The sequence below is a fragment of the Cricetulus griseus genome, chromosome 2 (genome assembly GCF_003668045.3).
Source record: "Cricetulus griseus strain 17A/GY chromosome 2, alternate assembly CriGri-PICRH-1.0, whole genome shotgun sequence".
Classification (NCBI taxonomy): domain Eukaryota; kingdom Metazoa; phylum Chordata; class Mammalia; order Rodentia; family Cricetidae; genus Cricetulus; species Cricetulus griseus.
Window position 1 is genome coordinate 19,383,041 of NC_048595.1, and position 70,173 is coordinate 19,453,213.

At 49.7% G+C, this 70,173-nt stretch overlaps 1 protein-coding gene across 3 annotated transcripts; it reads left to right on the forward strand.

Moving 5' to 3' along the window:
• The first annotated feature begins 10,613 nt into the window (after window positions 1–10,613).
• On the forward strand, window positions 10,614–47,824 carry Rps6ka1 (ribosomal protein S6 kinase A1). Of its 3 annotated transcripts, none has more exons than XM_027399608.2 (22): window positions 10,614–10,745; window positions 17,756–17,800; window positions 26,864–26,980; window positions 27,355–27,436; window positions 28,679–28,759; window positions 28,937–29,016; window positions 30,933–31,039; window positions 32,353–32,390; window positions 32,849–32,991; window positions 33,338–33,408; window positions 33,672–33,760; window positions 34,724–34,788; window positions 35,067–35,169; window positions 36,829–36,959; window positions 38,661–38,786; window positions 38,989–39,078; window positions 39,359–39,517; window positions 44,124–44,285; window positions 44,479–44,555; window positions 44,671–44,788; window positions 46,459–46,596; window positions 46,922–47,824. In XM_027399608.2, exons 4-22 carry the CDS (start codon window positions 27,406–27,408, stop codon window positions 47,042–47,044), a joined length of 1,932 nt encoding a protein of 643 aa, XP_027255409.1. In that variant the 5' UTR covers window positions 10,614–10,745; window positions 17,756–17,800; window positions 26,864–26,980; window positions 27,355–27,405; the 3' UTR covers window positions 47,045–47,824. The 3 variants fall into 3 exon arrangements, with proteins under 3 accessions (XP_027255409.1, XP_027255408.1, XP_035295426.1); XM_027399607.2 differs by lacking the exon at window positions 10,614–10,745 and adding an exon at window positions 11,101–11,289; XM_035439535.1 differs by lacking the exons at window positions 10,614–10,745; window positions 17,756–17,800 and adding an exon at window positions 11,101–11,289.
• Window positions 47,825–70,173: the final 22,349 nt, after the last annotated feature.

Here is a 70,173-nt window from a genome sequence, read left to right on the forward strand (position 1 = left end):
GTTCCTAGTTAACAGATGCAAAACCTGAGACTCAGAGTCACACGGCTAAGAGATGGGCTGAGAGCTCAGGTATGCGAGCTATACCCACAAACACGATTTGTGACCTGTGACATTATGGTGTATATTCATGCATACCACAGAAAACAAGGAAGGCCCTGACTCTAGAGCTTTTGCTATAATGAAGTATTTTTGCTCTTTTTGCTTTTGGGGGGGCCCACCAACCAGCTCCCAAGTAAATCATATATGGAGGCTTATTTTTACCTTTGAATGCCTGGCCTTAACTTGGCTTGTTTCTAGCTAGCTTTTCTTATCTTAAGTTAACCTGTCTACCTTTTCCCTCTGGGCTGTTATCTTTCTTACTTCTGTATATCTTACTTCTTACTCTGTGGCTGGGTGGCTGGGTGGCTGGGTGGCTGGGTGGCTGGGTGGCTGGGTGGCTGGGTGGCTGGCCCCTGATGCCCTCCTCTCCTTGTGCTCTCATTTTCCCTTCCTCATTTCTCCTCCTATTTATTCTCTCTGCCTGCCATCCCTGTCTGTCTATCCTTGTTCCTGCCTCACTATTGGCTGTTCAGCACTTTATTAAGACTGGTAAAGACTCATAGCTTCATCGAGTTAAACAAATGCAACATAAACAAAAGTCACACACCTTAAAATAATATTCTGCAACATTTTTGTTTGCTTTTAATTTTTTTAAGTTATTTTATTTTGAGATAAGGGTCTCGATGTAGGCTGGAACTCACAATCCTGCCTCTGTCTAAGAGCTAGGATCACAGGAGTCTGTCACCATCCCCTCCTGGAGTTTGCTTCTCATCAGGAAGGCAGACAGGTATGCAGGCATGGCATCGGGTTAGCAGGCATGGCATCGGGTTAGCAGTTGTGGGTGCTGTGTTAGTTTCAGCAAAATCCCTTCTGAGGTGGTGTCATCATAGCAGAGACATGGATGAAGTGAAGGCATGAGAACTGGACAAAGGATGTTCCAGACAGAGGGGACAACAGGAGCACACCCAGGAGAGTGCTTCTCGGGCATGTGCAATGAGCCACAGGGATGGTGGTAGCAGCAAGGCAGAAGGCCAGGACAAATGGCACCAGCAAGGTGCACGGGAGCAGGCGCCTGTCCTATGGGGCTTTGCAGGCTTGGCAGAGGCTTGGGTTTTGTTTGAAGTGTTATGGGGGGAGGGTGCATTAAAGTTTCCGACTGGGGAGTGACACTATCCTGCCTCAGACCTCCAGGAGTGAGCTCGGGCCTCTCACCCCAAAGCTGGGCTGTGGAGGATTGCGAATGCAGGTTTTCAGTCTGAGTTTCCAGTCCAGCTGCTTTACCTGCTGTCTGCTGAGGGCGATCCTATCCCTCTCTGAGCCTCGATTTTCTTACCTGGAAAATGGGAACAGTAATTTCTGTCTTTGTGGCCTTTGGGGGAGACTTATGATGAGATCTTGGCCTGCAAAATTCTCAGTTTCAGACAGGAAACATTGTGCTTTGGACCCTCATGTCTCAAGCTGGGGATGGGGCTTAATGATCCAGCATTTGCCTGGCGGGCTGTAGGGAGGGAGAGGTGGCGTGAGGGAAGGAGGAAAGAAAGGAAGGAAGGAGAGAGAAAAGGAGGGAGGGAGGGAGGCAGGCCACAGCCCTCCTGCCTGGGTGGTTATGACTTAAATACCTGGCCTAGTTCTAACACACTGTGATCACCTGGTAAAGGTGCTGTCACTACAGTCACTGCTGCTGGCACACATCTGTGCCAAGACCCTCCCCTACTGAGAGGCCAGGAAAGAATTATAACAGAGCAGCTCCCTGAGGCAGGCCCCAACCAGACAGGGAGCTCTTTAACGCCACAGCCAACAGAGCTCAGGCTAGAGCAGAGCGACCCATCCTGAGGCCTCAGCCCCCACTCCGGGCTAGACTTCAACAAGGTACAGAATGATGACCTCACTGTGCCCAGTGTGGCTTCTCACACACATGAGTCAGTCATTTAACAAACACCTCAACCACCCACCCAGAACAGCCTGTTCTAACCCCATATTATTAGTAGTAGTGGCTAGCACTGGCCACGGAGCTTCTCAGAACTCGGGGCTAGACCCGGGGTCTCTGTTACAAGGGTCCCACTGTCATTTCACAGCTGGGCCATGTTGAGCTTTGTATTTTGCCTCTTTTTCATCTTTTGAGGAGAAATTGCTTTGCTGATATGATGACTTAAATGAGAAACGTCCCCGTAGTCTCTGGCATTTGAGTGCTTGGCTCCTAGTTGGTGCTCCTGGTTTGGGAAGACTTAGGAGGCATGGCCCAGCTAGAGAAGTATGCCACTGGGGGGCGGGTATTAGGCGCAGGCCATTTGATTTTTCTCTTTGTTTCCTGCTTATGCCTGCTTGTTGCCTGCTGCCATCCCATGGTGGTGATTTACTCTAGAACCATAAATCCCAAATAAACTCTCTTTCCAAATCTGCCTTGGTTACAGTGTTTTATCACAGCAACAGAAAAAGTAACTAATGTAGCAGACTAGGCCAGCCTTAAACTCACAAAGACAGGCCTCTGCCTTCTGAGTGCTGAGATTAAAGGCATCTGGGAGAGAAGTGGAACCAAGTTTGTAGCTGCATGGATGCTAGCTTTGGAGAAATGCTGCTTCCTGGCTATAAGCCTCTCCCCAATGGCTGCTGTCCCTCCTCCAGGAATAGCTGGCAAACTGGCCTGCCCCCGTGCCCATACAGAGCCCATCTCTCCTCTGGGCTTCCCTCTTGCTAGAGGGACACATGGGTCTCTGACATCTCTAAGGAAAGGAGACATGGGAGGTGAAAAGTATTCATCAAAATTCAAAGCAACCAGCAGTGGTGACACACAACTTTAATCCCAGCACTCAGGAGGCAGAGGCAGGCGGATCTCTGTGAGTTCGAAGCCAGCCTTGTCTACAGAACGAGTTCCAGGACAGGCTCCAAAGCAATACAGAGAAACCCTGTCCCAAAAGAACCAAAAAACAAAACAACAACAACAACAATTCAAAGCATGAATGAGGAAGAGGCAGGTGGATCTCTGAGTTTGTGGAGGCCAGTCTGGTCTACAGAGGGAGTTCCTGGACAGCCAAGGCTACACAGAGAAACCCTATCTCAAAAAGAAAAAGTTCAAAGCAACCATGTGGTGGTGGTAAATGCCTTCAATCCCCCAGCTCTTAGGAGACAGAGGCAGGCAGATCCCTGAGTTCAAGGCCAGCCTGGTCTAGAGTGAGTTCCAAGACAGCCAGGACTACACAGAGACCCTGTCTTGAAAAACACAAGCAAACAAACACGAAGTTCAAAGCATTGGGAGACTAGAGAGATGGCTCAGTTAAGAGTATCTGTTACTTTATTCACAACCATACTCTAGTTCCAGGAAATCTAATGCCCTTTTCTCATCTTTATGGGCACCAGGTACACACATGGTATATACTTACATACATATAGGCAAAGTTGTGTGGCAAAACTTCCTGAGGAAACAAAACACACTCAGCTATTCACCCTAGATAGGGAACCCATGACAGACCAAAGTATGGATACCACTAAAGTTCAACTTGGTGAACCAGTGAATTTTATTGGGTTACTTACAGGAGTGTAAATGACTCAAAGACAGGTCTATCACCAAGGTCCATCCCAGAATGGGTGACAAAGCACAAAGCTGGGAACCTGGAGCACAGTGCACAGCCTGCAGGCAGCTCCACAGGTTGGAGAGTGTCCTTTCCAAGGGCCTCAGTTGGGCTAACCCCCTTCCAAGCAGCCTGGCAGGTTTCTGTTTCTTCCAGGCACCTGGTCTGCTCTGAGTCTTCCTCGAAGCTTTTCTCTTCTGAGCTGCTTCTTTTCTGAGAGGGAGCTCAGCTTTTATTGTTTACTCTGGCAAGGAGGGCATAGTGAATCTGGTCCATTTCTGGGAGTCCTTCCAGCCTAAGGAGCTCCTCTGCAGGATGGAATGTTTTGATCTCAGAGGAGGAAACTGTTGCACAACACACCACCCCTTCCTCTGGCTCTTACACTCTTTCTGTCCCCTCTTCTGCAATGATTCCTGAGCCTTGGATGGGTGACTATAGATACCTACTGATGGCTAAGATTTAGGCCACTGCCAGTCAGTGGTGATACACACCTTTAATCCCAGCACTCAGGAGGCAGAGGCAGGCGAATCTCTGTGATTTCAAGGCCAGCCTGGTCTACAAAGAGAGTTCCAGGCCATCCTCCAAACCTACAGAGAAACCCTGTCTTGAAAAACCAAAAAAAAAAAAAAAGAATTAGGCCACCATGTTACAGTGACAGTCACTTTTGCAGGAGCAACACGGGTGGTTATGAGTTGAAGTTGACAACAACCTTGATTTATAACCGTGGGCATAAACACACATGTATGGAAGGCCGTTTGACCGGCCCATCCCATCCATCTAGAAAAACCATATTAGTTGCTTCCTCATTGGGAGTGTGTGACCTCCCCAGCTACACGTTCTGGCTTACAGTACCAGGTGTGAACTCTCCCTTGTGGAGTGGGCTTTAAATCGAATTGGAAAGTTGTTGATTTTACCCTTGATAGTCAAGCCACTATTGCACAAGCAGGTATATCCTGTCTAGCATGTTAGTATTTCAGTACAAAGGGTCTATAGCCAAGCAGGAATGTTGGTGACAGTTCCCCACCAGCAGCCTGCATTGCCAGCTCTGGCATTATGAAAGCCAGCCAGCAGGGTGGGAGTTTCCAGTTCAGTTCCAGTTTAATTTCTCCATGTCCTACAGTCAAAGCATGCACGTGGGGTGTCTTCAACAATAGACTCTTAACAGCTAGTTCTGGTGCACAACCAACAACTGTAGCAACAGCCTTAATGGTTTGTGGGGCCTCAGGGGCTTCTCCGGCCAACAACTCACAAGGGTGTAGACCACCCTGGCACTGGGGTTTTCATTCAACAACCTCATGGCCTCTAGGAGTGTCCTTTGGATTTTTCTTCCTTTCAATTAGTTAACCCAATCCCAGTAGGGTTGTAAAATAACCAAAAGTAACATTGTATCTGGTTATGTCTCCAATGGCTTTCCAAATTTTCAAAACACTTAGCATTATGTCATCTATCTAACAAAACCTTTTCCAGAGAATGGACAAGACAAGGCAACATCCTGAACCACCATTCCATAATAAATATCAGAGTTACAAAGATAACCTTGGTGAGGCACCCTAGAAGTCTGTTGTCACCTGCTCTCAGCAGGGTCAGCAGATCCCAGAAGCTCACAACTAAGATCAAATGAGGACTGGAGAGATGGCTTAGAGGTTAAGAGCACTGGCTGCTCTTCCAGAGGTCCTGAGTTCAATTCCCAGCAACCACATGGTGGCTCACAACCATCCCTTATGAGATCTGGTGCCCTCTTCTGGCCTGCAGGCAGAACACTGTATACATTTAATAAATAAATAAATCTAAGATCAAATGGAATGAACATAAGCAAAGTCTAATGCGGCGTGAAAGGGTCCATCTATTTGTATCGGTTGCTTCCTCCACAGATCAAGGTTGGGTCTAAAGAACGCATGGGAGACACTGACTTAATTAGTTCCCTACTGCAGCAATGCTTTCCCATATCCTGGAGCTGTTCCATGCAGCCTCCCTACATTTCTTCACACCTGTCACCTCAGTGGGCGGCTATAGAATCATCCTTTTGTACACTGTGACGATGAGTTGCTCTCATTGTTAATAAAGAGCTGACTGGCCAATAGCTAGGCAGGAAGAGGTTAGACAGAAGAGCCAGACTGAGAGAACACTGGCAAGAAGGGGGACGGAGTCACCAGCCAGACACAGAGGAAGCAGGAGATGAACATGCCCTGTTGGAAAAAGGCACCACCACGTGGTAGAGAGTAGATAAGAAATATGGGCTAATTAAAGATTTAAGAGCTAGTTAATCACAAGCCTAAGCTATTGGCCCATCATTTATAATTAGTAATAGGTCTCTCTTTGGTTATTTGGGAGCTGGCTGGCAGGACAGAGCTGACCAGTGGTCCTGATGGAAAAACTCTGGATGGAAGTGGGCTTCATTTCACCTGTTTAGACTCCCTTAGGGCTGAGAGGGAACAAGGCCCTGCTCTCCCCAGACACACCTGATGACTCCCTGGGTCAGAGTTGCCATGGGTTGGCACTGTGGATGTAGCTGTTGTCTCTCCATCCACCAAAAATGGTTGTTGGGGGAGCTCCTGACTAGGCAAAGCATCTTCACCTCTAGTATAACCTTTTTCTGAAGGGAAATGTACCCTACTTAGACTGGGGGGATTTTACCACTCTGAGATGGGTCTGATCATCTTCTCTTGTGCTGTTTAATCATGGCTGTCTTCTATGAACTGCTCTTCAGGCTTTAAAGCCTTCCAGAGCTCCTAGGCACACAATTTGGCTTTCTACCAATTTTCCCCCCCTTGGGAACTCCAGCTCAACAAAAACCTTTGTCTTCGAGTAACTCAGACAGACATCTTCCACGGCTTCAGCTTTTTCTCATTTCCTAGGTAGCTTTCTCAAACCCTATGGGACTCTCTTTACAGGCTAGTCTAAGTGACTGAGATCAGCCAAAGCCTTCCCTGTTTTGTAAAGGTATAGACCCACCAAAGACACTGAAGGTCCATACTAGCCTCGAGGTCTCTGCTGGGTCAACCTTTTCTTTAACTCCTCCATGAACATCCTTCTATCTGACCCAGTGATCTAGGATTCTTTCTCTTTTTTGAGTGTATGGGGGGGGGTGCAAGACAGAGTTTCTCGGTGTAGCCTTGGCTGTACTGGAACTCACTCTGTAGACCAGGCTGGCCTCAAACTCAGAGATCTACCTATCTCTGCCTCCTGAGCACTGGGATTAAAGGTGTGCGCCACCACTGCCCAGTCTAAACACAGCTTCTCTTATTCCTATGTCCCTCAAAAGCATCTGCCCCCTCATTGGTCCTCCAGTTCCTGATATTTAAGAGGACCTCAGACCGAGATAGCCAAGCGTTCCTGACGGCTTTGATAAGCCAGTCATTCTGTCAGGGACTGATCTCCCTCACACCGCCTCAGGTTGCACAGCCTTGGCCTTAAGGAGGGATGGGTAGTTAGATGACCTGGTTTTCCTGCCTCCACCACAGCCATACTGCCCCCATTCACTCACATGTCCCAAAGTTTCACAAGCCATGCTGTGACAGGGACAGACTCCTTCACAGCTTGGTGAAGTCTTCCCTAATTCCAGAAGCTTAAAGGCTGACTATTTCATGTTCACAGTAGTTTCTTGCATGGACCATGGCTGATGCCCCCATCTGCATGCTGGATTATAGATTTCCCACTTTTTTCTAATAAAGATTGGACTTGAGGGGCATCTTTTATGGCTTTTACCGTCTCTCTCTCCTCCTCTTATTTATCTAATTTAGTTGCCAAACCACAGGCTAACGGGGGGGGGGGGGTGCTGCCTCACTACCCTTCCTTGCTGCAGCTGCCCTTCACAAACATGTTCTTGCTTTACACCAGCTCCTGCTTGGCCACCATCTCAACCTGAGACACATTTCTAAGGGCACACAACACAGGCCAGACAACCTCTGCTGCTGTTTCTTACCAACAGTCTCAACCTTTGTGTGCTAACCTGAAAGACCACAAAATTCTTTTCAACATTTAGCAGTTTTCAGGGCATCTCTGCATCTCATCAAGCAGGCAGCATGCCGCCCCATACCACACAGATGGGGACTGTCATCCCAGGACTCCTCCCATAGACACTCCTAATCCTCAGGCACACTAACACATGCCACACGGAAATGACACTATTGGAATTGCCTCTTCCATGCTTCCCTGGCAGGCTCCTCGGCCTCAGCTGCAAGCCCTGCTATCTACAGCCAGGACCATGCACTTACTCCTCCCGAACTTATCTTTGGTTCTGTCAGTTACCTATTTGGGAACCAATTCTGTTGTGTCACAAAACTTTTCCTGGGGAAAGAAAACATACTAGCTAATCACCCTAGACCAGGAACCCGCAATGGACTGAAGTATAATAGATACCACCAAAGTCCAACTTGGGGAGCCATGAGCTTTACTGAGGATACTTACAGGAGCAGAAATGACTCAAAGGCAATTGTATCACCAAGGTCTACCCTAGCAGGGATGACAGTGGAGCACACTGCAGAGCCTGTTAGCGGCTCGATAGGTTGGAGAGTGTCCTTTCCAGGGGCCTCAGTTGGTCTAAACTTCTTCCTAAACAGGCAGCTAGGCCTGTTTCTGCAGGCAGCTTCTGGTCTCTTTTTTGTAACTCAGCTTTTTTTTTTTTTTTCTTATTTTCCCCCTCAGTGTTTGCTGTCAACTCTAGCAGGGAGCCACCTAGTGAATCTGGTCGGTTTCAGGAGCTTCCTGAAGCTATTTTGTAGTGGTTTACCTCTTGCTTGAGGACGTCCCCTGCAGAATAGAATGTTTTAATCTCAGAGAAAACTGTTACACATCAGGCAACACTCATGCACATAACATACAAAGAAATAAATCTTTATATGTTCAAAGTGTGAGCTGATGAGATAGTTCAGTGGGTAAAGGGGCTTGCTGCCAAGGCTGAAGACCTGAGGAGATCCCTAAGATCCCTATCAAAGAAAGAGAGAAGTGACAACAAAAGTTGTCTGCCTCCTTCCCCCATTAAATAAGTAAATGTAATAATTTTGGTGTTGTTGCTATTGGGATTTGTTGTTGTTGTTTGTGTTTTTGTTTCCTGTTTTTTTGAGACAGGGTCTCACTGTGTAGCTCTGGCTGGCCTTGAACTTGTTATGTAGATCAGACAAATTTTAAGCCGAAAAGGTAATCAGGGACTCAGCCCTTAAGTGGGGGGGGGGAAGAGTCCTGAGACAGGGAAGGAGGAGGGAGACTGGAGGCAGGACCACGGCAGCTTCCCCTCCTTCACCCCGTTGCCCACCACCTTTGCCCAGTCCTCCACTGTGGCATGCTGTGTCTTCCTCCCTAAGTGTCACTTAAATCTGTGACATTTGTCATCTATGTGCAATCTCTTTTGAGTCCTGAGGAGGTTTACAAGATTGAGCAAGTCGGAATCCAGGATCTCCAGTTCAATTTGGGTTTCAGATAAGTGACAGGTGATAACTTAATGAAGTGTGCCCTAGCATCCGAGCTCTGGCCATGCACAGTCAGGACTGGGGCATCACAAGCTGCTCTCAGGCAGTCCACTTGGACCATGCTGACACTGATGGTCATAATTGCTGCCATCTGGCACCAAGCTATCCCCAGTATCCTCATCTGCTACAGTGGGCAAAATAGCCCCTGTTTCGTCAGGTTGATGTGGACACCAACCCCTAAAGGAAGACATGGGATAAGGGGAGCATATAGGTTTGGGAGAAATCAGTGTCCACTTCGAACGTGTGTGTGTGTGTGTGTGTGTGTGTGTGTGTGTGTGTGTGTGTTGTGTGTGCCCATGTATTGTAGGCAGCAGGCTGACAACCCATGTCTTTATCTTTTTGTTTGTTTATTTATCTATTGTGGATCTCTCACTGGACCTGGGGCTAAGCTAGGGAGACAATGAGCTCCAGGGATCCTGTCTCAGCCACCTCAGCAATGAGATTACAAATGTTTATTGCCTGACCTTCATCTGTTTCTATTTCTTCTTCAATTTAACTTTTTTTTTTTTAGACAGCATCATCATTATGCAGCCAAAGATGGCCCCAAGGTCACAATCACCTGGCCCCAGTTTCCTGAATTAAATTTATTTCTATTTATTCATTTACTTACTTTTTTTTTTTTTTTTTTTGAAACAGAGTATCACTATGTAGCTCTGGCCAGCCTGGAATTCAGAGGCTCTGTTGCCTTCCTAATGCTAGAATTAAAGTCGTGCACCATTACACCTCACTTAAAAATGTTATTGCATGCAAATTTATTGGGAGAAGTTGTCTCTGGGCCAGAGCACGTTTGTGGAGGTCAGAGGACAACTTGTGGGTGTTGGTTCTCTCCTTCACCATCTGGGACCTGAGAGTCACCCACAGCATCGGTCTCGCAGGCAAGCTCATTTACCCATTGAGCCGTCTCACAAGTCCATCCCACACCCTTCTAAAGACGAATGTACTCCCGATCCTGTGTGACTTTGGATAAATCACTTCCTATTTCTGAGTGTCTAGTAGGAGGTGGTGAGTTCTCAAGAGAATCACAAGCCACCTGGAGGTATAGGTCCATGGTACCAAATGCAACTTAGCGTGCAAAGCCTGGCTCCCATACCCAGAACCAACTAAGCAAGGGAACACAAACACACTCACAGACACACACACACACACACACACACACACACACTCACACACACACACACACACACACAAACACACACACACACACATACACACACACACACACACACAAACACACACACACGGCAGGAGGCTTTTAGGAAACTAACCAGCTTGTCGTTGGGCTATCTCACCTGAGACCACACCTGGGCCCTACGACCTCTTTAGGCGTAGGCCAAATCCTGCCTGAGGGAATCGTGACCCCACTAGGCCTAGACTTTGCCCTCTTCACAGGGCTTCAAGTTCAAACCAGACCACCATCCGGCCTGGCGCGGAAGAGACGCTGGACCTGGCCTGAAACCAGCGCCCTCAAGCGATAGGGCACAGACTGGGAGGGAAAAAATGCGTGTTGAGAAATCACCCTGGGGGCGCTGTGGGTCCTGACGCTGGGACATGGGGATCACTTAAGAGACCCCAGGTGGGCTCCCTGCTGTGCGGAGGCTTGCGGAGGGAGAGCCTGAGGACACACGGCCCCGGATCCTTCCAAGCCTCTGTCTGGATCAGGCCCAGGACATCCCTGGTAGGGTGGCAGCCCCTCCCGCTGGAGGGAGAAGGCACATCTGGGTTAAGATTCCAAATGCTGCGAGGACGGGACAACGGTGGCCCGGGCGGGGTCTGCGCGGGGACACACAGGCCGGGAAGAAGGAAGCCGCAGACTCTCCGGCGGGCAGGGCCCCGAGTGGGCCAGGGGCTCGAGGGAAGGCGGGGCCGACTCCCAGCGCGTTGGGGGCGGGGGTCCGCGCCGGGAATGCCGCGCCGTGGGGATGGGCGGGGCTGCCCAGGCCCCGCCCCCGCGCAGGTAGCCAATGGGCGCGGCGGCGCCGGGTGACGGAGGGAGCCGAAGTGCGAGTGCCGCGGCGGCGGCGGCGGCGGACGGCCCAGCCGGAGCGCGAGGGCGCGGGCGCGCGGGGGGTCTCAGTGCAGCGCCGGGGACCCCGGGGCCCGGAGGCAGCGCAGCCCGGGGCCGCCGAGAGCAGCGCGAGCGGGTCGGCGGCGGCGCGATGCCGCTCGCCCAGCTCAAGGAGCCCTGGCCGCTCATGGAGCTGGTGCCGCTGGACCCGGAGGTGAGTGAGAGGGGCGGGGGACAGGCGGCGGCGGCCGGCCGGCCAGCCCGCGGATCCGCACAGGGGCGGGGCGGCCCGCGTCGTCTCTGCAGCCCCGCGAGGACGCGAGTGCCCTCTGGTCTCTAGCCCACTGGCCGGCTCCACCCCCCTGTGCTCCGGGTGTGCGTGTGCAGGGCACGGTTCTGCTGGACGCTCAGTACCTCCTTGCAGTAGCCAGGAGAGGGAACCCCACGGGCTCTCGAGATTTGACACCCTAAGCACCCCTAGGACTCGTCCCGCTTATCATCTTTTGGGAGCTGTGGGAGTTGCCCCAGTCATTGCAGAAGGGAAAGGCTTGGGTCAGATGTCTGAGGTTCTGTTAGAGACAAGGATCATGGGAATCTGGTTTCTCCCCGTATCTTCTCTTCAAGAGCTCTCTTCGTTCCTCCACTTCTGACCTTAGGAAGGTAGCCCTTCTGGACCGTGGCAGTTATGGAATGTGGGATTTTACCACCTCTGGAGTGGGGACCTCCTGGTTTCCTTTGCCCTAATGCTAATGACACACGGGTCTCCTCCTTCAGGTTATGCTGAAGAGAGGGGAGAGCCCTTAGACCTTGTGAAGATTGTCTCTGGGGAAGAGACCCCGCATCCGTCTTCCTCTCTCCCTCCTTCTTCCTTTCCTGGAGAAAAGGCTGGGCCCTTGGGCAGTGTGGCTTCTACCATCTAGTCTCTCCCAGAAGCAGCTCCTATCCTACCAGGGCTTTGTGGTCCAACCCTGAGCATGTAGGAGGCCACTTTTGGTGGTGTCCAGTGACCCTGGGATCAAGGTCAAGTCTTAAACCAGCAAGTTGAAAACTTTGCCCTGCTCTCATACTGGGAAGGAGGCAGGTGAAACTTTGCCTTAACTGGAGCTGTTAGGGTACAGAAGACAGATGGAGACCTCACTTGACCCCAGAACCTAGATGATCTTTCTGCTGGCTTGAACCCTTACCTATGTTTGGGACCTCAGGGCAGTCACCATCGGTCCTGCCTGTCAGGGCCACAGGTAGAGGGATCCACAGTGGGGACCCCAGGTCTTCAGGCACCCAGAGCATGCTGCCCCTTTAAAGGGATGGGCTACACTGGCTATTGGAGGGTGGGCGCGGCTGGATTAGGTAACCAACCTGAAGGCGCAATTTGGAGTAAATTGTTCTGGGATCCCTGCCATGGGGTTTTTACAGGCCCTACACAGCCCTCAGAGGTTCTCTCGCTGACTCACCCTGGTAGGTGAGGAGCACTGCCCTGTGCAGCCCCTGTTGCCTTCCCCCCCACCTCAGGGCTGGGCACAAGGCCTGCGGGAAGGCTCAGAGGTGTATTCCTTTGCCTGGGCACGCCCCTGCCACCTGGGCCTCCAGAGGAAGGTCGAGCTGAGCTGGGTATGGTTAGGGAGGGACTTAGCCTGGCGATTCACAGTGTTACACTAGCAGGGAGGGTAGAGATCTGGTAGCCCTGGCCTCCTCCAGGGCAGCACTTCCTGCTTCCCTTTGGGAAATCCTGAGGCCACAGCCAGCTTCATAGGGGCCAGGTTAAACCGGAAACTTCTTAGTTTGAACACTGTTGCACCTGAATTTGGGGAGAGGAGACTGTCGGATTTCCTGGGATGGGGAGAGGAGTTTACAATGAGTTTTACTTCAGAAATGCTGAGTGGCCCGTAGTCCATGTTCCGGCTCTCTTGGGCTTCTCTTTTCACTGCCACAAATGCACTTCTAAATCTGCTTCCTGGGCCTGACAAGGTGCAAAACCCTGGGTACTGCTGTTGGTGTCCCCTCCCCCCGGGCCATGGAGGTGCCAGTGGACTGGGTGTTATTGTCTGGGTAACAGGAGCCATGGGGCAGTGAGGGTGTGCATTCTTACTTGAGAACAGGGCCTTGCTGTTCTTAGTGCAGATGGCATGTAAGCGATACATGTGCCTGACCCGCAGGTACTGGCGCCATTGTGGGCAGCTTCTAGCCAGGAAGGAAGCAGGTAAGGGGGCTGGCAGGGGCATTTGGCAAAAGAGGTTTGGGATCTGAATTGCCCTGCCTTCCCATTGCTATCACCAAAAAGTGGGCTGCTGGGCCCAGGTGGAATAAACCAGTCCGAAGTGTGGGTGAGGATGCTGCCTGGGTTTTCTTGGTTTGGGCAAAAACAAGAGAGTCTGGTCTCCAGGCCCTATCCTGCCAGGCTTCACTATCTGGTGTCCATGGATGTTATATGACTTTAATTTTCACAACTTCTCAAGATAGAAATTATGACTCCCATTTTCAGAGGGGACAGCTGAATTTAGAAATGCTGGCACCTGCATTAATATGTGGGGCAGGATTGGAACTCAGGGCTCTTGCTGTTTCCTACCAAGCAATGGAGACTTAAAGATGAGCATGGGCTAGGTTTAAACTGGCACAGGTGGCAGGTACTCCAAGAGCAGCTCCGGATGTTGGCACAAACTTCTCAGTCCGCAGGGCCCTTGTCCAGCCTTGGCGGAGGGCTAGCGGTGTCCTGGCACTTGGCCCCCAGGCTCCAGCAGTGTACAGGGCTGCCAATGCTGGGCTCAGACCCCAGTTCCTGGGGCTGCTTCCTGCCTGCGGGGCATGTACTATCTTTCTCCATCTGTTCTGTTCTGCTCTTGACTTTTCCAGGAGCTGCTCTGCACCCTTAAGTGGGAAGAGGCATGTCTTCCGACTCTGGGAAGGGGTGCAGTGCTCTAGGGGTTCTGAGCAGGTGTCCATCCTCCCAATTGGTGCTCCTGAGGAAGAGAGGAGAATGGAGTGCTCCAAGAAGCCAAAGGTCTAGTCTGTTCCTCAACCCCTTTCCTTCCTTTCCTTTCCTTCCCTTCTTCTAGGGCCTTGTTTGTGCTAGACAGGCACTCTACCTCTGAGCTAAACCTCCTCCCCATAGGCCTTTTAAAAAATTATTATTAAAGATTTATTTGTGTTATTCTCATGAGTGTGTGTGTGTGCGTGCGTGCATGCGAGCATGTGTTGGTGTCAGCAGGAGCATTGGATTCCCTGAAGCTGAAGTAACAGGCGATTGTGAGCTGCTCTACATGGGTGCTAGGATTTGAACTCAGGTCCTCTGGAAGAGCAGCAAGTGCTCTTAACCACTGAGCTATCTTTCCAATCCACCCTAGTCTTTTTAGGACTTTATTCAGTATACTATACGGCTGCTGACAAGGTAGATGTGTCGTCTTGATATGGAGAAAGAAACCGAGGCTCAGAAACGTGACGTGACAGGTGCAGGGTCTAAGTAAGAGCTGAGTCTAGTGGCCGTGGCTTTGTGGTTACGTGGCTGTGTTCTTTCCACTGTCCTGCACACCTGTCAGAGCAAAAGGACAGATGCTCTCTGCTGTGTTCTCTGCCCCTTTTCAGTCCTTTATTGAGGACCTTGGGTATCCACTCTTAGAGAAATGGTCCATGAAGATGACACCTAGTCTAGGATCCTAGCCAAACAAGTCTTGGGATGGGGGAGGAGGGGTTCCTGAACTCTGCTAAAAATAAACAAACAAACAAATGCTTGACACTTCTTGCTGTGTCTTCTCTCCTTCATCAGGGATTTAGGCTTGCAGACACATGAGTTTGAGTTGTGATCCCATGGCTGCCACCTGCTAGCTATGACAAATCCCTGAGTGCTGAGGCTCAGCTGAAAAAAATGGGGAAACAAGAACCTACTGTGGCCTCCTAGGTGACCTTGCTGGGTTGACTTTTCACCCTTCATGTTGGACCCTGACCCAGTACTAAGGAGCTGATGAAGGACAAGTCATGCCCCACCTCCTGAGTTTCCTTGTGTGCTCAATGTCTTGAGCACATAGGAAAGACAGAAGAATTAGAGACTGTGAAGGGGGTAGGGTTTGAATTCAGCCCCAGGAGATCAGAAAGGGTTTTCTTGGTAGGGTAAATCACTATGCAAATGCTCGGTCATACTCAGGATGTCAGCTCATTCAGTGGAAGCCCCAAAGAGAGCCCAATAGTGCTTGCTTTGATGGGATATATACTAAAACTGGAATGAACTGGGTGGTGGTGGTGCATCCCTTGAATCCCAGCGCAGGCAGATCTCTGAGTTTGAGGTCAGCCTGATCTACAGAGTGAGTTCAGGACAGCCAGGGCTACACAGAGAAACCCTGTCTCAAAAAAAAAAAAAAAAAAAAAAAAAAACAACCAAAATGATACACAGAAGAGTGGCATGGTCTCTGGGCAGGGATGGCACACAAACTCATGAAGTAGTCCATCTTTAAGATGACTCTTGGTACTTATTATTGCGTGTGCATGTATATGTGCATACGTGGGCACTCCCACATATGCAGGAGCCATAGGACAGCTTTGTGAGGTCAGTTCTCCCCTTCTACCCTCCCCTGTATGCCGGGGATCAAACTTAGGTTTTCAGGCTTGGTGACAAGTACCTTAAACTGATGAGCCGTCTCGTTAGTCCAGCGTTCCGTATACCTAAAGTTTGAGAAAAAAGGTTCTTTTTGGCTGCCCTAAAATGTTGTAAGGTGGATGAACATGTCAAAATTCGTCACCTTTGTCAAGAGTGCCCTTCAGGTGAATGTGGTGTGAGCTTTCATGGCTGGCCACTTGGACAGACATTCTTGTGGTAATATTGTCTGGCTTACTACTTTAGCAGACCAGAAAGACAAATAATTGTGTATGAGATAGGAACCAAAAATAAAATAAAAGGGACAGGAACAAGATAGTTGGGTGTGGTAATAATAATGGCTACTGTGGCTCCTGCTTGGGCCGGTGACATGCCAGGTGTGTGTATTTATGGGCTTGATTCATTGACTGTGGCAGCTGCCCGTGAAACATTTGATTTTTGTCTCCCATTTTACAGGTGTGGAGACTGAGCTCTGAGAAGGAAAATGACCTCCTCAGGGGTCATTTGCAAATTGTAGAAGCCAGAATCTAAGCCCACTTCCTAATCCTTGTGCTGGGTAGTTGGAGATGCTGGCCATGGGTGGGTTTCATGCCGAGGAACTGTCTCAGTCACAGTGACTAGCCTAGTCTCAGTCACAGAGCACCTGGCGGTTTTCAGCGAACAGCCTGAGTTGAGTGTGGTTGAGGAAGATGGGCGTGTGGAGTACTTCTGGAGGGCTGGGGCAGGAGCTGGTGGGCAGGCTGTTTGTGACTGTAGGTGGGACATCTGTGACATCTATTCTGGGTAAACTGAACTCAGCAAATGATCTGTCCAGCCCTGCCCCTAGGCCCTGACCAACCTGTCCCTTCTCCTCAAAGTGTGTGTGTCTGTGTGTGTCCGTCCGTATGACACTTGGCTCTTGGGGATTACTAGGGGAATCAAGGGGTCTCAGGGCAGGAAGGATGACCTGGCAGGCAGGGGCAGCCACTCCAGAGCAAAGGGATTACATGTAATAGGGAGAATATAGCTTACCTGCTGCTGCCAAGCAAGGCCAAAGCTGCCCTATGGACCTGGTTCTTGGCTCCAAAGTCCCGGCCTTTGGGAGCTTCCTCTCTGTTTCACTGTATTCATTCCCTGCCAGGAAGGGTGGGGACAGCTCCTTCAGTTGGGTTTCCAACCTCATAGCATGTAGGAATAGAGAAACTAGCTATGGTACACCCAAGATATGTAGTTTTTATCTGGGGGGGAGGGTAAAGTCCAGAAGAAACAGGATAGCTCAGAGGTGGGCCTTGCACCTGCCTCTCCCTACAGGGAGCTCCCTGGCCGTGGTATAGGCCACTCTACAGCAGGCCGTTCCTTAGCAGTTCCTAAGTTTGGGGCCACATTTCAGATCACTGCTTCTCAGTAGGGTGCTACTTTTCAGGTACCCTGCTCTACCTCTCGAGCCAGGACCTAACTCCCAGGGCTGTCAAAAAGACTAAACAGTGCCAAACAGTGAGCCCAGCCTTGGCATGTGGCAGGCACTCATATCTGCTCTCCTGGGACTCCCTGTTTATTGGGAAGGGTGAGTCCATATGTGACCAATAGTACAATAGAGAAATGTAAAGGTGTGGTGAGTACGGCCATTGCTTTACCTGCTGAGGGTTCTCAAAGTAGAGCAGGGCCCAGGGAAGTCACCATAAGGGACACCTGCCCCAACTTTGCTTTCTTCCACCCTTATAACAATTTGGGGGAGTAAGTGGTCCAGATTGGGAAACTGAGGCCTCTCCTAGTTAGTTAGTTTGCAAATAGTTGCACAGTCTGCCTTGGCAGAGAATGGCTGTGTTTGCCACTCCTTTCTCCCTAGGAAGGGGTACTGTTGGAGCTGAGACTGAAGATGATGGGGAGTTTGGGAGGCAGAGGGAGGTTGGGTGTTCTAAGCCCTGGGAATATTCTTCCTGGGTTGGGAGGGGCTGTTGCTAGAGAACTTGATTCTTGCATAGTGACGCACAAGTGGAGGAGACCCGTGTGGAAATGGCTGGTCCCTATGACCTCCCGGGCTATGCTGTTGGGAACAACCAAGAATGGAGAATCCCAGAAGGTGAGTCAGGACATCGCCCCTCATTCTGTTTCTCTTTTCCAGAATGGACAGGCTGCAGGGGAAGGAGCTGGACTTCAGCCATCCAAGGTGAGGACTGGGGACGGCAGGTGAAATCATGGCCATGGAGGAGACAGCATTGCTCTCGTCTGGAAGTGAAGGCCCTGGCCTCGCATCCTTTGTGTAGCTCAGCTCTCTTCCTCTGACCCTGTCTCTATGCTCGGGACAGAGCCCACTGGTTTCAGCTTTCCTTTCCCAAAGATGAGGGAGGGCACTGTGCCCAGAAAGGGTAGGGAACATGTACAGGATCCAAGAATTGTGGTTGTCTGTCACCCAGGCCACAACACTCTCTGGTTTGTGTACTTGTAGTTTGGGCCTAAGGAGTGCTTGGAGAGGTCTGTGTGCCCTGCTGATCTCCTTGGCGGGTAGGACTGGGTGCAACAAGGACTTGGGAACATTTGAGCCTGTGAAATGGAATTGTGGGACTGGACACCTGGTGGCTCTTCTATCCTAACCATGCCCTGTGCCTCCCAGATGCTTTCTTGGGTCTCCCACCTCCTCCAAAACTTAGCTTATTCCCTTCCCCCAGCTGTCTCTACTCCTTGCTGGCTTTTTGTTTTGTTTTGGTTTGGTTTTGGTTTTTTGAGACAGGGTTTCTCTGTGTAGCTTTGGAGCCTGTCCTGGCACTCCATCTGTAGACCAGGCTGGCTTTGAACTCACAGAGATCCACCTGCCTCTGCTTCCCGAGTGCTGGAATTAAAGGCATGCGCCACCAACGCCTGGCGGCTTTCTATTTTTTAAAAATACTATTTTATTTTTTGAGACAGGGTCTTATTGTGTAACTCTGGCTGGCCTGGAACTCACTATTTAGACAAGGCTGGCCTCAAACTCAGAGATCCACCTGTCTTGACCTCCCAGGTGTTGGGATTAAAGGTGTGTGCCACTATGCCCAGCTCCCAAAATGTATTACACTTTTTTTTTTTTTTTTTTTTTTTTTTTGATTTTTAGAGACAGGGTTTCTCTGTATAGCTATCCTGGCACTTGGTCTGGAGACCAGGCTGGCCTCAAACTCACAGAGATCCTCCTGCCTCTGCCTCCCGAGTGCTGGGATTAAAAGCGTGTGCCACCAACACCCAGCAATACTTTTGTTTGTTTAAATGTTTTTCTTTTTTTTCAATTGTATTTATTATGGATACAGTCTTGTGCCTGCATGCCAGCAGAGGGCACCAGATCTCATTGAAGGTGGTTGTGAGCCACTGTGTGGTTGCTGGGAATTGAACTCAGGACCTCTGGAAGAACAGTCAGTGCTCTTAACCCCTGAGCCATCTCTCCAGCCCGCAATACTTTATTGGATAATTTTGTGTGTGCATATGCATGTCCCTAGATGTGTTGAGGTCAGAGGACAGCATGCTGTTGTCAGTTCCCTTCTCCTGTCTTGTAGACGCCAGCGATCGAACTCAGTTTGTCAAGTGTGGCAGCAGCTACCTTTACCCACTGAGTCACCTTGCCAGTTTCCCATAGCTAAAAATTCCTGTGTGACCTTAGTTGGGTACCTTGTCCTCTCTGAGCCCGGCTTTCTCATCTCTGTAGTAGGAAGAACCACACCGCAGTCACCGACAGCTGTGACATCACAGAGATAGTGGGCTGTTTAAGGGGCTTTGGAAGCCCTCTGGGCAGGGTCTGTGCAAACCTGGGTTCCATGCACTCCACCCCACCCAGAAGCTCTCCCGCTTTCTGAGTCTCTGCCCTCACCTATAAGTTGGGGAATAAGGCCTTTCCCAGTGGGACTGAGTGAAGGACAGATGAGGTACAAACTGCCAGCCACAGTGGGATTGCTCTGGTACATGGCTCAGCTCTGCTTCCTGCCCTCAGCCCCACCTTCTAGGCCTGGGTCAGCCCAGCTGTAGGCTCGACCTTTGATTTAGAGTCAGGGTTGGTACTAGTGTTTACATTGATTTACTTTCCTAAGATAAGGTAACAGCTGGGTGTGGTGGGGCTTTGTGAGAGAAGTAGGCCCCTACCTTCTCCTGCTGTTGGTTACTATAACAACAGAGCCTTGGGGCCAGTAAGCCATGTAGCTTGGACATTGGTTATCTCAGACCCTGTCTGGAGATTTCACCCACAAAGGAGCTGCCTCTTATTTCCTTGTAATAAAACGAGGGAGGGAGCCGTGGTGTCTTAGTGGAGAACTAGGACTTACTTCAAATCTTGGGTTTGAAGGTCCAAGGAGTCAGAGTTAAGGTTTTAGGGAACTAGTAGTGAGCTCAGTTTGTTATCTCAAGAGTCTAAGGGGCCCAGCCTGGTGGTGCTGGCTGAAACCCCAGTACTTGGGAGGTAAAAACAGGAGAGTCGGAAGAAAGCCATGCTCTGGTGCCTAGTGAGCTTTAGACTAGTTTGGCCCACATGAGACCCTGTCTCAAAATCAAACCAAAAGGTTGGCTATATCTGGGAGGGAGCTTGTCCAGGCAGGTTTGTTCACACCATGAGGCATTGCACCGAGGCTGTAGGTAGTGAGGTAGTGGGGCTCTCAGATGCCACATGGTGGGAAAAGCTGAACTTGAGCCTTGCATCGAGCTAGAAGCTTTTTTATTTTGGGTTTTTGTTTGTTGGTTGGTTTGTTTTCAAGACAAGGTTTCTATGTAGTCCTGACTGTCCTGGAATTTGCCCTGTCGATCAGACTGGCCTTAAACTCAGAGATCTACCTGCCTCTGTCTCCTGAATGCTGGGATTAAAGGTGTGGGCACCACCTGGCATCAAGCTAGAGGCTTTGTGCTCACATACCTTTTAAAATAACATTTTTATTTTATGTGTAGGGGTGGGTATCTTACCTTCATGTATGTCTGTGCCTCACATGTGTGTAGTGCCTGAGGAGGGCAGAAGAGGGCGCCAGAGCCTCTGGAACTGGAGTTAGAGATGATCATTAGTACTCATGTAGGTGCCGGGAATCAAACCTGGGTCCTCTGGAAGAGCAGTCTTAACCAATAAGCCATCTTTCCAGCCTTGTATATAGTGTTCAGAGGTAGAATAACATTTTCCAGACTAGAAAGTTGAAGCCTTATGTCACACAGAGCTGGAAGTCAAGCCTTGTTTGTGTCACATTTCTCCCTAGCTGGTGAATCCAGAGTGAAGAAGAGGAAGAGCACTGGGCGTGGGGGGGGGGAGCAGAGGGCTAGCACTGAGTGCTCGCTCAGCCACAGCTGGCTGGAAAATCCTTAGTGGCCACATCTGGGTTTAGAGCACTAGGGGATAGAACAGGCATATTCCCCTTCATCACTGTTTCACTGAGAGACACCCCCAAGCCTCAGAGAGCACCCACGTGTGAAGGGAGGTGGAGACAGGAAAACTGGTTGGTGCTAAGATGGGGAAACAACATGGTTCGGGGCACATAGAACCTACACGTAACACTTCCTCTCCTCACACCCCATTCTTCTCAGGAGAGTGGTTAGTGACCTGAGCACATCCTAGCCTCAGCCAGTGTCATCTGAGCTCTTGACTGAGTGTGAACCAGAGAGAGGTATCGCCTGTGTGTGACAGGTGAAGGAAGGTTGGGCTGGCACCGGGGTATCCAGCTACCTTCCCTGCAGAGTTAGCATTTGGCTGGGCTTTGAGTGGCAGAGGATAGAGGCATGCCTTCCATGGGAAGTGAGACAGGGCCAAAGACTTGGGAGCCAGGAGGTCTAAGTTCTGTTCCTGTGGCGCCTTTGCCTTGCCTGGGGCAAGTTGCTCTTTCAAAGGGCAGAATAGAGCCTAACTATGAATGCAGAAGAGCCATGACAGCACAGGACCTTAATCACAGCACTCAGAGGCAGAGGCAGAGGCAGAGGCAGGTGGATATCTGTGAGTTCGAGGCCAGCCTGGTCTGGTCTACATAGTGAGTTCCAGGTCAGGCAAGGCTGAATTTCAAGACCTGTCACAAAACAAAAGGGGAACCAAGCCGTTAGGGCCACCTGGAAGAGAGAATGTGCCATGTGCAGATTAAAGCGTCCGAGGCTTGTGCACAATGTTGGTATCTAATGCTGGCTTCTATATCCGTTACAGCTGCAAAGAGGGTTGGGGCTTAGCATCAATGGTGTAGGGCGAACATGCCTTGGCTCTCTTTAACTTCTGTATGCTCAGGATCTTCAGGAACATCAGGGCTCTACTTACTTTCCCTCTCCCCTCTTGGGAGGGGACTGGGCAACCTGGCCCCCTCCTCTGGCTCTCTCTGGAGCTGGACCCCTTTGAAGTCCCGAAGGTCTATTTTGAGAGCCGAGTATCTCCCGTCTCCCTTCCTCTCTTCCTGTTTATGAAACCCTGAGCCCTCCCGGATTCCTTATGCTCCCCTGGCCCGGGAGCTTAGGCAGGATGTGACTCTGGGCTTTAGGGAGCGTCAGGCAGCCTCAGGTATTGAGAGAAACTTCTCTTGGATGACCGGAACCAACCAGACTACCTGCTTATTGCCTGGGACACATGCCTGGCTCTTCCTTCAGCCTGCCCTGGAGAGAACCTGAAGTCCAGTAGAGAGAGGTTTTGTTTACAATGTCTCTTTTCTCCATGACCCATTTGGCTTCTAGAGAGCCTTCATCTTAACAGAGGAGGGTGGATACTGAGATAAAGACTCAGAGAGCACCAGGCATGCACAGTCATTGCTCCACTTCTAGGGCGCCTTGCTCACAACGTTCTTTTCCTTTGGACTCTTTGCCTTTGTCCCTTTCTGTCCAGCCAATACCTGTTCATCCTCAAGAGCCAGCTGGACTATCTCATGTCGAAAGTCTTCTCTCCACCTCTGGGAACTTCAGCACCTTAACTGCAGCCCTGTGGCAGGACAGTTGTGTTTTGTTACCGAGTATTTCTTTTTGGAGCTGCCTGAGGATAAGACAAGCCATCCTTAGCTGTGTGTGCCTCCTTAGTGTCCGTCTCCCAGCTGGGCAAAGCAGGGACCAGGAGCTGTCAGCTGTGTCCAGAGGAGAGGCACCGTCTAGTGCTTGCAGCAAAGCCTTGCTGCAGTGTCCGGGTGGGAGGGCGTGTGGGGATCCGTGATGAAGTGCGGGAAAGCACTCAGGAGCTTTGAAAGCACTGAGAAAGCTCAGGAGCAGGCTTTTTAGTTAAACTCTTAGCTGTCCCCTGTGCTATCCCCATGGGCTTGAACTTGTCATTTTCTATCTGGGTCCTGTTTCCTTATCACTAAAATTGGAAAAGGATTCTTCCTTGGGAGCTGTGCCAAGCCCAGGCCTGGTGAACATACTTCAGCCAAGGCTGAGTGGTTAAGTGACCATGTGGCCTGACTTGGTGCTTGGGACCAGCTCCTCCCTTAGGGTGCCTAGGCACGGCCAGACTGCCGAGAGGCATGCTGGGAGTCATACCTGGAAGGGCCTGCAGATTTTGCCAGCTGGGGAAGGGATTATTGGTGGCCATTGGGGCCAGCAACTGACAAGTGGGCTTTACCATAACAGGCAGGACACCTAGAATAGAGCCCCTGGAGGACAAGGATCAGATGGTATGGCTGTGGGCTTTTCATCCTGCTGCTCTGTGGAGGAAGTAAACACAGAGGAAGACTCTGGGGGACAGGGCCAGGACTCAGGAGTGTAAGCTGACGTTTTTCCTCCCCCATACCCGTCAGGCCTCAGGTCCTCACACAGTCCAGCAAAGGCAGTTCTGACAGCACTCTGCCCTGCCCTTCTGCTGCCCTGCTTGCTACAGCACTTCTTCCCTGTTTACAGGGACTAGTGGGTTGAGGGAAGCCTGGCATGGGTGTTTGTGGCCAATCTTCGGGCAAGCTGCCCTGCCTGCAGCAGCAGCAGGAGCTTTGGTCTTGGGTAGGCATATTTCATAACTTCACAGACCGTCTACCACAGACTTATCAGAGCCCTGAGGACAGGGAAGGGGAAGTACAGTGTGCGTGAGGGGGGCATGTGTTTCTACACCGGGCTCTCTAGATAGGGTTTCCGATCATCCGCGTGAGTGTATCTGTTCCTGTGGGTGTGTTGATGTCAGAGGTGGAGCCCCGTAGAAAGGGACGGGCCTGGTCCACGCCTCCCCTCAGGAGCCCATTCCTCTTCTTGGGTCTTCTGAACTCATGTCCATCCCAGGGCTTAGGATTAGTGTGTGTGAACAGAAATAGGATGAGGCAGGGAACTGCCTGCTCTGTGGGAGAAGGAGTGTCTCACCTCCAGCCTGAGCCAGCCTGACTAGCCTTGCTGACTTCTGTCCCATATGTTCTTGGGGAATCCCAAGGGTGTATATTTTTAAGTGCTGAATACATATTGTGTGGGCATCTCATTGCCTTGTGACTTCTGTCTGCATTCCTGTTATCCCTCCATCAGGACAGGAGACAAAAAGAGATGCACCTTTAGGCTCTCCCTGGGGCATAGCATGGGGTCTGCAGTGCCCCCTCCTTATCAGGGAAGCCTAGCCCATCTTGAGTTCCTCCTTCCTGCTGAGAGGGAAGTGAGAAGGAGGGGAGCCAGAGACCCTGCCTTCCGAGCTAGGAAAGCTAAAAAGAAAAAAGCAGAAGTTGTAGGAGTAACAGGCTCCTCTGGCTACCAGCTGAGTCCCACCATGCAAACCCCAGCAGATGTCCCCAGGGTTGAGACAGACTCCGGCTTCTGTCCCAGAAAGGTGAGGAGATGGGTAATTTGTCTCCACAAGTGTCTGTCGTCATGACTCTGGACACAGAATAGGTTTGGGGAAAGCACTCTGTCCCCTGGAGTTTCCGGGTAGCTGCATCTGTCCCCAGCGAGTCTTCTCAAGCAGACAATGCAGTTAAATGGCTGATCCTGGGGTGGGGTGAACAGGAATTGCTATGTGGCCTTGGCTTAACCACAGCCATGCCTTCTGCCGGTTCCACCAGTTGATTCTGGAGGGACTGATGAACCTACAATGTTCTTGGCTTTGACGGTGCATTTGAGACCCTTGGAGCCTCTGAGAGTGATGACTTGGAATGGGAAGTCCCAGACTGAGTTTAGGACTGAGAGAAAGGACAGGCTTGGGTGGGCAGGAAGTGGGCTCTGGCTGGCTTACCTGCCCACCCTTTCCTGGCACTCGAGGCTGCTGACTGCAGTCAACAGGACCCAGAGGAGGGACTTGGCTCAGGGCAGCTCTGTCATTGGTCTGTCTTGAACCTGAACCACAGTTTCCTGTTCCCCCAGAGGGGTTAGAGGTTTTAGGGATATTTGGATCAGAGTTGACTTAAAGAACAGCCTCTCCTCAATCCTGGGCCACCTATTGAAGTCCCTGGGAAGTTTTGGAAGACTTCACAGAGATTGGCTTGAGCGCTCACTCGGTGCTGGGCCGACAGCTAATGTTCTTCTCGTCTCTTTCCACCCTAAGCACCTGAAAGAGAACCTGTAGCTCTGCCCGCTGTCCTTGCCTGGAGATCCCTGCCCTGCTGCCTGTCTGGGTCTGCCTGGGATGCCTGTCAGTCTGTGGAGGTCTTGAACTCTGAATGCCTCTTTGCTGCCAGCTCTATCTCTTTTCTGGGTTCCAGGCCCTGTCTCTGGTTGATAAGTGCCTGTCTTCATGACTTGGATACACGATAAATGATGAGTGGCTCCTTGTGTCTCTGCATGTTCAGATGAGTCTGTCTCTCATAGGCACAAGTTCCCTCCTGTGTAGTGGATATGTGTTCTTGCTTTTGCCTCTTGGTACAGGTCTCCCACCTACCTCTGTGTTGAACATGTGTGCCTATCTGCCTATCTGTTGGATAAGGGTCCCAATCTGTCTCAGACTGCTTGGGGATATGTCCTTATAATATGTTCCCTGCCTGCTAAATGAATGTGTATATGCTGTGTACATGTACACATTATAGTCTTACAGCCCCTGCCTGATAGGTGTCTGTCCTTGTCTGCTGCTACATGCTAGATGCCTGTCTCTGCCTACCTTGTATCTTGTCGAGTGCCTGCTCTCCTAGGACCTATCTGGGACCTCAGCAGCTGGCCTGGTATGGGGCTTTCTCTTTGTAGGCCTACAGGGAGGATGAAGGAGAGGGCCAAAGGGCAGACTTCAGGCACCAGGGAGTGGGGGAGAGAGAAGAAGGGAGCAGAGTGAGCGTGGAAGCCTGGAGATGGGAAACCACAGGCCCTATGTGATTGGCTGTCTCAGGTCTGGCCCAGCCCCCGCGTCCTCACCCTGCACATCCGCCTTGGGTCCAGCCACCACCTCAGCAGCCCCGGTGGGTTGTTGCCTGCCCTTGCCATGGTGCCGTGGCCCTGCTGGGCGGATGGAGCAGGACCCCAAGCTGCCCCGTCTGCGGCTCAGGGCCCTGCTCCCTTGGCTGCTCAGGAAGCAACGGTCCAGGATCAGCCAGACTTTGCCTAGCTCAGGCCCTGGCTCTGGTCCCCAGCAGGACTCGGTAAGTGCACCCGGATATCTGGTCCTGGCTTGGCAGTAGCCCCTGGAACAGGTATTTGGGCAGCCAGTGTGACCTAAGCTAGCTTTCGATTCTCCTGGCCCTGCTAGATGACCAGACCTTGCCCGGTCTTGCTTCCTGGGGAAGTAAGGAGGCATATCAGCTCTTCAGGACAAGACTGGCAGCTGGGAAGGCCAGAGAGGTCCTAGCAGAGTAGTGACCTGTCAAGGGCTCCCTAGATGCTTCTCAAGGGACGTTTGGGAGAACATAGGGTCTCTGGCCTGAGACCTCATTTGCTCCAGATGGGCACTGAGTGGGTTGTGAGGGATGTCTGGGTGACTCTTAGGTCTCTGTGTACCTCAGCCTTATCCATACAGCCAGAGGGTTTGCCTCACCTCATCCTGACTAGCAAAAAAGGTCCGGCCCTTCCACCCCATTATGAGCTCAAACCTTACTTCCTATTGTGGCAAAACCCAAACAGCTGGGGGAGGGGAGCCTTAAGGGCAGACCTGAGAAAGTCTCAACACCAGACTCAAGCCTTGGGCCAACTCACCCTGGCCATGTCTGTACCTTGCTGTGGGTCTGAGCAGGCCCGAGCATCCATGCCACAGGAACAGGGCCTCACCTGAGTTGGTACCCTGCTAGTTGGCCTTCTTGGCCTTTGAGACACTGTTGGTACCCATGCGCCTGAAGGCTGTTGGGGGAGTGGTCTGTTGGGCCTGTTTTGATCTGGTGGGATGGCTTGGATAAGCTGTATGCCATGTTGCCCAGGAAAGGCCTCAGGCCTACAAAGGGGCCCAGGCCTACCACCCCTGTTCCTCCATCAGGATGAGGGTGTTCTCAAAGAGATCTCCATCACCCACCACGTCAAGGCTGGCTCTGAGAAGGCTGATCCATCCCATTTTGAGCTCCTCAAGGTTCTGGGCCAGGGATCCTTTGGCAAAGTAAGTCAGAGAGTTCCCTTACTGGGAGGGCACCACAGGTCATGTCTGGGGGAGGGCACCACGGGTCATGTCTGAGGGGGAGGGCACCACAGGTCATGTCTGAGGGGGAAGGCACCACAGGTCATGTCTGAGGGGGAAGGCACCACAGGTCATGTCTGAGGGGGAAGGCACCACAGGTCATGTCTGAGGTAGAGTGTCAAGGTTACCTTGGAGTCCACCAGAGGATCAGAGGGCATGGGTAAGAGGTTACCTTGATAACCCAGGAAAAGCAGAAGGTCATCTTGGGGTTCCAAAGAATTTTATAGGCCAGTGTGAAGGCTTCGAGCCAGTTGGGTCAGCCACCTCCCACCTCCTCCCTGGGTTTTCCTCCTCAGGTCTTCCTGGTGCGCAAGGTCACCCGGCCTGACAGTGGGCACTTGTATGCCATGAAAGTGTTAAAGAAGGCAACGCTGAAAGGTAAGAGTGCTTCCCTGGGCAGAACTCAAGCTGGGCCTATAGGAGGAGGCCCAGACTGCAGGGTTGTGGAGATGATGAGGGAGGTGCCTCTTTCTTCAGGTGCCTCTGGCAGAAAGCAAGCCAACCCTCAGCTGCCCTTGCCCCTCCCCCCTCCCCAAACCAAGTGAAGGCCAGTGCCTAGAAGGAAGTAGTGGGGTACAGAATGCTTGAGGGTGGGAGACTCTCAGCTGCCACGTTGTTGGGCAGAAGTGTTGTGTCGGCAGAGTTGCTCCATGACGCTTGGCTGTAGCATCCCTTGGAAGCCAAAGGAAGACCTGTCTGGTCTCTGGGAGGTTCTGAACATAGAAGGGCATGAGAGAAGAGGCGGGGAGCCCGAGGGTATAGAAGCTGGGGACCCATAAGAGAAGATGAGTTGGGGAGCGAGGCCATGGAGCTGGATGACAGAGAGATTCAGAAGGGGCCCCAAGCCAAAGTCAACAATTCTGGGGTGTCAAAAGTGTCCCCAAGTCAAAAGTATAGGAGAGTGGTTAGTTGGCTGTGGGTCAGTTGTTGATTCTGATTGGTCTGGGAGCCAATGTGGCCAGAAGTCAGGTGGAGCCCAAGCTAAGCCTTGGCTGGGGGTAGAACATGGAGAAAGGGGGGGAGGGGTCAGCCTTAAGGACAGATTTGTCCTTGGCCAACCAAGGGCTTTCTGCTAGATGATAGTGGCTTTGGTGTGGGCTGATAGTAGGACATCCCTCAGGAGAAATTGTGGGAGCCACAGGGGAGGAGAAAGATAAAAAGATGTGGTCCCTACCATAAGGGGCTTGTGGACTGGATGGGAGAGTCTTAACATGGCCTGGCAGTTAGGTATAACAATGTCAGGCTTGTGTGCATGAATGCCCAGACCAAGGAGTTGAGGGATGGGCTATGGAGTATTGTGCTTGGGGATTCCTGTGGAAGATAGAAAGGGGTTTGATAAAGGGTGCTGAAGGAGGCACAGTCAAAGTCTGGGGACCTCGAGAAATAGGGTACCCTGGGCAAGACACCAGGGACTCTGCCTGGACTTCATGGAGAGCAAGAGCAGGCCAAGGATCCAAGAGTCTGGGGAGGAAAGAACAAACAGAATGCCCTCCCCGAGGGTGAGAGCGCCTTGGGAGTGTAGACTTGGAAGAATGAGTGGGAAGCCACGCATAGAGTTGGGCTTGCACAGGCTGTGTTGGGTGTGTAGACTTTTAGTGATTTCCTTTCTCCTCTGGCCAGTGCGTGACCGTGTTCGGACCAAGATGGAAAGAGACATCCTGGCTGATGTGAACCACCCATTCGTGGTGAAGCTGCACTATGGTGAGATCACAGACCCTGCCCGAGTGCCACCCCTCTCCTCAGTGTCCACCTTTGCCTGTGAACTGCCATGTTCCTTGTTCCTTGTCCCACCTCTCATGGGCCAGACCCAAGAGCCAGGAATAAAGGCACTGGTCCCAAGGCCCAGCTGACTCCACCTTGCCTTCTGCCCTCTCCTAGCCTTCCAGACTGAGGGCAAGCTCTATCTCATTCTGGACTTCCTGCGTGGTGGTGACCTGTTCACACGACTCTCAAAGGAGGTAAGCTGACATCCCACCACTGAGGGTATGATTCAGAGTCCCATCCTGGGGCCTTGTGAAGACCACTCTCAGTGTGGTCGAGGCCAGTAACTTCCCCAGCTTGACAGTTCCTGAACTCAAGAAATGTCACCAGACCTGAAAGAGAGACCACCCCTGGCAAAGCCTCTTCGAGTTTCTGTGATAGGCTGAAGATGAACGGGCCTAAATGTGACACCACCATGGTCTCTAGTTGCTAATCTCTCAGTGCTTGAGGTAGAGTCAAGGGCTGTGTTAGTCCAGGGAAAGAATCCCAAACCCACCTAGGAAACTAGACCTAAGGTTCTTGCTAGGCAGTGGTGACGTGCTCCTTTAATCCCAGCACTCGGGAGACAAAGGCAGGTAGATCTCTGAGTTTTAGACCAGCCTGGGCTACAGAGTGAGTTTCAGGACAACCAGGGCTACACAGAGAAACCCTGTCCCAAAACACCAGAAGAAAACAAAACAAAAAGTCAAAAACTTAAGTTTCTTGTCCTGTCATTCATATAAAAGGATATAATATAAACAACCCAATATAAAAGGATCTACACCTCATTTTTTAAAAATTGGGACCATTAACACAATCCATTCTTTTGATAGAACGAAGCTTGGCCAGATATGCTGGCACAGGCCTGCTGCCGTCCTAGCCACATGGGAGGCTGAGGCAGGTGGATTACAAGATTAACTCCTGGGTCTGGAGAGAGCACTGACTGTTCTTCCAGAGGCCCTGAGTTCAATTCCTAGTACCCACATGGCAGCTCACAACTGTCTGTAACTCCAGTTCCAGGGGATACAGCACCCATAGAAAAACACCAGTGAAAACAACAAAAACAAAACAATATTAAGGCCTGCCTGAGCAACTAAAAGTAAATTAAATAGGACTGGGGATGTGACTCAGTGGTAGAATGTTTGTCTAGTTATACAAGGACCTGATTCACTCACTAGAAATAAAAACTAATAACCCACACTTTCTTAAAAATAAAACAACAATGTTTACACTTGGACATAGGCACACACACACATGTAGGCACACATGCATGTATGTGGAAGTCAGAGGGCAGTTTGTGAGAATTGGTTCTCTCCTTCCACACGTGTGTTCCGGGAGGATGGAACTCCAGTGAGTAGACTTAGGGGCAGGAGTCTTCACCCACTGAATTTTCTCGCTTTCTCAGAACCAAACTTTCAATATTTAAAAAGTTAATGCTTATTAGGAGATCCATTTTCACGATTCAAAAGAAAGATATTAATGGTAAAGTCTCATTACTACAATAATTCCCTCTAGCCCCCTATAGATAAACACTTTTTTATTTTGTTTTGGTTTGGTTTTCTAGGCAGTATCTCTCTGTGTAGCCCTAGCTGTCCTGGAATGTAGATCAGGCTGGCCTCTAACTCACAGAGATCCGCCTGCTTCTGCCTCCCAAGTGCTGGGATTAAAGGCGTGGGCCACCACTGCCTGGCTAGGTAAACCTTCTTTATTGTTTTTTTATTTAACCGTCTCAGGTTCCTTTGGTAAATACATTCTGTACATGTTCTGAGTCCCTGTCTTACCTGAGAAGCATTAGTTTCTGTGCTTGGCCTCTCTTTTGAGTCTGAGTATCTCAGATTGTTCTGCATCAGGGCATGGAAAGCCTCCTTGTTCCATGTTACGGCTGCATAGCTCTTCATTTTGCCCAGGAGAGGCAGTTTATTCTAGTCTTTCACTCCTGGGTACTTGAATTCTTTTTCTGTTTGCTGTTTCCAAACTCTAGCACAGTGAGTGACTTTGTATTAGAGAAAGGTACGTGACATTGCACTGTGTCCCCAGGGTAGACCCTCAACACCAAAAGGCTCTGACTGCTCCATAGCCCAACTGTTAGGGAACGGGATGTCCCGACTGAAGCGTGTCTCTTTCCCTGTGGCAGGTCATGTTTACAGAGGAGGATGTGAAGTTTTACCTGGCTGAACTGGCACTGGGCCTGGACCACCTGCACAGCTTGGGCATCATTTACAGAGACCTCAAGCCTGAGAAGTGAGTGGGGCTCCAGCCTTGCTCCTGGCCTCTTTACAGGGTGCAGAGTCCTGGGCCTCTCCTAGAGCAGGGCCACTCCGGTGGAGATGGTGCGTGGTTGGAGGGGGTAGTGGCAGCAGCAGACTGACCTCAGGTAATTAGGGACAGCCTAATCAGTAGTGCTGTTACCAAAGGCCACCAGGCAGCTGGGTCATGTGTCCCATCCTGTTCCCCATCCCTCACCCCGACATCAGAGATGCTGCCATTAAAGATCATTTTCTGATACATCCCTCCTGGTGTTTTCCTTAGTACCCGAATGCACTGCCTTCCAGTGCTACCATAAGAGCAAGGACAGTGGTGGCAGAGTTAGACACACCCCAAGCCAGGCGTTGTGAAGCACGGCTGTGGTACCAGCTGCTAAAGAAGCTAAGTCCAAGAGTTTGAAGCCAGCCTGTACAGTATAGTAGATGCTGTGCTTAAAAAGACAAGTTCCGCCGGGCGTTGGTGGCGCACGCCTTTAATCCCAGCACTCGGGAGGCAGAGGCAGGCGGATCTCTGTGAGTTCGAGGCCAGCCTGGTCTACAAGAGCTAGTTCCAGGACAGCCTCCAAAGCCACAGAGAAACCCTGTCTCGAAAAACATAAACAAAAACAAAAACAAAACAATTTTTATGGACTGGAGAGATGGCTCAGCGGTTAAGAGCACTGGCTATTCTTCCAGAGGTCCTGAGTTCAATTCCCAGCAACCACATGGTGGCTCACGACCACCTTGAATGAGATCTGGTGCCCTCTGCTGGCCTGCATACAGAAGACTGTATACATAATAAGTAAATAAAATCTTTAGAAAAAAAGGGGGGGGGGCTGGAGAGATGGCTCAGAGGTTAAGAGCACTGACTGCTCTTCCAGAGGTCCTGAGTTCAATTCCCAGCAACCACATGGTGGCTCACAACCATCTGTTATGAGATCTGGTGCCCTCTTCTGGTGTGCAGATATACATGGAAGCAGAATGTTGTATACATAATAAATAAAATCTTAAAAAAAAAAAAAAAAAAAAAAAAACCAAACCTTCACTTTCTTCAAATGCTTTAAAAAAAAAAAAAAAAAAAAAAAGACAGGTTCCACCGAAAGGGAGTTGCTTTCCTGAGATGCAGTTTTCCCTTTAGTAAAACAGGGCTCTAACGTCACTGTCAAGTCTCTGTTCTGCTGCTCTTTCATTGGGTACATCAGGACCAAGCCCTTCTTCTGGGCAGGCCCAAAGTTCCTCCATCCCATGGGACCATGAGAGTCCACATAGTACCTGCTGCTAAGTCTCCTGACTCCCGTCTCTCTGTTACAGTATCCTTTTGGATGAGGAGGGCCACATCAAACTCACTGGTGAGTGAAACACACCTGCTCCTTTAACTCCAGGGAAGGATGAGGGGCCACCTGATAGGCGCTCCGCTGAGGTCTGGGAGTTCCCTAGGCTTTCTGAGGTGGTGCCAATTATAGACATGACTTCAAAGCTCATGTCCTGGTTATGTTATTTATTTTTATTTTTGTTTTATGGGGGTTTTACCTGTATATGTGTCTGTATACCTCATGCACGCATTGCCCATAGAAGCCAGAATCCCCTGGAACTGGTCGTTAGCCATCATGTAGAAGCTGCTCTTAACTGTTGGGCCGCCTCACAAGGCCTCCAGGTCCCAGTTCAGAATCACAGCTCCCCACTACAACCTTTGGCAAATCCCCTTGGGTTTCAGCAGCTGATGTCCTGCTCTGGGCAGGGAAACCAAGTGGTAGCAGTGAGGAAGGCAGGGGTCCTAACAATGGCTTCTCTCCCCTCCATGCTGCAGACTTTGGCCTGAGCAAGGAGGCCATTGACCATGAGAAGAAGGCCTATTCGTTCTGCGGGACAGTGGAGTACATGGCCCCTGAGGTGGTCAACCGGCAGGGCCACACCCACAGTGCGGATTGGTGGTCCTATGGGGTGTTGATGGTGAGTGTCCCAGCAAGGGTAAATGATCTGGCCCCAGGCTCTGGACTCAGTTTCCCATGCGTACAGCGAAGAAGGGTCACTTTGCCCTCTCCTGTCTCTCCGCCAAGCTTACTGCACCGTGCGCACTGTTGCACCTTCTTTCCTTGAAGATTCGTGGGTGTCAGTCCTCCTCCTCCTCCTCCTCCTCCTCCTCCTCCTCCTCCTCCTCCTCCTCCTCCTCCTCCGCTCCCAGCCTCAGTGCCACTTCTGGACCCTAGGATGGGATGAGGCAGAGGCAGGCAGACTGGATCAGGGTAGCCTGAGGAGGTGGAGACAGAGACTAAAACGGCACCTTTTTTCCCTACAGTTTGAGATGCTGACAGGCTCCCTGCCCTTCCAGGGGAAGGACCGCAAGGAGACCATGACATTGATTTTGAAGTAAGCACCAATGCTGCCCTGGCACTAGTATGGTCTTCCTAATCCCACCCCAGTTTCAGGTCAGAAAATTAGTTGCCTTTTCCCTGGCTCCACAGACCCTTGTTGTCTACCAGGGCCAGTGGGAGATTTCCCTAAAGTCTTCGGGAGGCGAGTTAGTGGCTGGCTCGTCTGGACTGAGCTTGGAAAGAGACCTAGACAGAGGGAAGGGGCTCTGGGGCTTCTGGGGTGGGGCTTGTCACTGACGAGACCTGCGGCTGTTACAGGGCGAAGCTAGGCATGCCCCAGTTTCTGAGTACGGAAGCCCAGAGCCTCCTGCGGGCCCTGTTTAAGAGGAACCCTGCCAATCGGCTTGGTAAGCAACCCCAGCTCAGGGGAGGGGGCATGGCAGTGAGAAACAGGGTACAGCTGCAGCCTAGGCCACAGGGCCACATCTGGGACTGAAAAGGAGTCGTTGTCCTTTGTGTGAGCAGACAATGCTGCTGGCCACCCTATTTTCTGGCTCCATGTGTGGTATTGGGAGGGTGACCTGTATGTAGGGGGAGGGCAGGAACTGAGTCATCCCTACCCCCTCAGGGACAAGGACAGAGGCCCCCACACAGCCTCTCTGCCAAGGTTGCTGGCTCAAGAGAAGGCACATGAGCTGGAGAATAAGAAAGGTCCCAGTACTGGCTGTGTCTGTCCCCGCTGCCTGGCACCTAGCAGTCACTGTCAATATTTGTTGAGTGATTGGGTACCATTTATGAGCTATGTGATTGGGCAGGTAACTTCACCACTCTGAGCCCCAAGTTCCTTGCGTCACTGGAGACGGTGATCCCAGCCTGGTTCCCAGGTTTCTTTGAGTCAGAGAAGGACGCGCCTGTCGAGTACTGGAGTCTACAGTGTTTGTTGACTTTTTAATTGCTGGCTTTATCTGGACCTCAGCCAGCTTCATAAAATCCAACCCAAGTCCCTGAGCTGGACTGAACCAGAGTTTGTGTCAGGGATAAAGAGGGCAGTAGGAGAAGAAGGGCAGGGATGGTACCTGTGACAGGAGCGGACGAAGGTCCTTGCTGGATCTCAGAAGTCCAGTTTCTGTTCCGACTGACGCTTGGACAAGTCGCCTGTCCTGCCTGGCCCTTCCTTCTTCCAGTACACTGGCACTCGATGACCAGAGGTGCCATAAAGTAGAAAATGCTGAGTGGGCTGTGAACTTCAGGGTGATAGATGCTGATGCGGGTGGGGTGAGCCCAGCCTGTCCTCTGCTGCAGCAGCTGGCCCGGAGCACCTGGGGGACAGGCTCGGTGTCTGAGTTTGGACTTCATTTGGCTTCTTTCAGGTTCAGGTCCTGACGGGGCAGAGGAAATAAAGAGGCATGTCTTCTACTCCACCATTGACTGGAATGTGAGTGAACCTGCCCTCTCCATGGCTCTGTGATGGACACAGGAAGGGTGGGAAATGGGGCCTCTGCCAACCAGGCCCTCAGATGTGGGAGACAGAAGCTGAGCAGCCTTGAAAATGCCCTTGGAGGGCAGTGCCATGCCCTTGAAGGCAAGACTGGTCTCCCAAGGCTTCAGACTTGCTGTTATCTACTTGGCGGCATAGCCTCCACTGTTCCTGCTGGGGCTGCTGGCAGACTGTGGGGTCACCATGGTGATCAGAGCATACATCCCGCCTTGCAGAAGCTCTACCGTCGTGAGATCAAGCCGCCTTTCAAGCCAGCTGTGGCCCAGCCAGATGACACATTCTACTTTGACACTGAGTTCACATCACGAACACCCAGAGGTATGTCCCTGATCTGCTGTGTCTGTCTAGGGCAGGGCCCAGTCAAGCAGATCTTTGGGGGCAATTCTGGGATACAGAGGTGACCAAGGACTCTGGGAGCTCAGGTATGTGTAGGTAGATAGGCAGTATCTGGTTCCGTGGGATTCATACTCTGTCTTGGCCTCCTACTGCCTGGCTGTCTCTCTGGGGCTCTATGGGCTTCTTTGTTTCTGGGTGAGAGAATGAGATGTGGGGGTGGTTTAGGCCACAACAGGAAAGTCAGGACCCCTGCCCCAGGCATCTTCCAGCCCATTGGGAAGACTAACCAGGTCAGGCCTCCACTAGCATCAGGCTTGAGGAATCTGACCTGGCAAACCTGTGATGGGAGAAAGATTCTGGCAGAGCAGAGGTGACATCCCCACAGGTTGGATGGATGAGGAATGGGCTTTGGCTTCTGAAGCTGGGACTTTGCTCATCTGGAACATTCGAACAGTCACAGACCTGCCTCATTCCTCGGTGGCTACAGAAAACCAGTGAGGGGCCGCGGGATCCTGACATTCCGGCCACTGGATGGAGAGTTGCGTGTTAGTTCTGTGACACCTTCTCTGAGGGTGATTTTTCTCTCTGTAGCTTGCACACCGCCAATGACAGGAAGCTCATCACTTGTGAGCTGTTCATCGTCTCTATCTGCCAAGTCCATAGCAGGTGTCTGCTGTGTGGCAGTCACAGGAGAGAGGTGGTGTAGACAGAAACATGGTGACTAAGAGAACCATGTCGCTCAGGCTGTCCGTGGGAAGATTTTAAACGGTCAGAAAAGCAACCTCAGGCAGGTTGCGTCTTTCTCAGGGGAGGGCATATGAACTAAGTCTTCTCTGATGGACAAGGAGTAGATCATCTACTCCAGGGGAATAGCGTGTATGGCAGCTCTGAGACTTGCTTCCTCGGGGCTGACTGCCGAAGGGGAGAAAGAGTAGCTTGGAACTCATTGTGTAACCCAGACTGGCCTCAAACTAGCAGCAGTCCTTCTGAGTGCTGGGATTACAGGCGTGTGCCACCGCACCAGATTCACTTATTTATTCATTTAGTATGTGAATGAAAAAAATGAAATAAAAGGAGGAGGACATGACTACCCCTAAAGTGTGGAGAAAATATTTACAACAGATAGAAGGGAGAAAGCAGACAGAGGGACGAGTCCTGGCTGAACATGATGAAGAGAGTCGGGGAGGGAGAGACGAGCCAAGAGAAAAGCCACTGACCAAGAGGGGTGGTACACACCAAGAAACTGGAGTAGCCAAAATGGCTGAGTTATGTAGGGATCTGGCTCGGGAAAGCAGAAGCTCAGTCCCTGGGAGGGAAGGGCCTAGGGTAGGGGTGAGGAGTGCTGGGAGGAGCCACAGGTAGTTGTCCCAGGTTTCCTTGAGACCTGACCGTATCTATGTTTGTATTCTTTTGTGGTACTGGTAGTGAAACCCAGAGCATTGTACACTCTAGGCAAGTACGATACCACTGAGGTACACATGTGAACAGACAGGCAAAAGGCCTGGTGCGGATGGCCTTAGACATGTTCCCAGCATGGCTGCCTGCTAGGGCAGGCCAGGGTCCCTGTAGAATCCTTTTGCTGGACTTCCTTGGGATCAAGGGTACCCCCTAACCCCGGTTGTCCCCCTTTCTCCTCAACAGACTCTCCAGGCATCCCCCCCAGCGCCGGCGCTCATCAGCTGTTCCGTGGCTTCAGCTTCGTGGCCACTGGCCTGATGGAGGATGACGGCAAGCCCCGGGCCACTCAGGCCCCCCTGCACTCGGTGGTACAGGTGAGGGAGGTGGGGGCTGCCTCTCAGTTGCCCTTTCCCACACAGAAGCCACAAGCAGAAGAGCTGAGAACACAAGCTCTTTAGCTGAACAGGTCAAACTTCTCTGGGACCCAGACAACCTCCAAGCTCCTGGACCCTCGCTGTGCTCATGTGTAAACCTATTAGTGAAACACAGTCAGTGACACCTGTCCTAGAGTAGCCCTGATTCTCGACCAAAAGCAGAGATAGAAACTTCTTAGGAATGCCAGAGATTGCCCTGAGGGTGGAATGAGGGCGAGGCCCAGGTATCCCTGATAGGAGTAAGTGGCAGGGGCCTTGGGTGTGCTCACATTTACCCCTCCTTTGTGCAAAGTCTGCTCCATGCAAAGTGTACTGCTAAGAGACAATAATGTAGTCATCAGAGCTCGTGGCCTGGGCTGAAGCTTACAAGGTGACCAACCTCTGGAGGATACACGGGCCCCTGTGTGTTGGTTTCCTCATCTGTAACTGGGGCAATGACACAACCTTCTTCCTCTGCAGCACTGTAAGGCATTGCAGGGCTGATGCGTGAGTTAAGATCACCATGCAATTCCTTGTTTTGGTTGTTTGAGACAGGGTCTCTGGAATTCTAGAAAGCATGTGCCACCCTGCCCTGCCCACTGTAATCTCTTACCTAAATTGGGATGTCCTTGTCCAGGACAAACATTAAACCAGACTAGATGTGAGGCTAGCAGGTACAAACCAGGGTCGTCCATAGGGTGTGTTGAGACACAGGGCTAGAGAGATGGCTCGTTAGTTAAGAGTAACAGCTACTCTTCCAGAGGTCCTGAGTTCTATTCCCAGCATCTACACAGCTATCTATAACTATAATCCCATGGCATCGGATGCCCTCTTTTATTTTATTTTATTTTATTTTATTTTATTTTATTTTATTTTGGCTTTTAGAGACAGGGTTTCTCTGTGGCTTTGGAGGCTGACCTGGAACTAGCTCTTGTAGACCAGGCTGGTCTCGAACTCACAGAGATCCGCCCGCCTCTGCCTCCCGAGTGCTGGGATTAAAGGCGTGTGCCACCACCGCCCGGCCGGATGCCCTCTTTTAGTGTGCAGATGAAACACCCATATACTTAATATACATAAATAAATCTCTTTAAAAGATCCTGGAGACATGGGGCTGAAGGAATGCCTCATTAGTTAAGAGCACTTGTTGCTCCCTCTAGCAGAGAACCTGGGCTCAGTTCCCAGCATCCTCATGGCAGCACACAACCATGTAGTTCCAGGAAATCTGACACCCTCTTCTGGCCTTTGCAGGCACTGCATGCATGAGGTGTACAGGCATCCCCCCCATACATAACAAACTACATCTGTATGATTAAATTAAAAATTAAATCATATACATACGTACATACATACATATATTGGTTTTCCAAAACAGGGTTTCTCTGTGTAGCCCTAACTGTCCTGGAACTCACTCTGTAAACTTCTCAGTGTCTGCTTCTCCTGGGCTGTCCTGGCCCATCTTGTTGTGTCTTGGATTACCCTGTGATTGTACCCTGCAGTGAGTGTGCCCATTGCAGAGAGTGGAAACTGAGGCTCAGAAAGGGCAGGTTCTTGACTGAGGTGACTTTCCTTTCTCCATGCCATCTTTACTGAGCCACCGCCTGATGTTAGGGATGGTCCCTGGGCGGTAGCACCTGGGGTCGAGCCAACTCTTGTCTTCTGCAGCAACTCCACGGGAAGAACTTAGTTTTCAGTGATGGCTATGTGGTAAAGGAGACGGTCGGCGTGGGCTCCTACTCTGTGTGTAAGCGCTGTGTCCACAAGGCTACCAACATGGAGTATGCTGTCAAGGTTGGCTTCCCAACCACGTCTTGATTAAGGCTGCTGGGTTGAGGGTGGGGCCCGTGTACCCGTGGCACTTCGATGGGAGGTCTGTGGATTATGACAGATGTACGGCTGATTGTCCCTGGTCCTGTGGTATGGGCTTCATGGCAGAGGGAATCGGACAGTGGGGTCTGTGCCCCTGACATTGCCATGTGCTCCCACTCTTCAGGTCATCGACAAGAGCAAACGGGACCCCTCAGAGGAGATTGAGATTCTTCTGCGGTATGGGCAGCACCCCAACATCATCACCCTGAAAGATGTGAGTGGTGGGAGGGCCCTTGTTTTTCACTTCAGGGCCTCTTCCCAATGCTCATGAGAAGAGGCAGGGGTCCCTGAGCCTTCCCTCCAGGCTCAGGCATTCTCTGAACCCTCTATAACCATCAGGGATGAGGCCAGCACCCACTGTCTAGCAGGATGGGAGCTCACCCGGTGGAGGTCCAGCAGGGTCACTGGAATGTGGCAGTACCCGGCCCTGAGGCTTCCTCGTCAGGAGAGCTGGTGTCTTGAGGGTCCCAGCCTGATGGTGAGGTCTCTGGCAGGTGTATGATGATGGCAAACACGTGTACCTGGTGACAGAGCTGATGAGGGGCGGGGAGCTACTGGATAAGATCCTACGGCAGAAGTTCTTCTCAGAGCGGGAGGCCAGCTTCGTCCTGCATACCATCAGCAAGACTGTGGAATACTTGCATTCCCAGGGGGTGAGTCTCAATTCGGGGCGTCATGACATGGCCAGAGTGCAAGAACTTTCTGTCTCGGGCGTGGCAGTCTCCAAATTGCCAGTCAGAGGGGACTGGGGAATGGGTAGGTAGGTGACTCTAAGAGGAGGGAAGACCTGAGGCCAGACTGAGGCGCATCTGTCCAGTACCTACTGTGTGCCATACACCACACTATGGATTAATTTAAGGGAAAGTTTCCTTTGTTATTCCAGTTGGATTTCCTGAATTAGATGTTGTTACTGGCCCTTGGCAGGTCAGAAGTCTGAGGCTTGGAGTATAAGGTCATTTTCCTGGAAGCCCACAACTGAGGAAAGTGGCAACAGGAAGTGGGGGGGAGAAATAGATTTTCTTTGGAAGGTGCAGGGGTCCCTGTGGGGGAGCTTCAAAGGAGAGGGTGACCCAGATGCTAAGAAAGAGGGAGTAGCGGGGCTTTGGTGGCGCACACCTTTAATTCCAGCACTCAGGAGGCAGAGGCAGGTGGAGCTCTGTGAGTTTAGGCCAGTCTGGTCTTCAGAGCGAGTGCCAGGACAGACTCCAAAGCTACAGAGGAGCCCTGTCTCAAAAAACTAAAAAAAGATGGAGGCGGTGAAGGGAGTGGGTGGGCCAAAGAGCGGGGTGTGGCCTTCTTTGTTGACTGATGTTGCCCTGGGAATGGGCCAAGTGGCAGGGTAAAGTTCCTCATGGTTCAGTTCCCTGGAGCTTCTCTCTGGGTGGTGTGATGTTTGGGCGTGCTTCTGATCACACAGCGAGGGGCTTAGGAATGAAGTCAGCCTGGTGTCAGAGGCCTTTAATCCCAGCGCTCAGGAGGCAGAGGCAGATGAATCTCCATGACTTTGAGGCCAGCCTGGTCTACCTATGGAGACCTTGTCTCCAAAGAGGGAAAAAAGAAAACAGTCAGACATGGCAGCCCCCTGTAGTCCCAGCTCTTGAAAGGCCAAGGGAAGAGGATCATGGCAAGGTGGCAGACAGTGATGTGCCACCATCCCCTCACATGTATGTATTCTTGAGAGCGCATTTGTATAGGCGAGTAGATGGACAGGTGCGTTTGCACGTAAGTGCCTGAGTGTGGAGGTCAGAGGACACACTACACCGTAGGTATTGAGGCAGGGTCTCGTGCTGACTAGCTAAGCCGCTTCCTCCAGAGTCTCTCTCCACCTCCTAAGTGTTTAAATTACAAGCCGATTACCATATCTGCCCGGAGTCTACATGGGTGCTAAGTAAAGGTCTGAACTCTGGTTCCCATGTTTACATGGTGTCCTATTTTGCTTTCAGTTGCTATAATAAAACATTATGATTGGCTGGGCAGTGGTGGCACATGCCTTTAGTCCCAGAACTAGGGAGGCAGAGACAGGTGGATCTCTGTGAGTTCGAGGCCAGCCTGGTCTCCAGAGCGAGTGCCAGGATAGGCCCCGAAGCTACACAAAGAAACCCTGTCTCGAAAAACCAAAAAAAAAAAAAATATATATGCAGCTGGGCAGTGGTGGTGCATGCCTTTATTTGCATAGAGTTTACAGCAATGTCGTCTGCTGTGTGAGAGTTTCCTATTTGTAAGCCATGTGTATGTAAAAGAGATCAGTAGTTCCTTGGAACATCTGAGTTCTGAGCTTGTTGTTTCCTGCCGGCACCACTTACATTACTTTGTAATTCACATCATTCCTGTCAGTGTTTCTCGTAAACTGAAACTTGTAGCTCCTCTAGCCCTTTTCAGTACTATGCCTCACCATCGGCACCATTCTGTGCTTTGATGCTGCTGAGTGGGAGAAAGGGTCTTTTTTTGTCCATGCAGAGGATCAAACCTAAGTCCTCATGTGTGCTAGGGGCACACTGCCCTGAACTCTGAAGTCTACTTTACTTTCTTGCAGGGAGAGTGGGAATAAGGTTGAGAAGGCCAACCAAGGTCTGGGACCCAAACGAATCACATAGAAGGCTTACCTAGTTTTTGTTGATTGTTGTTGTTGTTAGTTTGTATTTTGAGACAGGGTTTCTCTGTGTAGCTCTGGCTGTCCTAGAACTCCCTTTGTAGATCAGGTTGGTCTCAAACTCAGAGAGCCACCTGCCTCTGCCTCCCCAGTGCCGGGAATTAAAGGTGTACGCTACTACCATGCCCTGCTTTTGTTTATTATATTTGAGACACGGTCTTGTAATATAACTTAGGCTAACCTGAAACTTGCTATGTAGCCCAGGCTTTTCCTAAACCCACTCTGTGGCCTGGAACTCACAGAGATCAGCCTACCTCATCCTCCCCAGGGCTGGGATTATAGACCCAGCAAGAATACTTAACTATTACAGGCCACTGGCCTTTGAGGAATTCCAGTTTTCTTTGTCCTTATAGACTATAGAGGAGAACTCTGGAAATGGGCTTGTTGTGACTGTATCCAACTGTTGGCCTCCAGGTCCATGTTTTAGTGACTGGGATGTGTCCTCACAGGTCCGAAAGCTCAGCTTCTCCTCTACTCATACCTAGAGGCCAGTCAGGACCTGAGCTAGCTATGTAGAACAGTGGGGCCCTGAAGTGGAGGCAGGGGCGCGAGGTCACTTGTCTCTCGGTGTGACGTTGTACTTGATCCTGCATAGATAGCATCCGCAGGCACAGCCTCAGTGTTGTCCCTGACTACTCAAGCCAGGTGGGAAGACTCCATTCCCTCATTGGGAAGACCCTCGTCTGTGGCTTTATCCTTGCAGAGCCTCTGAATCAATTCTTTTGCTAGACCTGCAAAATGGCAGTGTTTGATTACATTTGTTCTTTTAGTTAATGTGTACATCAGGCGTTGGTGGCGCACACCTTTAGTCCCAGCACTCAGGAGGCAGAGGCAGGCAGATCTCTGTGAGTTTGAGATCAGCCTGGTCTACAAGAGCGAGTTCCAGGACAGCTTCCAAAGCCACAGAGAAACCCTGTCTCGAAAAAAAAAAAAGGAGAGGAGGAGGAAGAAGGAGGAAAATAAAATATTAAAATATTGGGCCTGAGTTGCTACATGGTGACTGTCACCTAGTCCCCAGGAACAGTGTTTAGTCTGGTTGCTGTGTTTTCTCTCCGTCTGACTTCTCTCATGCCTGCCTGGCCTACTGTAACTTTCTGTGATAATGGACACACCTGATGGCCAGTAAATACTATGTCGCTTTTCCAGGCTGTGCCCCACCCCCTCTGTTCCAGCCATGGTGAGGCACAGTTCCTGTCAGTTACTCATCTCTTTGTTGCTAGGGCAGAGTAATATCACAAACTTCCCTGTCTCTGTTCCCCAAAAGTGTTCTTTATGCCACACTAAACTGAAAAGACCCTGCATCCATGGTCAGGGCTGAGTTAAAGTCCTGCCGTTGTTTGTCACAAGTCAGCTTTTCTCTCAGGGTCTCCATTGCCTCCTGTAAAATGTCACCTGCCTACATACTGAGGTGTGGTGAGTAGCCCCAGTGAGATCATGATTGTAAGTGATATTTTTGGGGGGTTTGTTTTGTTTTGAGGCAGGGTTTCTCTGTGTAGCTTTGGAGCCTATCCTGGAACTCATTCTGGAGACCAGACTGGCCTTGAATTCAGAGATCCGCCTGCCTCTGTCTCCCGAGCGCTGGGATTAAAGGTGTGCGCCACTGCCTCCTGCCACCACCACCACCGGCTTAGCCAGGGTTCTTACCTGTCAATCCATCCTTCTGGCCCTGCTTTTGTGGGTTGGGTGGTTGGTTGTTTACAAGGACTGTGTAACTCAGGTTGTCCTCTAACTTACTGTGTAGTCAAGGATGAACTTGAACTTCTGATCCTCCTGCAGGATGCTGTAACACTGAGCTGCATACCCAGTCCTCCATTTTTCTTCTTTACATTTTTATTATAGTCTGTGTGTGTGTGTGTGTGTGTGTGTCTGTCTGTCTGTCTGTCTGTCTGTTTGTCTGTGCACACGCATACTGTTGAAGCACATGCATGTGGCTGTCAGGACAGCTTTTGGGAGTAGGTTCTCCGCTCCTACCATGTGGATTCTGTTGATAACACTTAACACTTAGGATAACACTTTCTGGGAGCGCTTGTCCCCACTCAGACATCTCGCTGACCCCTTGACTTAACGTTTAAGGGACTCACTCTGGCAACAGCAGAGTCTCCAGGCAGATGGTGGTGTTAGGGACAGCATCCCCAACAGGAAGAGGGGCTGGGAGTGCCTGAGCAGCGCCAGCAGATTTTTTTGGTGAAATGGCTGAGATGTACAGGGAAAGAAAATTTTTTAAAAAGGAGGGAAAAGAACACATACTGTAAGAGGGAGCTACCTCAGAAGAGTAGGTGAAGAGTGGATTGAAGGGGAGACATTTGGATGGGCTCAGAGCCACAGGCGTCTTCACGGAGATCTCAGAAAGACAATACAAAGCTGGTGAGGTGGTCCAGCATAGCATGTAAAGGAGCCTGCTGTCAAGCCTGACGGCCTAGGTGTGATCCCCGGGACTCACAGGGTGGAATCACACCACCACACATTTTTTTAAGGAAATATACTGACATAGGGCCCATTTCAACACTTTCCCTCCCTCTCAGGGTCTGTGTTCCAGTCTGTGTGACTTTCCCAATTCTGACAGTTGGCATGAGTCACTAGTAGCTCCTAACCCAGCCCTCTGTCCCTAGGTTGTCCACAGGGACCTCAAACCCAGTAACATCCTGTATGTGGACGAGTCTGGGAACCCTGAGTGCCTGCGCATCTGTGACTTTGGCTTTGCGAAGCAGCTTCGGGCTGAGAATGGGCTTCTCATGACGCCTTGCTACACAGCCAACTTCGTGGCCCCTGAGGTTAGTGGGGGTGATAGGAGCTGAGGTGCCTGCTCTCAAAGGCCCCATGCTGTCTAGAACTGCAGTGTTCATGACCTTGTCACAGGCACCAAGAAAGGCCTATAGCCCATGCTTCCTACCCTTCTGGGATCTGTCTGATCATTTCCAAATGTCCCTGAGCCTGACCACACCCATCCCATCCCCCTCCTGCCAGGTGCTGAAACGTCAAGGCTACGATGAAGGCTGTGACATATGGAGCCTGGGCATTCTGCTGTACACCATGCTGGCAGGGTGAGTGTAAAGTCTGGGTCCATGGCCCTGCCTCTGGGAGCTGCCAACCTCCTAACCTACCCCCGGTGCCACAGTGGAGGCCAGAGGCTAAAGCCAGGTTCGGGAACTCCTCTAGATATACTCCATTTGCCAATGGGCCCAGCGACACACCGGAGGAGATCCTCACCCGGATCGGCAGTGGAAGGTTCACCCTCAGCGGGGGAAACTGGAACACGGTCTCAGAGACAGCCAAGGTGAGTCTGTGAGGCCCGGAGGACAGAGCCAGGCTGCCAACGTCAGGGCTTGTCAGCAGTTCACGAATGGGCTTGCTGCAGCCCCTTTCTCCTAAGTAGAATGTTCCAGAAATCCCCATTGCAGTCTGGCCCCAAGTAGAAGATTCCCAGACGTATGCCCTTCCATGTTCTGGTCCCGAAAGGATGCGGGGAGCTGCCCAACCCTGTTCCTCTCTGTGGGAAGTTGATGCGGTAGCCAGTATGGCCAGACGAACCTGTGCCCTGTGGAAGGCCTTCTCAGAGGAGACTATACTTGAACTTAGAACACTGTGAAGTTTCTAATCACCAGGACACCCTGTATAGTAGAATCAGGTCGAACCTTCATGGAAGCACCAATGTTTGAGACGGGTAAACTGAGGCTCACAGAGTTAAGTAACTGTCCAGGATACTCAGGCTGGTGAGTAGAAGAGCTGAGTTTAGGATTTTTATTTGTTTGAGGGTCTGTAACTTTCAGAGTTTGGTTTGGTTTGTTTGGTCTCACTGCATAGTCTAGGCTATCCTACAACTAGGTCTGTGGGCCAGGCTGGCATTAAACTCATCCAGATATGGCCTCTGCCTCCCCACTACTGGGATTAAAGTTGTGCACCACCACCCCCAGCCTTATTTTTATTTTTAATTATATGTGTGTGGGAATGTGCATGTGAGTGAGTCCAGGTGCCCACAGAGGCCAGAAGGCACAGGGCCACCTGGAGCTGGGTTTGCATCTGTTGTGAGCCTCCTACCAAGTGCTGGGAACTGAACTCCAGGCCTCGGGGAGAGTGGTGAGCACTGAGCTTGACTTTTACATTGAAGATGGTCTTTCCCAGCCCTTGCTGGCCCTCAAGCCTACGTAGCCGAGGCTGCTATTGAACTCTTGGTCCCCCTGGTTCTGTCTCCCAGGTGCTGGGATTAAAATACCTGGCATGTTTTTTTCATGGATTTTTCTCTTAGTTTTTGTTCTACATCACACTGGAGATGGAACTCAGCGCCTGGTGGGTGCCAGGCAAGCGCCCAACCGCTCGGCTACATTTCACCCCAGGAAGAGTCAAATTTGAACCTGTGTATGGTGATATCTTGATGGCTCAAATAAAACGTGTCTGAAAATCAGAGGGTGGAACTTGCCACTAGCTAACCATTGAGGTCTGGACTTCACACAGACAGACAGGAAGTGAGATGGCTGGGCAGAGAAAGGAATATAAGTGGGAGGAAACAGGAACTCTCTTTTCCCCTGGGAAGTGAGTGAGGTAGAGGTGGCTCTGGCTTGCTCCTCCTCCTGTCTGATTTCTCAGTATTTTCCTCTATATCTGACTCCAGGCTTTTATTATGACCTATTAGAACTCATGCTACACCTGTGTCTCTTTGACCTACAAGTCTTTAGCCACCTTTTCATGTGGCTTTTCTGAAAGGGAAAGAAGAGAAAGATGTCCTCCAAAATGCCTGCAGCAGCAAAGATGGAAGGAAGACCCTGGACGGTTAGGGGAAGGCTTTGTTGTATGCAGAATGGATCTCAGGGAATTTTAGAGGGGCCCAGGCCAGAGGTGGCTGGACGCGATTGTCTCCCGGTCGTTGGCCATCAGTGAGGCACTCGGTGGGGCGAAGCTGCCGGCCCCCTCAGTGCCCACCCGTCACCTCCTTGCCCACTGTGTCTCCAGGACTTGGTATCTAAGATGCTCCATGTGGACCCCCACCAGCGCCTCACAGCCAAGCAGGTCCTGCAGCACCCATGGATCACCCAGAAAGACAAGCTTCCCCAGAGCCAGTTGTCCCACCAAGACCTGCAGCTTGTGAAGGTGGCCATGCGTACGGGGGCTGCTCAAAGTGAGGGGTGGGGTGGGCCTCAGACCAGGGGGTTGTGGCAGAAACTTGAAGTGGCAGAGCCAAGCAGTTCTATGGGCCCAAAACCAGGAGATGTGGCAAAAGGCATAGCCCTGCCCCCAAGGAATCCCAGACTCACATGCAACAGTGTCATTATATTCTTGTGTCCCAGGGAAAACCAGTGGCCATGAGGCACCACCAAGGCTAGGAACAGTGGGCTAGGTGGGCCAGACCCTGGGGTGCATGTGTTTTGTCTGTCCACCCCTCCCTCACGGTTTGCTGTCCTGCCCTCTTTCCCAGGGAGCCATGGCAGCTACGTACTCTGCACTCAATAGCTCCAAACCCACCCCCCAGCTGAAGCCAATCGAGTCATCTATCCTCGCCCAGCGGCGGGTGAGGAAGCTGCCGTCCACCACCCTGTGAGCCACAGTGCAGACAAACTCCTTGGAGGCAGAGTCCTTCCCAGAGAGAGCAGACCTGGGTCACAGGACCAAGTGAAGTGGAGTCTGAAAGGGCCCGGGAAGTAGCCAGCCCAGATCACCCAAGAGAGGGTGTGAAGTGCCTTCTTCCCCAGGATGGACTCTTCTGGGCTCGGGCTCCGTGTGAGAAGTCCATTCACTGTACAAACTCTTTTTTAGGGGGAAAAGAATGGCATCTTCTACCATGGATTTTTACAAGATCCATTTGCCTTTCTAACCATTGCAGTCCCAGGAGGAGCACCGAGTCACATGGAGACTGTGTGGCCAAGGTTCCCTTGGTCAGCTTTGGGGCCCTCCCCTAAGCACTGCCCCCTCTATTGGCTGTGGAGCCATCTACACACGCCTCCAAACAGCCCAGTGTCACCTCTCAGTCACCCACTGGCTATTCCGCAGAGCTTGGCCCCAGCTGGCTCCTCTCCTTCTATTCTGGGGTTCTAGAACCACTTTCTGCTACAGCCAAGGACGCCGCCCTGTCAGCTCTTGGCTCCAGGCACCAGCATCCACATTGCCCATCCACAATGGGCCCCTGCAGTCGGATCGGACAGCCCCGTGGAGAGGAGGCAGAGAGCACTTTTCGGCAGACTTCCTGCCTGCCACTGGACAGAGTTCACAGGACACCGGGGAGTGGGCCACGGGGGACGAGGGCTTTTTCATTTCCTCCTCAGCTGGTAACTCAGGGTTCATCTGTCCAAGGCCTTTCTAATAAACTTACAATCCAGTCAGAGCGTGTGCTCTTACTCTCTATGTGGCTTGGGGACTTTGGCAGTGACAGGAAATAGGCTAGGGAAAATTTAGCCACCTGCTTGGAGCACAGGTCATTTGGGGAGCATGTGAGAGTCCCTCTGGTTCTGTTTGTATGCTCCTGTCAGAGGATCCCACCACAGTAGGGATAAACAGTAATGACACTAGCAACCATTGACAAATGCTGGCCCTAAGGTGTGTATTCTTCCCTTAGTGGCGAGAGGCCAGCCCCAGGGCCTTATACACTCAAGACAAGCACTTTGCCACTGTCCTCCCTCCTACCTGTACTCTCTGGTCCTAGGAATTAAACTCGGCCCCTCACTGTGCTCTGTCCCTAAAATACACCCGTCTCACTTAATCTTAACCCTGTCAGGCTGCAGGGTGGTGGTGACGCACACCTTTAGTCCCAGCACTCGGGAGGCAGAGGCAGAAGGATCTGTCAGTTTAAGACCAGCCTGGTCTACAGAGTGAGTTCTAGGACAGCCAAGGCTACACAAAAAACACTGCCTTGGAAAAAAACAAAAAAACAACCCTGTCAAGTAGATGCTCCATTTCACAGATAGAAGACAGGCTCGGAGAGGGGATGGCATGTTCTCATGCAGCCCGGTCTTACTCCATAGTAGGGGCATGGACAGTGAACAACCCAAGGTCACCTACTGATGCAGCATGGAGGAAATTAGATTGGATCAGGGAGGAAGACCTCTGTAGAGAGACCCAGAAGCTGAGAGCTGGATGCTAAGATGGACCATCAAAGACAGGAGAGTTAGGGCAGACCCAAAGAAGGAGGCAGGGCTGGCTAGTTAGAGGCCTGAGCTGGGGAAATGGCTCAGTCAGTCGAGTGAAAGGGTTGATGATACTCTGTCCTCAGAGTTTGTGTAAGATGAGGCTGGGCAGAGGCTGGGCTTTGCAGGCCAGACTTGAGCATCGGAATAGAGTAAGCTCTTAAAAGGATTTTGCCAGTGGTTCTCAGACTCCCTACACAGTTGCTAGTGTTGTGGTGACCCCCAACCATAAGTTTATTTTTGTTTCCACTTAATGTAATGTTGCTACTGTTACGAACTGTAGTGTAAATATTTGTGTTTTCCAATGGTCTTAGACAATCCCTGTGAAAATTAAAATTATTCAACCCTAAGAGATTGAGACCCACAGGTTGAGAACCACTGATTTAGGGGCCAGAAATGTAGTTGAGAGGTGTAGGTTGAGTTTAATTCTTGATACCATATAAATAAAACATGATAACATGGTCTCTCTCTCTCCTCCCAGCACTTTCCAACCATAGCCCAGGCTTTCTCAAACACCATATTTCTGCCTCAGCCTCCTAAGAGGAAATGGAGAATCACTGACCTGTTTGAGGGTTTTGGTTTTTGTTTTTTTCTATTGTTTTTGTTTGTTTTGGTTTTTTCAGATGGGGTTTTTCTGTGTAACAGCCCTGGCTGTCCTGGAACTTGCTCTGTAGACCAGGCTGGCCTCGAACTCACAGAGATCCTCCTGCCTCTGCCTCCTGAGTGCTGGGATTAAAGGCCTATGCCACCACTGGCCACCTTGTCTTAAGAGACATTGTTTTCATCCAATCCACCATAATAACACATCAAAAAGTAAATAAATCATTCTGTCGTAGGGCAGCCAGGGCTACATAGAGAAATCCTGTCTTGAAAACAAACCAACGAGCCAGGCATTGGTGGCACACTTGAGAGGCAGAAGCAGGTGGTTCTCTGTAAGTTTGAAGCCAGCCTGGTCTACAGAGCAAGTTTCAGGTCAGCCTCCAAAGCAATACAGAGAAACCCTGTCTCGAGGAGGGGGGGTGGGAGGGAAGAAAGAAAAGAAAACAAACCAATGAAAAACATTTCTGTCCATTTTAACATCTCTTGAAAATCAAGTGAGTGGGTATGAATCAGAAAGGAAAAGGCCTGTGCAAAGTGTCAGGACAGGGTCTCCTTCCCAACCCTGAGAATTTAGCAGACTCTAGAAACACAGCTCACAGCCACCAGCATCTCTGACAGGGTCTTCTCCCTGAGCATTGATTATCTGGGCTGAACCCAACTTCCTGTGACCAGAGTTTGGGAGATGTCAACACCTCAGTTGTCCTTGTTGGCTTTCTTTTGCTGTAACAATATCTGAGACCAGATCATTGATAAGGAATAGCACTCCCGGCCCTCATCCTGCAGAGTGCTGGGAACCAAGTCGGTTCTCATGCTGTTTCACTAGGTCCTCAAATAAGCAAGATGCAATCAACCCAGTTTCACACAGCCTGGAGCCCGATGGCGGTGGTGCACGCTTTTAATCACAGCACTCGGGAGGCAGAGGCAGGCAGATCTCTGTGAGTTGGAGGCCAGCCTGGTCTACAAAGTGAGTTCCAAGACAGCTAGGGCTGTTACACGGAGAAAGCCTGTCCTGAAAAAAAAAAGAGTTAAAGCCTGGAGCCTGACTTGCCCAAGGACATAACTCAGTGGTCAAACAGACTCCACAGAAGAATCTGAAGGCCTTGGTGCTTCCAAGAATACCGTGAGCGGTTCCCACATTGCATATAAGGTTGTAATTGTTAGAAAGTTCCTTTCCTTAGCAAATAGTGGAAGACAAATTGGAAATTGGAGACATTCCTAGTGATCAGAAGACAGAGGCTAGGCAGTGGTGCCAAACACCTTTAACCCCAGCAGATGTAGAAGGATCTCTGTGAGTTCAAAGCCAGCCTGGTCTATTGATGTAGTCCTAGGATAGCCAGGGCTACACAAAGAAACCCTGTTTGAAAAAATAAAATAGAAAGTTGCCTGTTGCCTGGGCTGCACACGATGAGGATGGCTTGGCAAAGTTCTGGAGATTCCTGCTCTCCAAGGGATGTCGGGATGCATTGATATATATATAATATATATATATATATATATATTATATATATATTATGAGTTCGAGGCCAGCCTTGTCTACAAGAGCTAGTTCCAAGATATCCTCCAAAATCACAGGGAAACCCTGTCTTGAAAAACAAAAAAAATAAATAGTTTTGGTTGTTTTTCCAGACAGGATTTCTCTGTGTAACAGCCCTGGCTGTCCTGGAACTAGCACTGTAGACCAGGCCGGCCTCGAATTCATAGAAATCTACCTGCCTCTGCCTCCTGAGTGCTGGGATTAAAGGCGTGCTCCACCACCTCCCGGCACAATATGTTTTTAAAAGTTTGTTTATTTACATATATAGGTGTTTGTGTCTGTGTGTACATCTGCACACCAGCATGGGGCATTGGAGTTCATGAGACTGCAGTTATAGAAGGTGTGAGCCATGTGGTTGCTGGGAATTGAACTCAGGTCCTCTGGAAGAGCAGCCAGTGCTCTTACCCACTGAGCCTTCTCTCCAGCACCCAGAGATTCATTTGCAATTGCTGCCCTGCACATCAGGATCTCTGAGCATCTTTCCTTTTTTAAATGTGTCTGTATGTATCTTCACTGGTTTATGTACACCACGTGTGTGCAGTGCCTATGGAGGCCAGAAGAGGGCACTGGAGTTAAACTGGAACTGGAGTTAAACCGTTTCAAGCCACCTGATGTGGATCCTGGAAACCAAACTCAGGCCCTCTGGAAGAGCAGTACATGCTCTAAACTGCAGAGCCACCCCCCTGCCCCATGGCTCCTGAGCATTTCCTGCACTTTGCCCATTTGTGTACCATCTTTCTTTTTTTAATTTTTCTTTAAGATTTTATTTTTATCTGCACTGGTGTCTTCGCCTGCATGTTTCTGTGTGACAGTGTCGGATTCCCCGGAACTGGAGTTACAGACAGTTGTGAGTTGCCATGTGGTTGCTGGGAATTGAACCGAGGTCCTCTGGAAGAGCAGCCAGTGCTCTTAACTGCTGAGCCACCTCTCCAGCCCCTGTACCGTGCTTTCTATGAATACCTCAAAAATAGAGGAAGGGCTGGCTTCCTGCCCATGTTAAACATCCAAACATGAAGGACCTCAACACATAAATTTAAACCCTTCACTCAACTGCATAATGACAGGTCAGGAAGGGACTTGCCAATCTGTGGCTTGGCCATTTGCTGAAGAACTGTCAGTGATGTGACTGAGTGAGCCCGCTTCACACCAGGCAGGGCACCGATGTCACACTCATCCCTAAAGCAGTCTCAGAGGGCCGAGGAGGCTCAGTTGGTAAAGAGCTTGCCTTGCATGCACAAACCTCTGGGTTCCAATGCTAACACTGTGTAAAACCCAACACTCTGGAAGTAAAGGCAGGAGTATCAGGGGTTCAAGGTCATCCTCAGCCACATAGCAAATTTGAGGCTAGCCTGAATCACTAAAAAAAAAAAAAAAAAATCCCAATCGTCTCATGAGGTAGGTGTTTTTGGTTTTAGAAGAAGGAAATTGAGGTCAAGTGAGGATGTGACCCACAGTGTCCAAGCAAGGATGTGGTTCTGCCACCTTCTGTTTAAAACATTTATTCATTGTGGGGGGGGGGTTGGGGGGGAGACACATGCCATAGCAAGCAAGTGGAGGGCCGAGGACATCGTGCAGAAGTTGGCTGTCTCCTACCGTGTGACTCTGGGAATTGAACTCAGGCCATTAAGGTTGCTGGTAAGTGCCTTTATTTGAAGAACCATCTCACCAGCCCCATGTTTGTTTTTGTTTTTGTTTTTGAGAAGGAGAATAGTTCCCTATGTTGCCCAGTCTTGTCTTGAACTCCTGGGTTCAAACATCCTCCTGTCTCAGACACACCACACTGTGCCAGTGAGGCAGGTTTTGAACCTAAGTCTATCCTGCCCTAAAGTTCACAGGTGTCCTACATTTGATCCTCATTCAAAGGCTACATTTCAACCCAAAATGACTCATAAAAGCCGACAGGGAGAAGAGCTGTAAGACCTCAACCCAACCCCTGCCTCCTACAGGAAACCCCTTCACATAGCCTCCCAGGCCTCAAATAGTGCCAGCAATGGAGACTCTAGCACACCACAGGGTAGTCCCCACACCATGGAAAGTTCCTCCACTCTGAGCTGAGATTTTCTGAGTAAATATACTTTTTTTTCTTGAAGCAGAGAGAAGGGTTCCCCACTAACTATGGGGGACTCAGGGAAAAATGACTCAATACAAAGGAGAGAAACCTCATGGGTGCTGCACCTTCAGTGATGGTAGCAGCCACAAGCCACAGACAAAGGGGTGGCACTAAGGCTGTGCAAGGGAAGACTCCCGAGAGGCAAGTATGAGGGTTCAGCCCCAGGAACCCCAGACCCTTGCAGTGTTCCTTTCCTTTTCCCTCCTGCCCGGGTCATCTGAGAAGGCAACAATGGGTGGACAAAACTCAGACACCAGTCCGTTGGGTCTATGATGTCCTCAAATGCCAAACAAAAATATACTTTATTTTTATTATTATTATTATTATTTTTTTTTTTTTTTTGGTTTTTTGAGGCAAGGTTTCTCTGTGTAGCTTTGGAACCTGTCCTGGAACTCCTTCTGTAGACCAGGCTGGCCTTGAACTCACAGAGATCTGTCTGCATCTGCTGGGATTAAAGACAAGTGTCACCACTACGGCTTATTTTAATTTTTTATTCCTAAGCAAGTGTGTGTGTGTGTGTGTGTGTGTGTGTGTGTGTGTGTGTGTGCGTGTGTGTGTGTGTGTGTCTGTGTGTCTGTGTGTCTGTGTGTCTGTGTCTCTCTCTCTCCTCTCTCTCTCTCTCTCTCTCTCTCTCTCTCTGTGTGTGTGTGTGTGTGTGTGTGTGTGTGTGTGTGTGTGTACAAAAGCCCTTCAGTGTCCGGTTGAGAGACAGGTGTCATGGCCTGAGCTCATTAGGCTAGACTAGCTGGCCCCAAGAGTCAGAATCTCCTGTCTCTGACTCCTGAGGACCAAGCTTTTCATGTGAATTCTGGGGTTTGAACTCAGGTCCTTGGGTTTGCAAAGGGGATCTTTGCCAAGCCATCCCCTGCTCCCAAACAGTTGTTTTGAGCATGGATAAAGAATATGTTATAGCCAGGCGTTGGTGACGCACACCTTTAATCCCAGCACTGGGGAGGCAGAGGCAGGCGGATCTCTGTGAGTTCAAGGCCAGCCTGGTCTCCAGAGCGAGTGCCAGGACAGGCTCCAAAGCTACACAGAGAAACCCTGTCTCAAAAAACCAAAAAAAAAAAAAAAAAAAAAAAAAAAAAAACAGGAGGATGAGGAAGCTGGAGTAATGGTTGCTGAGACTTGGGGTCAGGCTGTTTGGGATTTATGTATTTATTTTTGAGAGTCTCAAGTTGCTAGGCTGGCCACCAACTTTCTAGGTAGCCAAGGGTAACCTCCAACTCCTGATCCTTCCGTACCCACTTCCCAAATGCTGGGGGTGCAGGCACCAGACGAGCTCTGGCCTTGCTGTCTGACTCTCTTTGTTGGTGGTATGGGGGTTTTGACTGAAGACCACACATGCTAAGAAACTCTTTGAAGTCTTAGTTTATACCCTGACTTTGGCCACTGGCCAGCAGACCATAGGTAATCCCTTGACCTCTCTTGCCTTGATTTTCCCATCTTTTTATTTGTTCTTTTGGTTGGTTTTTTTTTTTTTTTTTTTTTTTTTTTTTGACAGGATTTCCCTGGCTGTCATGAAACTCACTTTGTAGAGCAGGCTGAACTCGAACTCACAGAGGTCTGCCTGCCTCTGCCTCCTGAGTGCTGGGATTAAAGGTGTGGGCACTACCACTGCCTGGCTGTGCCTGTTTTTCTTTTTTTCTGCAGGTGAAACAAGATGGCTGAGGATAGCTCAGACTAATACATGCTCACTGCCACCCTCCTTCCTCCCAGACCACATACTCCAGCCTTCTAGCTCAGGTTCGTTCCTCATTCAAAAATGGAGGAGCAAAACCATATCCAAGGTATGAAGAGAAGTCGGCTTCTCTGAGGATCCTTAGCCCCGGGGAAAAGAGGGAGCCTTATGGAAAGCTCCCTTTTTCCCTTCCTGCCCAGAACCGCTGTCTGAGCTGTAACTCCTGTGTGACTCAATCTGAGACTGCTTTTTATAAGTCATTTCCTCTGTCTCTTCTGAGGCTCCACACCTGCCCCAAAGGCTGTGGGCTGAATTGAGAAATCAAGAGGCAGATGACACATGTCTGACCTGGGCATGAAGCTTGCCTCTGGGACAGGCCCTCCTGGGTCACTCATCCATGGCAAAAAATTCTCCCTGGGGCTGGATTTAGCTGAGCCCAGTCCCTCCTACTGTTGCTATGGAGCTTTAATGACTGGTCCCTCAGCAGGGGCTTGGGGGCATCCAGCTAGAAACTAACTCTGAGGAATGAGTGGACGTTAGTAAGGGCACAAATGTGGCTGAGTCCCAGCCATTGCTAGCTGTATTCTTGCCACCCCCATCCTCTTTGTTTTTCAAGACAAGGTTTCTTTGTGTAATAGCTGTCCTGGAACTCAGAGATCCGCCTGCCTCTGCCTCCCAAGTGCAGGGATTAAAGGTCTGCACCACCACCGCCCGGCTAGCTGTATTTTCTGAAGCAGTCACCTGGCCTGCTCATCTCAGTTCTCACAGCTAGCTAGGAAGCCTCCTCAGAGCAAGTGTGAGCAATTTAAATATAATTCACATAGCCAGATCTGGTGACTCAGGGCTGTAGTTCCAGCTCCCTAGGAGGCTGAGACAGGAGGGTCCAAGTTCAATGTTATCTTGAGCAACTTAGTGTGACTAACTCAAACTAGAAAGTAAAAACAGGGCTGGGGACGTAGCTCAGCGGTAGAGCACTTTCATAGAATATGTAAGGACGTGGGTTCAATCCCCAGGACTGGGAAACAAATGAGGGAGAGTCAAGGCTCTGGCAGTGACTGTGAGCAGAAGAAATGGGCACCAGGATGCCTCCTGACCTGAGTGTGAGATTAGCGCTGTAATCCTAGTCCTTGTGGGGTAGAGGCAGGAGGATCAGGACTTCAAGGTTGTCCTTGGACACATAGTTAGTTTGCGATCAGTCTATACTAAATGAGATCCTGTTTCTAAATAACAAAAACAAATAAGCAAACAAAAAAGAATGTCTGCCAGGAATGACTGCACATGCCTTGAATCCTAGCACTCAGAAGGCAGAGGCAGAACGAGCTCTGTGAGTTTGAGGTCAGCCAAACTATAATTTGCTTGTAGACTAGGCTTAGGCTGGCCTTGAACTCACAGATATCCCCCTATTTTGCCTCCCAAGGGCAGGATTAAAGGTGTGTTACCCAATGCTTGGTGAGACAGTTTTCATCAGTTCCCAGGGGTTTGAAATACACTATAGAACCCAGGCCAATCTTGAACCTACAGTGTAGGTTTGCCAAGCCTCAAACCCACAATTCTTCTGCCTCGGTCTCCTGAGTGCTGGAATTACAGGTATGTGCCACCATCTTCAGGTAAGATCACAGAGTTCTGAAGGAAGCCCTCTTCTGGGACTGGAACTGAAAATCTGACCAAAAAGCATTGATGCCTCTCTGCCAGGAATATGGACTATACTGCCAGGTCACCTCCAGGGGGTGCTAGTGAGTTGCCTACCAGTCAAGTGTTCAGTTCTTACCAGCTCATTTGGACAAAGGATTTTCTTCATAAACTCTAACTCAAGCTGATAGACCCAGGAAGAAATTTCATGTCCATATTTATATTGAGTATGTTGTCTTTAATTCACATACAATAAAATGTACAGGGTTTTACAATTGGATGGTATTTAACAGCCATAATGCCTATGAAAGCCACACCGGTCTCAAGATACAGAGCAGAAGAGAGACAGATCTTCTGCGGTGCAGTGACTACTGCAAAGCTCAGTGGAAAGACCCACAGCTGTTCGTTTAGAAGATCTGGGCTGCCCGAACTCTGCTTTTCCTTGTGCTAGCTCTTTGTTGAGGTGGCATGAACCTGTGGCCCTGGGAGTCTGGTCAAGGTGGAAAAGATTATTTCAGGATGTCTGATAGTCTCCAAGTGTGACCAAATCAGCAAACCTTGTCTAAGAAAGTGATTTTTTGATTTAGTTTTTTTTTTTTTTTTTTTTTTTTTTTTGAGACAGAGTTTCTCTGTGTAACAGCCCTGGCTTTCCTGGAACTCGCTTTGGAGACCAGGCTGGCTTCAAATCACCGAGATCCGCCTGCCTCTGCCTTCCATGTGCTGGGATTAAAGGCGTGCACCATCATCACCTGGGAAACAGTGGTTATTGAAAAGGCTACTTCAGGCCAGGCATAAGGCTCGAAGCACTCGGGAGGCAGAGGCAGGCGGATCTCTGTGAGTTTGAGACCAGCCTGGTCTACAAGAGCTAGATCAAGGGCAGCCTCCAAAGCCACAGAGAAACCCTATCTTGAAAAACCAAAAAAAAAAAAAAAAAAAAAAAAAAAAGGAGAGAAAGAGAGAGAGAGAGAAAGAGAGAGACAGAGAGAGAGAGAAAGGAAGGAAAGGAAGGAAGGAAGAAAGGAAGAAAGAAAAGGCTACTTAGGGCTACAGAGATGGCTCAGAGGGTTAGGAGTACTGGCTGTTCTTCCAGAGGTCCTGAGTTCAATTCCCAGCAACCACATGGTGGCTCACAACCATCAGGAATGAGAGCTGGTGCTGTCTTCTGGACTGCAGGCAAACAGAACACTGTATACATAATAAGTAAATAAATCTTAAAGAAAGGGAAAAAGGGGGAGAGAGGAAAAGAGGGAGGGAAGGAGAGAGAGAGAGAGAGAGAGAGAGAGAGAGAGAGAGAGAGAGAGAATGAAGGCTGCTTAGAGTCAGGCCTTTAATTAATCCCAGCACTAGGGAGGCAGAGGCAGGCTGATCTCTGTGAGTTCCAGGCAAACCTGATTTACAAAGTGAGTTCCACGACAGCCAAGGACAGCTACAGAAAGAAATCTTGTCTCGAAAAACAGGGATGGGGGTGGAGGGAAGGGTTACTTAGGACCGGAGGGATGGATCAGCAGTTAAAGCACATAGTCAGTCCTCTAGGACCCAGCAGTTAAAGCACATAGTCAGTCCTCTAGGACCCAGGTTCAAGTCCCAAAACCCACGTCAGATGACTCACAATCACCAGTTAGTCCAGCTCCGAGTGGCCTAACACTTCTCGCCTTTGCACACACACAAATCTGCATCGTATATGAACATAGTAAGATTTAAAAGAAGAGAGGAAGGGTACTTAAAGACCAGGGTTGCAGCCTAGCATCGTGGTCCACACCTGGAATCCCAGCACGCCAAAGACAGAGGCAGGATGATTGCCATGAGCTTGAGACAGCCTGAGCTGCAGTGTGTCCCCCAAATAACAAAGAAACAAAATATTATGCCAAGGGTGGCGGCACATGCATGTGATCACAGCATGTGGAAGGGAAGCTGCAGTCATGGCTCAGTGATTAAGAACACGGCTGCTCTTGCAGAGGACTGAGGTTCGATTCCCAGTGCCCACATAGCAGGTCACCAAGCCAACAGCCACTTCTGACCTCAGCTGGCACCAGGAACAAGTGTGCATATACATACATGCAGGCAAAACAAACATAAAATAAACAAATGTGAATAAAACCAGGAGTGATGGCACACTCTTAATCCCAGCACTCAGGAGGCAGAGGAAGGGGGATCTCTGAGTTCGGGGCCAGCCTGGTCTACACAGTGATTTCTAGGACAGTCAGGGCTACCCTGTTTCAAAGCAATAAATAAATAACTAAAAGTACTGCATGCTTGAGGCTACCCTAGGCTACAGAGCAAAACTCTGTCTTGAAAAAAGCGTGTGTTTTCCAAAGTGCTTCTGCTACTTTACTACCAGGAATACATAAGTTCCAGCCACTACTCCCAGGCTTGCCTAACCTTTGGCCAAAGGGCTATGTGGGTCCAGAGATGGCTATGAATGAAACCCGGCACATTTGTAGATGACAAGAGTGTGCTGAAATGTCAAAAGGTTGGACACCTGTGCCTCAATTGTGATACCGGTTGTTTTAAATTTAGTCACGCTGGTGGGTGTGGAGTGGTTTCTCTTTGTGAGTTGAGTCTGCATTTCCTGACAACTAACGGTAGTGAGTGAGGGTTTTCACACTCACATTTCTATAGGGTCCTGCCGTGTGAGCCTTTTGTTGAGTCTTTCACTGAGTATTTCTCTTACAGATTGTAGAGAACGCCATGTATGTGTATATCAGGGGCAAGACTTCTACCCTACACACAATACACTGCGAATATGTTCTCTCAATCTGGGACTCGTTGTTTTATTTGAAGAATGAAGTTTTTGTTGAAGACATTCTTTACATATGATTTATTTTTATTTCATGTCCATTAGTGTTTTGCCTGCATGTATGTCTGTGTGAGGGTGTAAGAAGCCCTGGAACTGGAGTTACAGACAGGTGTGAGCTGTCATGTGGTTGCTGGGGATTGGACTCAGATCCTCTGGAAGAGCAGCCAGTGCTTTTAACAGCTGAGCCATCTCTCCAGGCCTGTTGAAGAACAACTTACAAATTTAAAAAAATATTTTTAACTTAGTTGTACATGATGACACACACCTTTAATCCCAGCACTTGGGAGACAGAGGCAGACAGATTTCTGAGTTCAAGGTCAGCCTGGTTTACATAGTAAGTTCCAGGACAGCCAGAGCTACATAAAAGAGCGACCTTGTCTAAAATGACAAAAACATAACCAACCAAACAAACAAAAAACAGGTGCTAGAGAGATGGCTCAGAGGTTAAGAGCACTGGCTACTCTTCTAGAGGTCGTGAGTTCAATTCCCAGCACCCACATGGTGGTCACAGCTGTGTTTGACTGTAGTCTGATGGGATCTAATGCCCTCTTCTGGTGTGCATACATGCAAACAAAACACTCATATAAACCAGGCATTGGTGGCCCAGGCCTTTAATCCCAGCACTCAGGAGGCAGAGGCAGGCGGATCTCTGTGAGTTCGAGGCCAGCCTGGTCTCCAGAGCGAGTGCCAGGATAGGCTCCAAAGCTACACAGAGAAACCCTGTCTTGAAAAACCAAAAAACAAACAAACAAACAAACACCTCACATATATAAAACACAAACATAAATCTAAAAAGTTAAAAATCTATTCTTTAATTAAACCTTTGTTATTGTTTTGTTTTCTTTGAAACATTGCTTCTCTGTGTGGCCCTGGCTGTCCTAGCACTCACTCTTGTGGACCAGGCTGGCCTCCAATACACAGAGATCCGCCTGCCTCTGCCTCCTGAGTGCTGGGATTAAAGGCCTGGGCCACCACAGCCCGGCAGGCAGACCACCTTTGTGTTTTGGCTTGTGGTGTGCCAGTGAGCTAGAGTGTGCTCTAGCCAAGGAGATGGGAGCAGAAGCAATCTGTCAGCTGTACTTTGAAGGTGGAATTCCTGCAAGCCTTTAATTCCAGCAGAGGTAGGCGATCTCTGTGAGTTCAAGGATCCAAACAGCATGAGTTCCATAACAGCCTCCAAAAGCTACACACAGAGAAAAACCCTGTCTTGAAAAAACAAAAGCAAAACCAAAAAAAGAGCTTGGGGATGTAGAGCAGTTAGAGCAGTGGTAGGGTGCTTGCTTAGCTATGTATGACATCATCAGAGGACCACTCCTGGGAAGGGAGGGCTTTCCGTGCCCCTGTGATGTAGTGTGCTATTGTCCAGCACTGGACACCTACCAGTCCACTCAAGCTATGTGACTGCTGTTTCTCATTCTCTGCTCCAATCTTTTCTCAGCACTTAGCCCCTAGTTTTTGTGTCTGGCTTCAGAGAGCTCAATGTGGTTTTCTTTCTTTCTTTCTTTCTTTTTTTTTTTTTGGTTTTCCGAGACAGGGTTTCTCTGTGTAGCTTTGGAGCCTATCCTGGCACTCGCTCTGGAGACCAGGCTGGCCTCGAACTCACAGAGATCCACCGGCCTCTGCCTCCGGAGTGCTGGGATTAAAGGCATGGGCCACCACCGCCCGGCTTCAATGTGGTTTTCATTTGCATTTCTCTGGTGACTCATGATAGGACTCTTAGTGTATCTTTTTTGGAGAAGAGTCTATACACACTTTTGCCCATTTCTTGTTGGGTTGTCAAACTGGCGGGCAGAGTCATTCTTTTGTTTTGTTTTTCAAGACAGGGTTTCTCTGTGTAACAGCCCTGGCTGTCCTGGAACTCACTTTTTAGACCAGGCTGGCCTCGAATTCACAGAGATCTGCCTGTGTCTGCCTCCTGAGTGCTGGGATTAAAGGTGTGCACCACTACCACCTAGCTGAGCAGATTCATTCTTAACAAAGTCTGGATATAGGACACTTGCCAAAAACCTGTATTGACCGGGCACAGTGACACACCTGTAATCTCAGCCCTCTGGAGGTAGAGGAGTAAGATTTACTGAAGTTCTAGGCCAACCTGGCTTAGGTAGTGAAACTATGTCTCACTGTACCTCAAAACAAAAAGACCTTTTCTTCTTGAAGTCTATGGAAGAGCAGAAGTATCTAATCCTGATTAAATACAATCAGACAGAGGTCCTGTCATGGGCCTGGGAGTCTGAGAAGAAAAGAATCAGGATTTAAGACTGAAGACTAGCCTCAGAGCTAGGCAGTGTGGGGCTCACCTTTAATCCCAACTGGTGTGGGGGGGAGCAGGAGCATCTCAGTGAGCTGGAGGCCAGCCTGCTCTACAAAAGGATTTCCAGGACATCTGGGTCTTCACACAAACAAAACAAACAAAAGACACAGCCGATCTGCGAGCAGTGTGTGCTGTACTAGATGAGAGCTTGCTTTCTTAGTCCCTGAACGGCAGACACCAACAGCGTCCCCTCATCCCCTTCTGCAGAGAGCCGCATGGCATTAGCTCTCCATTCTAGATATTTTACTTTACACTTTTACTATATGGGTTTTTTTTTTTTAAACTATTTGTTAAATTTCTTTTTCTAAGCTGGGTGGTGGTGGTGCACGCCTTTAAACCCAGCACTTGGGAGGCAGAGGCAGGTGGATCTCTGTGAGTTCGAGACCAGCCTGGTCTACAAGAGCTAGTTCCAGGGCAGCCTCCAAAGCCACAGAGAAACCCTGTCTTCAAAAACAAAAACAAAACAAAAAAATTTCTGACATAAAAAAAAAAAATTAAACTCCATCTGTGTGTGTGCCAGCAGAAGTCAGAGAAAAACCTGTGAGAGTCAGTGCTCTCTACCACCATGGGTTAGGTCCCAGGGACTGAACTTAGGTCTTCAGGCTTGGCCTCAAGTATGCACTGTGCCATGTCACTGGCCCATGTTCCATTTTTATGAGTGTATCTGTTCATATAATAAACCAGTAAATGAAAGAAAAAAAGAAAGAAAGGAAGGAAGGAAGGAAGGAAGGAAGGAAGGAAGGAAGGAAGGAAGGAAGGAAGGAAGGAAGGAAGGAAGGAAGACGGGAGGAGGGAAATCTAGGAGGAAGAGAGAGACAGGCAGAGAGGAAGGGAGGGAGAAAAATATTTTGGGTACATCAAAACGAGATTGGCTTCATCTCTAGTTCCCTGCTGTTCCTCTTTTGAACAGCAGGTGGCAGGCTAATCCCACAACAGGTGGCCAGGACTTGATTTAATTGCACTGAGAAGAAAATTGTTTCTTTTCCCACACGGATTTCTTTCCCCAGATAAACAGGGCAGTGAGCATCTGCATGCTTATCAAGGAAGTGAGCCACATAAGAATGTCGCTTCTCAGGCAAGGGACACGAGGGTCGCCAGCTCTGAGCTTCAGGTTACAACACAGCAGACAACTTCCTCAGCCAATGTTGCTTAAAAGTCAGTTGTTAAAATTCCATATAATCTACATTTCCCCAGTTAATAATCATAAAGTGTTTATAACCAGAAATTAGAGGCCCTTCTATCGTAATTGTTAGGGTTTTAGAGTCAGTGGAACACTCCCCCACACAGGGGAAGTTTTCAAAGCCCTCCCGGCACCCCTCTCCCCAGCCCTTCACAAAACTGCCAGGGTAATTGACTCTTCCTGGGATGAGTTTGACTTCCCACCCTGATTTGGTAACAGACGTTCTTTTGGTGAGGTTCTTTGTTTGCAAATGCACAATAAAAATGGCTTTTGAGTGACTTCAGAGGACTCTCTTTTTCTGGTGCCAATAACAGATTCCAAAGCAGCTATTATCCCCGAAGTGGGGGATCAGGTCCCTTGAGACTGTTTAAGTATCGGTTTTCAAAGTGCTCCGAACCTGAAATGTCTTGTACGGTATATTTGCAGGTGCATAATTGGCCCGATGCTCCCAGGCTATAAAGGCTGCCTTCCTGTGGTCGAAATAGACAGACTGAGCCTCTTGCTCAAATTGAAGGCTGCAATGTTGATAACAAATCTGATTCTAACTCTCCCGTGTCACTTCAGCCCAAAGGTGCCTTTGTCTCCCAGGAGAAAGAAGGTTGGAAGTGAGTGAATGGCCCTTCACCAGGCCCATGTGGAAAACACTGCTGAGGGACACTTTTGTCCTCAGACTGGAGGTTTAGGGCTGATATGTGTGAAGTGAGTTTTCTTTATTCACAGCCAACCTTCCTGAATGCGTGTGATGCAGAGGTGACTGCAAAATGCTTTAAAAGCGGCCTGCAGTGGGAAACTTGGAGCACACAATGGCGTTATTTTTGTTAGACATAGTTCTCCTACCTCGCCTTTTTATTGCAGGAACCAAAATAAGTCTGGATAGGCTTAAAAGCCTGCCTTGATGTTGGAAGGAAAATGGATATTGTCTCTCCCCATAGTGTTTGAGTGGTAGTACATAATCCTAGCCATATCCAGATAGGAACACACCCCGCCCCAGAGAAAGGTTTCCTGGGATAGAATAGCACCCAGAAGTGTATTCACGGTGGGGCTGGAAGGTTCCGGACTGTCTTACCTAAACTTCTAAAACTTAAAGATACAGACACCTTGAGAGCTCTTTACACTTCTGCTTGCAGTTAATACTGAGGTATATAGCATCATTCTGGCCCCCTTTTCCCCCTACATCCTGCGTTTGATCACTTGACAACATCCATGAAGCCCTGGCTCTCATTATCATATGAGCAAACCCATTATCATCATGGCAAACCCATTGGGCTGTTGACTCCAGCGAGTCAAATTGCTCAGGTTAGAAAAGCTGGGAGCCAGGGACTCCTTCTGAGATTAAGTGTGTCTTTTTGTTTGTTTGCTTGTTTTCAGTTTTCAACACAGGGTTTCTCTGTGTAGCTTTGGAGGCTGTCCTGGCACTCACTCTGTAGACCAGGCTGGTCTCGAACTCACAGAGATCCTCCTGCCTCTGCCTCCTGAGTGCACCACTGCCTGGTTGAGTGTGTCTTGAAGGTTTGGGTGAAATGTCTTCCCTCAGTTGAACTGGAGGTGGGGGGCTGTGGGTGCCACATTCAAACCCAAAAGGAGCCTCTCAACAGGAAAGGCTTGATCCACTCGCCCTCCCAGCATCAGCTGCCAGCTTTGAACGTTGGCTTGCTTGTGTTCCAGGCAGGAGATGCTACTAATTATGGGAGCAATTCCTATGGATACAGAAAAGAAAGAGCCCTGATCAGGAGAGGGCTGAGGAAGTGGGTTGGCTCAGTGGTTAAGAGCACTTGTTGCGCTGGGCATTAGTGACACATGCCTTTAGTCCTAGCACTTGGCAGGCAGAGGCAGGCGGGTGTCTCTGTGAGTTCGAGGCCAGCCTGGTCTCCAGAGCAAGTGCCAGGACAGGCTCCAAAGCTACACAGAGAAACAGAGAAACCCTGTCTCGAAAAACCAAAAAAAAGAAAGAAAGAAAGAAAGAAAGAAAGAAAGAAAGAAAGAAAGAATTCACTACTGTTTGATTTAATCGAATGAGTTTTCCCTGAATAGAACCTTAGCAACAGATAGAGCATCAACCATCTCTCCCATTATCCAAAAAATAAAGATTATTAAATCACAAGTAAGGCATCAAGTGTACCTTAGAAAATAGCAAGGGGTCCTGCTGGCTTTGCCAGGGAATGTGAGGATCGGACAGCAGGACCCAGCTCCCTGCAGACACTAGAGTATGTATTAAGAGGCCTCTCACCAGTCAGCAACACAGACAAAGATCATTTGTGCCTCTACAATGGGGTCTTGAGGTTTCAAAACCAAAGCATCACTAGAAGAACAGACTTCTTACTCTGCAAAGGGCTTTCCATTCCTCAGAAGCACAGATTTGCCTTTCTGATCAGTCAGCCCTTTAATAAAGTACATCCATGTCTGTTTGTTTTCAAATAGGGTCTCCTGTGGCCCAAGCTGACCTCAAACACCCTGTGGAGCTGAGGGTGATCTTGAATTCCCCATCCTTCTGTCTTCTCTGCTGAATGCTGAGGTTGCAGGTGTGAACCTGTAATGTACATCCAGAGTATGGTGCTAAGGATCAAACCCCGGGGCCTTGTGCACACTAGGCAAGCATCCTACCAACTGAGCTACAGCCCAGCGCCAGAACCTACTCTATAATCACCTGTCTCTTGCTCAGCACCAGTCATATGTCATGCAGTGTTATGGGAGCTAAAAACGGACCTTTCAGGCCAGCTTGGTCTACAGAGTGAGTTCCAGGACAGCCATGACTACACAGTAAAACCCTGTCTCAAAAAACCAACAAAAACAACAACAAAACCCAGCTCTTTCTCCCATTCTTAAATTTGTTTGTTTGGATTTTTGTTTCCCTTCATGAAGTCCAGATTCATCTCAAACTGTCTACGCAGTCACGGATAACTTGATCTCTCCTGATCCCCCTGCCTCTGTATCCCTGGTGCTGGATCACAAGCATGTGCTACACACCTCGCTGTAAAAATACGGTCTTCTGGACTGGCAAAATGGCCGAAGCTAAAAGTGTTTACCACACAAACCTAAGTTAAGTTTAGTCACTGAAACCCACATAAAGGTGAGAAGAGAGAACTGATAATTCCGAGTTAATGTCTAACCTCTTATGTCTAAATATGCCCCCACAAACATCACACACATGCACAAATAAATAGAGGAAGGAAGGAAGGAAGGAAGGAAGGAAGGAAGGAAGGAAGGAAGGATGAACAGTGTCCTAAAAGCAGAAAATAAAATCGTTCCTATTTTCAGGTGCATTAGTTTTCTCATCACTAAAATAAAATGCCTGAATGCCTAAGTCAGGCTGTCCTCCCTTCCTCCCTCCCCCCCCCCCGAAAAAAACAGGGTTTCTCTGTGTATTCCTAGCTGTCCCGAAACACACTCTGTAGTCCAGGCTGGCCTCAAACTCAGAGATCCCACTGCCTCTGTCTCTGGAGTTCTGGGATTAAAGTGGTACACCACCACTGCCTGGCTGTGATCCTTGTCTTTAATCCCAGAATTCAGGGGGCAGAGGCAGGTAGATGTCTGAGATTGAGGCCAACCTGGTTTACATATAGGGTAACAGGTCAACCAGGGCCTCAAGGTGAGATCCCGTCTAGATACATACATACATACATACATACATACATACATACATACATACATACTTACAGAGGATTTATTTTGGCTCACAGCTCGTAGGGTTCAGTCCATCATGGCTAGATACCTAGTTTATCCTAGAGTTCAGGGCAGTTTATAACTATGGTAGCCTGAGCACAAGGCTGCTTGCTTGTATCTTGGTGAGTCAGGAAGCTGAGAGAGCTTGGGCAGAGCTTGGGCAGAGGTGGGGGGGCACAACCTCCCATAACAGGAGCTGGGACCCGAGTGTTCAAATGCTTTATACCCAAAACATATTGGGAGCTTGCATTCTAATTCGAGGGGAACACAAAGGAGACGTTTACAGTGTGTTGAGTGCTAAGGAGACCTGTAAAGCAGTGTGAAGGGAAAAAGGACTGGCTTAGAAAGGAATTTTGATTTGAGATGAGATGAGAGAGAGAGAGAGAGAGAGAGAGAGAGAGAGAGAGAGCGCCACCACACAGATCTGAGGGGGAGGAGTATTCCAGAGAAAGGATGGCAGTTTACTTGTTGAAGACCAGTGGACTAAGGAGTAGGAAGAGTGAGCCAAGAGACAGATGTGGGGGCAGACAGGTCAGGAAAGTAGGAGTGGAGGGGCAGGCTTTGTAAGGCTTGGGAAAGCAGGGGAGAGTCTTCGGTCCTTATTCACAGAAAGAGAAGACACCAGAGAGTTTTTTGTAGGGTAATGACATACTTTTTAAATTATGCTAATCTATATTCTTTTTTATTACTATTTAATTATGTTCTGCCTGCTTGTATGCCTGCAGGTCAGAAGAGGGCACCAGATCTCATTGTAGATGGTTGTGAGCCACCATGTGGTTGCTGGGAATTGAACTCAGGACATTTGGAAGAACAGGCAGTGCTCTTAACCTCTGAGCCATCTCTCCAGCCCCATTAATCTATATTCTAAGCTGCAGCGCTGTTTCTGGCTACTATGCAGGGATCAGGAGACAGCAATGCAAGGTTAGAAGCAAGAAGAGTCAGGGAGATTGTAGGATGGGTCCAGGTGGCAGCAGTGGAGATGACAGATGTTTTCAGTAAGGGTACCAATATTCACTGATGGACATAATGAAGAAAGAGATCATGGCTGGTCATGGTAGCTCATGCCTGGAATCATGGTACTCAGAGAGAGAGAGAGAGACTAAGGCAGGAAGATTGCTGCCAGCCTGGGCTATAGTGTAGGACCCTGTCTCAAAACCAAGAAATGAGCCGGACATTGGTGGAGCACGCCTTTAGTCCCAGCACTTGGGAGGCAGAGGCAGGCAGACCTCTGTGAGTTCAAGATCAGCCTGGTCTCCAGAGCAAGTGCCAGGAAAGGCTCCAAAGCTACACAGAGAAACCCTGTCTTGAGAAAAAAAAAAAAAAGAAAGAAAGAAACAACCAAAAACCATGAAATGAAGTAAATGAAAATGAGGCTGGAAAGATGACTCAGCAGTTAAGAGCACTTGCTGTTCTTGCAAAGGACCCGGGTTTGGTTCCCAGCACCCACACAGCAGCTCACAGCTACCTGTGACTCTAGGTCCAGGACATCTGATGCCCTCTTCTTGCCTTTGAGGTCACTAAATGCACATGGTACACATACAACATATGGGCAAACACTGAAAAACAAAATAAAAATATATAAATCTTCTCAAAAGAAGAGTAGTGGTGAAATTATGAAAAACAGAGCTCAGATCCCAGAACCCATGTTGCAGGTCAGGTGTCCCGTGCATGCCTGTAACCCCAGCTCTGAAGAGGGCAGACACAGGGGGGCAGTCACTGGGGTTTCCTGGGCAGTCTAACTTAGCCATTTGTTATGCTCAAAAAAGTAATCTGGGGCCAGCACCACCAAGTGTTGACCTTAGTCTTACCCCCAGGACCCATATAATGGAGAAGAGAAAGAAACAAGACCTGCAAGTGACCTTAACATGCATCCTGTGTACACACAGTAAATAATGTGACAAGTTCTTTTCAAAGATTTATTTATTTATGATGTATATATACAGTGTTCTGTCTGCATGTATCCCTGCAGGCCAGAAGAGGGCACCAGATCTCATTACAGATGGCTTCGAGCCACCATGTGGTTCCTGGGAATTGAACTCAAGACCTCTGGAAGAGTCGGCAGTGCTCTTAACCTCTAGCACATAATGTGATAGTTTTTTACTCTGTTTTCTATTTTGTACAATCTGAGTCTATTTCTCTGATGGAAACGTTTCTGTCTGTGTTGAATCAATGCCTTCAACTCTTCTATACATAATGCACCAAGCTTAATGTCTACGTATGGTGTCAAAACCGATTTTGTTCTAGGGTGTGTATGTGTTCTTTTGTTAAGGATTGAATCTTATCTGGGCGGCAGAGCACACCTATACTCAGGAGGCTGGGGCAGGTGGATCTCTATGAGTTTGTCACCAGCCTGGTTTACAAAGTGAGTTCCAGGACAATCAGGGCTACACAGGGAAACCCCGCTTCTCTCTCTCTGTCTCTCTCTGTCTCTCTCACACACGCACAAGGCCAGGGTGGAGAACAGGCCCAGTGTGCACAATCACTGGCTGCTCTTCTAGAAGATGAAGGTTCAAATCCCAGCACCGACATGGCAGTTCACAGCCATCTGCAACTGCAGTTCCCCGGGGATCTGACATCCTCTCCTGGCTGTGGGCACTGCAGGGCACTCACGCATTACAGAAACATACATGCAGGCAAAACACCCAAAAATGAAATAAAAATAAAGGATTTTAAAAACTACTTAAAAAAAAAAAAGTAAGTTTAAGGCCAATCTGGGCTACAGGAGAAGACCCTATCTTTAAAAAAAAAAAAAAAAAAAAAAAAGTTTAGGGAAGACATGAGGGCAAAGGGAGAAACCAAAGTGGGGGAGAGAACCAGACAGTCAACTTTTAGAGAAATTGGATCAGTGAGTGACAAGGGTCTTGCTTGACTGGAGTGGGTTTGGAAATAGGGAGAAAGAATCAAATTCAAGACAAGTAAGCGTCCTTTCTATCTCAGCTGCTTGAATTCGGGAGCTGATAAATGTTGGTGCTTGGTGAGCTCTGTGCTGTTGTTTCTCATTGCCTTTGAATTCCTTGTCCAGGAGCCCAGTGGTAGACGCAGATAGTGTTTCGGCTGTGATTGAGGCGTCCAGCCTTTAGGACCTATGCCTTGGAACCTGTGCCAGCTGCCTGCTCTCTGGTTTTAGATTTAACTTCACAAGCAGCCTTTCCAATGGCACTGTGGCTTTTTCTCCCTTTTATATGACAGATGTGGTTTCACAGGGCACCTAGAGGTTGCTTAGATTTGGAGTGAATGCTGAGGGTAGCTATTCTAATTTGGAAACTGAAACGGCAACTCTGATAGAAGAAATTGGCTGTTTGGAGTCAAAAGACTTGAGTTTTAACACTTGGCTCCACCATATTTTAGCTATGTGACTTAAGGCTAGACACTTAATCTCTCTGGGAATTAGCATCCCCAATGAGTACTGAGGATCCCCGTGAGTACTGAGCATTCCTGTGAGTACTGAGCTCTCCCGTCCCCCCCTTGAAGTCCCTCCCCCAGTACTGAGCTCCCCCTGTGAGAAATGAGCACCCCCGCCAGTACTGAGCATAAGGACAGTCAACAGTCTGTACTTCACAGTACAGGGCTGAGGTCAAACTGAGTACAAAGTGAGTTCCAGGACAGCCAGGGCTACATAGAGAAACCCTGTGCTGAAATAAATAAATTAAATAAATTAATAAATAAAACATAGAAAACAACCTTGGGGCACGGGATGTCAAGATAATTCATCCACCAAGCCTAGTGACAGGAGTTGTTTCCCAGAACCCAAAGGACAAAAGGAGAGAATCGATTCCCCCAAGTTGTCCTCTGACTTCCACCCACCCATTCTGACACCCACAGACACACAGAACAATTGACCAAATAAGTAAATAAATGTAAAACACAAAACAAAAAGCCCCAGGGCTGTGATCTAACTCTTGGTAGAGTGCTTTCCTGGTGTGCCTGAAGCCCTGGATAACTAACTTGAGCACATAAAGCCAGGCATGCTAAACCAGGTTTGGTGCTGGATGACTTTAATCTCAGCACGATCTACTAATTCAAAGCCAGCCTGGTCTACCCTGGTCTA

Coding starts and splice junctions, on each gene's coding strand:
- Rps6ka1 (XM_027399607.2), top strand. CDS start 11,227: ATGCCGCTCGCCCAGCTCAAGGAGCCCTGGCCGCTCATGGAGCTGGTG. Junction 33,761..34,723: donor GAACCCTGCCAATCGGCTTG/GTAAGCAACCCC, acceptor GGCTTCTTTCAG/GTTCAGGTCCTGACGGGGCA. Junction 44,556..44,670: donor CTGTACACCATGCTGGCAGG/GTGAGTGTAAAG, acceptor GAACTCCTCTAG/ATATACTCCATTTGCCAATG.